Source organism: Quercus suber, unplaced genomic scaffold, assembly GCF_002906115.3.
Source record: "Quercus suber isolate HL8 unplaced genomic scaffold, Cork oak 2.0 scaffold_285, whole genome shotgun sequence".
Taxonomy (NCBI): domain Eukaryota; kingdom Viridiplantae; phylum Streptophyta; class Magnoliopsida; order Fagales; family Fagaceae; genus Quercus; species Quercus suber.
Genome location: NW_027069741.1, coordinates 348,409 through 420,497, shown reverse-complemented (window position 1 = coordinate 420,497; position 72,089 = coordinate 348,409). Strand labels below are relative to the sequence as shown.

Here is a 72,089-nt window from a genome sequence, read left to right as displayed (position 1 = left end):
GGGGGATGTGTGGGTTTTTTTGGATCTAAAATAAACCAAATGTGAAGCGTAGAAACCGTTGATCCTTATGCATTGTAGTGGTTTAATGATTGAGTATATCTCATTTGTGAACCTTTGGATTAGTATTTATCAACCGTTTGAGTTTAAAACTAAATGATTGATTAAATTATGGGTCATTAGCAAAGGGTCTTGCACACTTTCAAATAAAAGAAGGTTATGGTGGGAAAGATTGATGGAATGCAGATGGTGCCATTCCGGTGGATTGGTGCGACTCTTGAGACAGCCATGGAAACCAACAATAGTCTCGCAGGCAACTTTTCTCTCTTGTGCGTTTCAGAAACTGACGGGGAAAGGTCAGATGACTTAGATCACGTATTTTGGTATTGGTTTTTCAAATTTATTCATTCAAAAATTTCACATAATTAAACAAAATATGAACGGTCATTATTCCGCTAGCCACATAAGCAATATCACTAACTTCAGTTAATAAAAAACTAATACTACTCATTTTTAAATCTTAAGGAATTAATAATGCTCATTTGTAATTTGAGGGACTAATTACGATCACAGGGTAAACTTTAAGGACAAATAGTGTAATTTCGCCTAAAAAAAAAGTTTATTTCTCTTTATTATATTCCATACTTTTTTTAGAAATTGTTAAATTTTATACTTGAATCATAATATTTTATTCTGTTATATGATATTAAATTCGGTCTGTTAGTATTAATTCATTGAGTTATATTAGTTTAATTAGTATTAAATAAACTATTTAATTGATAATTATATATAAAAGGCTCCTCTTAAATTTATTGTATTAGTCAAGTATCGTATCAAATGTAGTATAGAATACATAATAAAGAGGAATCTGATGTAATTTGTGATTTGTGGCCTTTTTCTTAAAAGGTAGAGATTGCGTGCATATATACCATTACAATTCATAATTCAAATATGATATGTTTTCTCTTTTAATTATTAATATGCTGTGTTTGTCCATAATAGGAGGAGGAGAAAAAGAAGAAGGAATCTTTATTTATTTATTTATTTATTATTCCACTACCTTGTTAGCAACCAAATACAATTAATGTTTATATCAACTTTATATTAATATATCCCCCAGAAAAGAGAACAAGAAAAAATTCTGACAAAAGTTCATTCACAGAATCTCATGCTTTATGGGAAACAAGGAGACGAGTAAAAACAATGTATCGTCATTGATCAAATCCTAAATGCACAAAAAGCTAGGCTGATTGGAAATAAATATATTTATAAAAAAAAAAGATTTTATGGTCGATCACCATCGTTTTGTACTTTTGCTTTCAAATAAGTGAAAAAAATGAAACTAGATAACTTGGAATCTTGGATGGTGACCCCATGTTTTGAGTAAATTGCAAGTTTGCAACGTATAACACTGCAATATGAATAGATAAACCACTTCTCAAAAAAGAGCATATAAACCGGCCCTTAAAGTATATACTATATACCAATACCATGTGATTGGGCAAAGAAACCATTATAATATGGTAGTTATGCTGGTCCTTCTACCTCAATATTAGTTCCCTCTTTTTTCAGTAGAAGATTTTGTTATTCATCAGCAACGAAGGTTTTTTTTTTTGATTAGTTTTCTGATACGAGTGGAAACGGAGTACAACGGTGGTCTATTATGTGAGCAAGTCTCTTCACGAGGCTGAGATACGCTACCTGCCATTAGAAAAGGCCATTTTAGCAGTAGTGCATCCAGAAAACTTCCCCATTATTTTCAGGCGCACACAGTGGTTGTCTGACTCAATATCCGATCAAGGCAGTACTTCGAAGTGCAGACTATACTGGTAGGGTTGCCAAGTGGGGCACAATTTTAGGAGCTTTTGATGTCAAGTATATGCCCGCACTTCCGTAAAGGGTCAGGTGCTCGCCGATCTAGTGGCCGAGTTTGCTGAAGGCCTGAAGAGACAGAGACAGGCCCAGGTGGCATGGATGAAAAATCGGTTGGCCTCATTTCCGCTCAACCTGTCTTACTCTGGACGGTGTATGTGGATGGGGCAGCAAATCAGCGGGGGTCTGGGATAGGACTTGTATTGATATCTCCCGAGGAAGTCATCATCGAAAAGTCTCTTAGGCTGGGATTCTCAGCCACTAATAATGAAGCGGAGTACGAAGCCTTACTAGCAGGAATGGCAATGGTCGGTAAATTAGGTGGAAAGGCTGTGGAAATCTTCTCGGATTCGGGGCTTGTGGTGGGCCAGGTCAAAGGGGAGCTAGAAGCTCGAGATACAAGAATGCAGGAATACTTGAGTCAGGTTAGGCGTATGTAAGCTAAGTTTGAATTTTTTAAAGTAACCCATGTTTGTAGGAGTGGAAATACCCAGCGGATTCTCTGGCCACCCTGGCCACTTCCTGGCTCAACATTTACCTCGGATTATCATGATCGAAGACTTGGGCACACCTACCCGAGGAGCAACGGAAACGCTACAAGTCAATCAGGTCAATTCGGCGCGTAGCTGGATGGATCCTATAATACTATTCCTCGAGAAGGATACACTGCCCGAGGATAAGTCAGAAGCAGAAAAAATACGGAGAAAGGCTCCCCGATTTTGGCTGTCCGAGGATAAGAAGCTGTATAAGCGCTCTTACTCTGGGCCTTATCTGCTTTGCGTACGCCCTGAAGCGTCAGAGGATCTGCTAGAAGAGCTACATGAAGGAATTTGTGGCAGTCACACTGGAGGGAGGTCTTTGTCTCATAGGGCAATCACCCAAGGTTACTGGTGGCCAGGTATGCAGAGGGAAGTGCAAGAATATGTGAGGAAATGCGATCAATGCCAAAGGTTCGCACCGAATATTCATCAGCCTGGAGGAGTCCTTAATCCTCTTTCTAGTCCTTGGCCTTTCGCTCAGTGGGGCTTGGACATTGTTGGCCCTTTCCCTAGAGTAGTAGGAAATAAGAAGTACCTGCTGGTTGGCACGGATTATTTCACGAAGTGGGTTGAAGCTGAGCCTTTGGCGAACATCAGGGATGTTGACGTCAAAAAATTCCTGTTAAGGAATATCATCACCCGATTTGGGATCCCTCAAACTCTTATCTCGGACAACGGTTTGCAATTCGATAGCAAGGCTTTCAGAAGATACTGTTTCGACTTGGGGATAAAAAACAGGTATTCTACCCCAGCCTATCCACAGGGAAACGGACAGGCCGAGGCTGTCAACAAAGTCATAGTGGGTGGACTTAAGAAAAGGTTGGATGAGGCAAAGGGAAAATGGGTAGAAGAACTCCCGCATGTTCTCTGGTCGTATAGGACGACGCCTCGACGGTCAACCGGGGAGACCCCATTCTCGATGACGTATGGGGCTGAGGCGGTGATACCTATCGAAACTGGTTTTCCAACATTGAAAACCAGTAATTTCACCCCGGACGGGAATGATGAGCTGTTAAGAAAAAGTCTGGACTTAATAGATGAGCGTCGAGAAAAGGCTATGGTTCAGCTAGCATACTACCAGCACAAGCTAAAGCAGGGTTATGATGCAAACGTCAAACTAAGGCCGTTATCTCCGGGTGACTTAGTGTTAAGGAAGGTCTTGGGAAATACCAAAAACCCAGCTTGGGGAAAGTTGGGACCCAATTGGGAGGGGCCATACCGTATTACATCTGTTGCGGGGATAGAGGCTTACTATTTGGAAGATTTAGATGAAAAAACCATACTTCATCCCTGGAATGTAAGCAACTTGAGAAGGTATTATTATTAACAAGTTATGTTTCTCTTTCCCTTGTGATTTGTTTTGCTCCTACAATGTGTGTTTAAGAGAACGAATGGAAGTATTAAACAGAAACTAAGTCATGTCAGGTCCTCGGACCACAGCTTAGTGGAAATTAAGTACACTATGAATGGAAGTATTAAACAGAAACTAAGTCATGTCAGGTCCTCGGACCACAGCTTAGTGAAAATTAAGTACACTACGAATGGAAGTATTAAACAGAAACTAAGTCATGTCAAGTCCTCGGACCACAGCTTAGTGGAAATTAAGTACACTATGAATGGAAGTATTAAACAGAAACTAAGTCATGTCAGGTCCTCGGACCACAGCTTAGTGGAAATTAAGTACACTACGAATGGAAGTATTAAACAGAAACTAAGTCATGTCAGGTCCTCGGACCACAGCTTAGTGGAAATTAAGTACACTACGAATGGAAGTATTAAACAGAAACTAAGTCATGTCAGGTCCTCGGACCACAGCTTAGTGGAAATTAAGTACACTACGAATGGAAGTATTAAATAGAAACTAAGTCATGTCAGGTCCTCGGACCACTACTAAGTCATGTCAGGTCCTCGGACCACAGCTTAGTAGAAATTAAGTACACTACGAATGGAAGTATTAAACAGAAACAAGTCATGTCAGGTCCTCGGACCACAGCTTAGTGGAAATTAAGTACACTATGAATGGAAGTATTAAACAGAAACTAAGTTATGTCAGGTCCTCGGACCACAGCTTAGTGGAAATTAAGTACACTACGAATGGAAGTATTAAACAGAAACTAAGTCATGTCAGGTCCTCGGACCACAGCTTAGTGGAAATTAAGTACACTATGAATGGAAGTATTAAACAGAAACTAAGTCATGTCAGGTCCTCGGACCACAGCTTAGTGGAAATTAAGTACACTACGAATGGAAGTATTAAACAGAAACTAAGTCATGTCAGGTCCTCGGACCACAGCTTAGTGGAAATTAAGTACACTACGAATGGAAGTATTAAACAGAAACTAAGTCATGTCAGGTCCTCGGACCACAGCTTAGTGGAAATTAAGTACACTAGGAATGGAAGTATTAAACAGAAACTAAGTCATGTCAGGTCCTCGGACCACAGCTTAGTGGAAATTAAGTACACTAGGAATGGAAGTATTAAACAGAAACTAAGTCATGTCAGGTCCTCGGACCACAGCTTAGTGGAAATTAAGTACACTACGAATGGAAGTATTAAACAGAAACTAAGTCATGTCAGGTCCTCGGACCACAACTTAGTGGAAATTAAGTACACTACAAATGGAAGTATTAAACAGAAACTAATTCATGTCAGGTCCTCGGACCACAGCTTAGTGGAAATTAAGTACACTACGAACGGAAGTATTAAACAGAAACTAAGTCATGTCAGGTCCTCGGACCACAGCTTAGTGGAAATTAAGTACACTACGAATGGAAGTATTAAACAGAAACTAAGTCATGTCTGGTCCTCGGACCACAGCTTAGTGGAAATTAAGTACACTATGAATGGAAATATTAAACAGGAACTAAGTCATGTTAGGTCCTCAGATCACAACTTTGTGGAAATCATTATGCTACGAATGTAAGTATGAAACCGAAACTAAGCCATAATAAACTATTTAGGTATTAAGCTTGCTTGTGGTCAGGGCCTTCCGAAAAGAGGTCCGTGTGACTAAAGATACATGTCGAAGTATATGCTGTGAGCATCATCTAAAACATTTCGAGGGGATTAGTACCCCTCTGGATGAATCGTAAAGGTACTATCCTAGGTAAGCACAATTTTCTAATAAATACTACAAGGAAACTTACAACTGTGGAAAACAAGCTCCTCGGACGGACTCTTGGTATTTATGAGAGCGTGGAGTAATGAGAGAAAGACAGATTCAATGAATACGTACTGAGAGAGAGCGATTCGTAATTGAAAAAAGATTTGATTTGAAAGGCACTTTACAAGGGCACAGAAAGTAGGAGCGGGAAAAACCCCGCCCATAAATGCAAAGGATCCCCCACCGTTAGATTTGCATCAAGTCGTTGAACGTGTGGGACAGCGGAGCAGTTACCATTTAATAATGGCGTGCCCATGACGCCGAAGCGTCAGGAGCGTGCCTTGGGCAAACAAAAAGACATTCTGAAATCGGGGAAACCTACGAAGTAAATGGGGGTTGGATATCAAAATCTCCCTTTTTACCGAGGTGGCAAAAAACGAGATTTTGAGGGGCTATTGTGGGCCTGTTAGTTAAAAAGGTATAGTAATCCTCAGAAATGGGCTCAGGGCCTAATGGCCCAATCCGAGAACACTTAGTAATCCGAGGACAGCCTAGAAAGTTCTATTCTTATCAGATGGGTGGTGTGAAAGAAACGAGTAGATATTATGTACCGCGGCATAACACACGTCCGAGGACAACAAAGTCCGAGGTCAAGGTAACCTTCATGTTAGCGGAAAGACCCCACCAAGTTGTATCTGAATTGGAAATTGGATATAGCTTAGGAGGCGTCGGGGAAGGTGGCAAATATCTTTTGAGGCCATCACCTCCACATTAAATGCTTTCCAGCTAACAGTCTGGCCGCATTAATGTGGAGGTGATACCTGAACAGTAACTAAGCAGCTTTATGGCCACTAAGCTGAAGGTTCCGGTAGGTACTGGATGGGNTTTTTTTTTTTTTTTTTTTTTTTTTTTTTTTTTTTTCGCCTTGAGCATGCATCCATGGGGAAAATAATCAATTATATAGCCCATCAAATAAAAGTTTTTTGGCAAGGCATTTATCACTATGTGGCATAGTTCTCAGAACCGGACTGAACCAGGAGGTCGGACCGTAAAAATCGAGAATCAGGATGAAAATCGGTTTTTTAAGCATAAAGAACCAGGCATATGTGGCAATTCCATGAACCCCTAAAACCAGAGTTGGACCGCACGAACCGGTGGCAAGAACCGTGCGGTCCAACCCCTTAGCAATTTTTTTAAAAAATTTTTTAATTTTTTTTTTATAAAAACAACTTAACACAATTTTATTCTACTTAATTAAATTATCCATCTCTTACAAGGAATAAAAAAAATTATAATTAAAATCTGTAGGGTTAGGATTTGTGGCCCAAGTCCAAAACAATAAATTTGTAGAGTATGGGTGAAAGAGCTAGATTAAGTATTGGATTGACAACAACGAATCACAACTTTCAAACACAAGCCAACATGAATTTACACGTAAAACCCGAAAATCCAAAGAGCTAAACTATTATTTATCTGATGAACAAAGGTCTTAGGGTTACAGTCAAGTTCTCTCTTTCTTTTTTTTGTTCTTCTTCCTCCCCCTTCTCATTAGGAGCCTCCTTCCTTTATATAGCCACCCTTCTCCTCATCTCTATCGTCCACATGTTCCTCATCCACGAGTTTGCTTTAGTACATGTCACGTCAAGCATCTTCTTTTAGCTCTGTGTGAGTGGCGGTAGGTTATAATGCACTGTTCAGGGGTCTTCTCCACATAAATGCGGCCAGAAAAGTTGCTGCAGAGTATTAAATACGGTAGTAGCAGCTTTCCCCTTAGATATTTCTCCATCCTTATCGTTTTCCAGCATACTCAGAGCTTATCTTGATCAGATGGAGAGAAGGTTCCGGTAGGTACTGGATGGGACAGAAAGGAGCTCCCAGGATAAGAACTACACGTGTGCGATGGAAACAGGGGGAGATGGGAGTATATAACATAGAAATGAAGAAAACAGAGGGGGGTCGGAAAAAAGGAAAGAAAGAAAAAAAGAAAAAGGGAGAGAGAGAGAGAGACCAATTGAAAGAGAGCCGAGGATAATTTCCCTCAGAGAGCGAACCGAAAGTATCCCTTATTGATTGATGAGTAGAACCCTTCCTGAAAAACAGTACTAGTTCTTGGACCCATACTCTAAAAATTTATTGTTTGGGCTTATTGGGCTGAAAACCCATCACTCAGGGTCAATCCAAATCGAGTCCCTACAATTATCAAAACTAAAAGGAAGATGTTCTTCAATAATAATAGAAATATATAAGAAATAAAGATGAAAATTTTCAAAATCCTTTTTTTGACATTTCATTTAACATTATTTATTGATGAGTCAGGAAATCCTACTCGTCCAGGCACAACCATGGACGAGGAAGAGACCATTAATGAAGCCTTTAATCACCGAGCCATTACGATTGGACAAAGTTAATAGGGTAGCGGCTCAAATGCCTCCATATCTCGGCATTAAGTGTTAGAGGCGTTACCTAGACAGGGAATCAAACCACCATTAATGGTGATTCCAATGGCTAGGAGAGCAGAAGCCTATATAAGGCACATCCAACCAAAGGTAAGAGATCATCAAAATAATATTCCTATCAGCAAGAATTCTCTATTATTTCTCTCTCATTCTAACTTTATCATTGGAGGCTTGCCGGCTGGCACCACATCGGTGACCTATCTGTTACATTTTATTGCTACCTTACAAGTTTCACCGGAGTCATCTGGACAATCCCAAACAACTGATGATTTTGGCATCATCATTTATAAATAATAAAATATAAAAAGAATCCTTAAACGATTATATTCTTCACACACCATGACTTGTAAAAATCTAATGAAATGTTCTAAGATTTTAACTCTCATTTAATGCCTCTATTATGAAAATAACCAGCCAGTAAAATATGATAATAGTAAGAAACGTTATAAATGAGATAATGAAAAAACTAACTAGTCACTATTATTATGGAATAGATGTCTTTTTTTTTTATGCATCTAAGGAAATGAAATGTATAGAGTTTACTTATTAAGGTATATGTAAAGATTCAAGTTAAAAAAATATGTTAAGGTTTTTTTGAAAAAAAAAAAGTATATGTAAGGTTTTTATTAACTTAAAAGACAATGAAAAACTAATTTTTAATAACTACAACCATCGCTACTCTATAAATCGCACACAACACTATATTCAATATCCTAAATAATAGAGTTAGGGATATACACTAGTATATTCAACCTATAAACTACAACCCAAATCAGTCATACAATTACACAATCAAAGCATGAATATGTAACATGAATTACCTTCTGAACTATTGCTTGGAATTTTCACAATTATTGAAAGAGAATCATCAAATTTAATTTTTAGAAAACATCAAGACAAGGTACAAGAATTTTAATTTTTTTAACTTCCATGGAAAAAATATTACCCACATTATTTCAACCCTTACGGAAAAGAAGGTTTACATGTAGCATGCAAAACGTGTTTAATTGACTTAGAGATCTAAAACTTAGTCAACCGACTATGGATGAATTAAGGTTTCAAAATTTAAATAAAACAATTCGAAAATAATAAAAAATTATTTTGTGATCAATATGATTATGTGTAGATACTCGATTTTGCACCCATAATTTAATCTTGCAAGATGACTAGAATGACCATTCATATACCCAAAATTTAGAGTTGCATTACATGTATTAATCATTCATTACATATCATAAAAATTATCTTGAGGTTCTAACAGTTGCGACGGTATGTCCGATTTCCAAATCGGACCGTCAGATTGAAAAATATCATATGATCAAGTTTGCACGGTCTGTATGCATTGTGTTTGGGTGGAACCAACCACGCATGATTACTTTAAATTAATTCTGATTGGTTAAACAATTAAAATTAATTAAATAATTTTATGATTGGTTGTTAGTTAGTGTTAAAAATAGACTTGCTTGCATGGGAATAAAGTAGATAATCGGATAACAAAGAAGTTTTGGATAATCAAGAATTTTTGGAATATTTGTCTACAAGATAATTATCACTTTAAAGACCTGAATATCCAGAAAAATGGATTAATTTTTAGAATACGGATTAAAAATTCATCTAAGTGCAATTCCCGGCTAAAAAATCCTCAAAAAAGGAGTCCAAATTAGACTAAAATTCAAACACGAGCTCAACACCCAAGAGAGCCATTCGGCACATGAAAAGTGCCGATTGGCACGAAATCATAGCTCGGCCTGAGGACTCTTGGATTGAGATAAATCTTACATTTTTCAATTTTTTAGAGATAAGGACGCGTCCCAATTCGTATCTGATTAGTTAGCTAATTTTTCGAAGCATCCCAACCTCTATAAATAGAGGAAACAAATCCGAATTAGGGGCTCTTCTCTTCTAAATTTTCAATCCCTCTTATGTTAAAGACGTTTTGGAGGCTTTTGCTTTAGGAACTTCTTTTTTGTAAATAAAGTATTTTAGGCTCCAAAGAGGTGAACAAACTTCTTTGAATTCTAAAATATTCTTTCATTAGAAAAGCACGCTCATGCAAGAGGTAATCTATTTCTTCTCTTCTTTCTTCTTTCTTCTTTCAATAATTTTTTTTGTTATTGTTTGATGCATGAGTATGTGTAGCATGATTTATTATTTTTTGTTCTTGATATATAATTAACATGTTCTACTTGAATTTTTTTTTTTTTAACATGTTCTTATATGATTGTTTATTGTGATTCTCTTTCTTAAACTTCAAATTCTGCTAATGACTATCAAAGATTTCTTTAAACTCAAAAATTGATCTGTATTTTTCAGATCTGTTTTTTTAAAGCTTAAAAATTGATCTGTATTTTTCAAATCAGATTTTTTTAAAGACTCAAAAACTGATCTGTATTTTCAGATATGATTTTTTTAAGACTCAAAAACTTATCTGTATTTTTTAGATCTGATTTTTTTAAGAATAGAAAATCGATCTGTATTTTTCAGATCTGATTTTTTCTAAATTAAAACCTGATCTGTATTTTCATTAAATATAGATCTGTTTTTTTTTAAACACAACACTGATTTGTATTTTAATTAAATACAGATCTATTTTTTTTAGAAAAAGTTTTCTTCGTTACAAAGTTGCAGATTTTGAAATTTAAAAGAAGGGATTGAAAGTTAGGTTGAAGTTTTTTTTGTGATGCATGCATAACAAATTTATCTCATGAATGTGAATCCTCTTTCAAAAGTCTTTTTTTATTTGTTTCCAACAACAGTTCTAATTTTTTTTTTATACAAACCAAAAATCTTTTTTTTTTTTTTTAAACTTTTCAAAAGAGATCTGATTCTTTTTAACAAAATCTCTTTTTTTTTTCTTCTCTTTTTACAACGTAAGATTTGATTTTTACAAATCAAACCTTATTATTTTTTTTTTTTTTAACTTTACACAAAACAGATATGATTTTTCTTGATAAAATCTTTCTTTTTACCCTTTATAAAAACAAGACTGATTTTTTTTACAAACCAAGTCTTTTTTTTTTCTTTTTCTTCTTTACCCTTAAAAGAAATTTGAATTTTCTTTAAAAAAGAGGACATATTCATGAGGCAAATTTATTTAAATTAATTTTTGTCAAGTGTTTGTCATGTGAGTTCCACATATCATTCAACATCATGCAAAAAAGGGTATAATGGTCATTAGAGTATAGAGGACATAATCACGTGCAACGCGCGAGTCTGCAATTAGTATTTATAAAGAACAATATTATGATTATATAACATTCAAAAGCTAATTTTCTCTATATCATTTAAAATAAGGATCAATAATTCATTCACAAGAAAAATTACATTGAAGTAGTTCGTCCAAGTAGATTCTAAAAGCAAAACCAAAAGTCCATTATCAGCATAGTCACAAAATCAATATCCGAATCATTCTCCCAATTTTAGCTTAAAATTTGCAATCTAGCCACCTGAAATCAAATCAACAAAAAGATTATCCAAACACATCAAATCAACAAAAAGATTATCCAAACACATGGACAAAAAGAGTCTTCAAGCTCTAATTTAAACTGCATCAGAATTATACAAATTGAGACAGATTCCATACACAATCAATAGCATTTGATTATCAAGAAAAGTAAACATAAGATACACAAAAAGGCCAAAGTTTGCGGCAACAATACTATACAAACTAATTACAAGGGTTAGGTCTATGTGCATTGAACAACGCAGGCTATGAATTAGATCATAAAAATTGTGCTAATTGCCTAGCTTCTGGGGTGTAATAATATAGCTTCTAATGCCACCATCCTGGCCTTTCTTTCATTGAAGAAAGAAAAAAAAAAAGTGAAAAGACTGTTGAAGTTGATAACCTGGAGACTACCCTGAAGCATAGTTCTCAGAACCAGACCGGACCGAGAAGTCGGACCGTGAAAACCGAGAACTGGGATGAAAACCAGTTTTTTAAGCATAAAGAACTGGGCATATGTGGCAATTCCATGAACCCCTAAAACCGGGGTTGGATCGCACGAACCGGTGGCAAAAACTGTGCAGTCCAACCCCTTAGCAATTTTTTTTTTTAATAAAAACAACTTAACAAAATTTTATTCTACTTAATTAAATTATCCATCTCTTACAAGGAATAAAAAAAATTATAATTAAAATCCTTCAAAGATATTCAACTTTACTTCAAAAATTAATCATAAATTTTAATGTTTTCATAATGGTTATTATTTTATTTTATTAACTTTCTTATTTAATTATTAAATATATGCTTGAAAATCATTAAATTTTCCTCACATATATAGATATATTAGTCAATTTTGCTAGTTTTATAAATTTAATATCTATATGTAGGATTTAATTAATTATTAAATTAATTATGACGTCATCACGGTTCGATCTCAAAAACCTTAAACCTCTCCCTTTTACGATTCAATGAACGGTCAGGGTTTGAAAACCTTGCTATGTGAAACCAAACGTGAAATCCACGATCCATCCCATGCAACAATTAGCTATTCCTAAGCATAATTAGCAAAAGAAATCAACAAGGTTTGCGGTGTAGACATGTAGTGGTAAGACACTTAGGCCAACACAACTTAAGTCATAAGTTTGAGCTTCCCCTTATGCACTAGCAATTTATCGATGTTTATTTTGCTTAAAAGAAAAAAAAAACCCTTATTGGTGCTCATTATACTCTTGTATTGCATACATAATGGGGGTTTTAGCCCAAGAGTGGTTAGTGTGCTTCTATGGAAACACTAGGTGGGGAAATAGTGGCATGCTCTATGAATATTTTTTAAAGAGTTCATTCAAATTCTTGTTGAAGAGGTTGACAATGACCTTTTTGTAAATAATATTTTCTTATTTCATCTTCATCATTAGGATAATAAGATATTCTCATAAGTCGTCACGATGATCTGAATGAAGTTTTTTCAAGTCAACACGAGTTCTCTTAAAATACAAATCTTAGGTAAAAGATGAATCTCGTGGAAACATGTGATTTCCTTATAAAAATTTTATCCATAGTATTAATAAGATAATAAATGATAACTATAAGTTCATTGGACGTATTGTTTCTTAGTATAATAAAAATATTAAATATTGTTGTTAAAATTAAATATTTGAAATTGTGGGGTCAGAGAATTTGGTATCCCCGGCCCATTTCATATCAAGCCCAAGGCCCATGCCAAGGAGGAAGAAATGCCCGAGGACAAAATGTGAAAGTCCAAATTGCTCAGGAACCTTGTCGAGGATAACCGTGTCCTCAGCCAACCGAGACAATGGGAGGGGGAAGTAGCGGGCCAATAAAGGTAGTCTTTCTGGGCATCCAAGGAGAAAGAACAAGTACAACGTATCAGCCATGGAAGTATGGTAGAGGAGCAAGTCCACAATGAACTGTCACCTCCACATTAAATGCGCACAACCAACGTTCTGGCTGCATTAATAAGGAAAAGACCCCCTGAACAGCGCGGCCTTGGTTACTGTGACTCACAGGAGGTTTGGTAAAGTGGCTGATAGGACGGGTTGTCAGGGGAGAGCATGGATGATCAACAAATGGAGGAAATGGATCGTTGGAAGAGCACTATATAATGGGAAGAAACAAATTAAGAAGGGGGGAACCATTTCCCATGGGAGAAGGACTACTACCAAGCAATTCGGACCAGGTTGAGGACAGACTTTTGAGGATGATTTCTGTTCACCTGCGTTCGATGGTGGCAAACGCTGCGTTGGACATTATCTGCTTGCTAGGGCCTAGTTCTTGAACCCGCTCTCTACAAATTCATTGTATTGGGCTAGCTGAGCTTGAGTCCACTCGCTCAACATTAGAAGTGCTTAAACCCAATTCCTATAATTGGTGCCGTCTGTGGGAAGAACTTGTGCACTAGCAAGCGCAATGGACAATTGTTCTTACATTGCTAGCTTACATAAAGTTAGGCAGTTTTTTGTCACCGCCAACGGCACCGATTCCGAGTCCCATAAAAAAAAAAAAAAAAAAAAAAAAAAAAAAAAAAAAAAAAAAAAAAATTTTTTTTTTTGTTTACAGAATAGTCAAAGGAGGAGATTGAAAAAGTCAATGTTTGTTGGCTTTATTAAGTGACAAATTTGTATGTATTTTATTTATCTTTTTAATATATCTTTCCGGGACTTAATTGTAATTTGGGGTAGATGTACTTTAACCTCATCTTCTACTTTAAAAAGCTACATTCATAGTGATCTCGAGACCTTAGGTGACCTAGCTAGTCCGCGAGACACATGTGGTAGGATGTCAAGATCAAAGTGCTGACTGGGCAAGTCGCGACCATCTCATGACAAGATCTTCAATTGCATGATCTCTTTACTCTGCTCTCTGCACATTGCTTGGACAGTGTATATCTGCGTGTGCACGTGCACGTGCACGTGCACACACACACACACACACACACACACACACACACAATTGTGATGTGTGGCAAAGGTTTCTAATAAGGCTCATGACAAATCCTAGTTGATAAGATAGACATCCAAGAGAGGCCATTTTGAGTATGAGAAAAGAGAGAGCTTTTGATTGGAGCAAAAAAACACTCCATCATCTTTGTGAGGGATTTCACAATTTGCTCCAATGACAATGGGCTTGGTTTGTGATCGAATGCTATAAAAGATTTGTGCCACCTCATCCTTCACCAATTGGTTGTTGAATGGATCGGTAAGGCATACGGTCTGACAAGTGGTATCAGAACCCGGTCATAGGTTCGAGTTGTTGGAGCCGCATTGTGAGGGAGGGATTGTGAGGGATTTCACAATTTGCTCCAATACCAATGGGCTTGGTTTGCGATCGAATGCTATAAAAGATTTGTGCCACCTCATCCTTCACCAATTGGTCGTTGGATGGATCGGTAAGGCATACGGTCTGACAATCTCTTTTCCATCTCTTTTACTCTTTGATTAAGATATTATATTCCTTCATCTCACTCATACACACAGACCTTGTGAGTTGAGTGAAGGTTCATGGAAACTTGATAAGCCTCATTCAAATCCTATTCATTTGGTGGTGTTTCCATTCGTGCTTCAATGGAGGTTCTTCGATAAGCTAGAAAGAGAAGAGACTCAGAGCAATCAGTTGCTAACTAGAGCTTGGAGGGCTCAAGTACATGTAGGCCTATAGGCTTAGAGGGTTCATAGTGTTCTTATGTTTGGCAATTATCTTGTCTAGTAAAGATTTTCGATGGGTGGTCAAGAGAGAGGTTTTTTTGCCTGATGTTACCGGTTTTCCTCTTCATAAAAGCTTCTTTGTGTTTGGTTTGATTTGCTTGCCTTTCCTCTATTTCTATTGTGATTTTATTTTGATATGCATTGCTTAGTATAGCTTTTGTTTTATGGAAATTGGTTAAAACATTTTCACTTAGACTAATATCATTAGTTTAGTTTAAAAGTAATTTAGCCATAAAAGGCATGGTTTAGGGTTCTAAATATTTGCTAGGGTTGCTATAGCATCTTTCACTTACTAGTGGTGGAGGTAGACGTGTCATTTTCCTATAGGTAAGATGTTGCCTTAGGTAGAGTTTTGACAAAATTGGACAACATGCATTTGGTGCTTCTTTGACAAGCATGCTTGTGCTTAAATTGTATGCAGTAGTACCGCTTTGATAGACTAGCTCTCTGCTATAATATGGCCAAAACTTGTAGCACATATTTGAAATTTGTTATCGAGCTGTATAGTCCTTAACTAATTTTGGCATTACTTTTACTCACTATCTTGGACACAAACAATAACTAATGGTGACATGCTTTCTCACTTATACATAGCTTTTATCTTTTTATTTTTATTTTTTTTTATATTCTATTGAGCCTTGGACACATGGTGATGGTGAATTTGCTCATTATTTTACAAATCTAACACCATCTCGCATAATAGTATACAAATCCTTATAGCTTAATTGATTGACATTTCATGATATTTTCAAAGAAAACGTCTAAGATTCAAATCCCTCATTCATGTTATAACTATCAAATTATCAAGACCAATCTTATTGTAAATAATGTCTAGTGCACTCATGGCATTTCACGAGAAGTGGGTTCCACGCATCCTTAGACTCCTTTTGTCTCCTTGCTGTGAGGATGATATCCATCATATGTAATCGACACTTAATAGTCCAAGAGAATTAATATTGGAGAACCGTTTCGGAATTATTATTATTATTATTATTTTTTTTTTGATAGGAAATACTGACATTGTATTCAATAGTTATGCAATAGTAGCTACATCCATATCCTGAGCACAGGCCCACTCAATATGGCTCGGGCAAGATTCTACCCAAGCAACATAACTAATTAAAGACTTAGAATACTGTGCTAACATGTGGGCAGGGACATTTCCCTGCCTTTTTGTGTGAGTGAAACAACATGACCTGAACCAACCAGCTTGCTGGAGGATGCCATCCACGATGAAAAGGATCGAAGAACTTGGCGCCGCTAATCCCTGGACAGCATTGAAGACTTCCAATGCATCACACTCAAACACCACATCTCAGATGCCTATGTCTAGTGCGAAGCGCATGCCAACCTCCAACGCCTTGGCTTCCGTCTCAAGCGCTCCAAGGGGACCCACCATGGGGCTGCTTAAAGCAGCAATCACCTTCCCATTGTTGTCACGGACCATCACGCCCAGCCCCACCTTTCTTTGGTCTTCAAATACTGCACCATCTGAGTTAACCTTGTACTGTCTCGGGAGCGGAAGCGCCCACTGTATCGGTTCCCGCCCAGCCACAGCAGGCTTCCCCGGACCCTCATTGGCCACCTGGAACTCGTCCATTAAGCCAAGGGAGGTCTTCAAAGTGACCCTACCAGGTTTACCCCTCCCATCAGTTCGGATGACATTCCTCTCTTTCCAAATACCCCATCACACAAAAACAAACCATTCTGCCAAACCGTGGTGCACCTCCTCATACGTTTGGAGCTTTTCCATAATATCCAAGAAACACCAATTGGTCCCAATATCAAAAGGGAGAGAGAACTTACTCGTGTTCCATACCTCCTTGGCGTGATCACAAAAACTGTTAGGTTCCCGCAAAGAGCACAACCACCATCCACCACGATGTGCCTCTGCCGTAGCGCCTCTTTAGAAGCCAGGATGTCCCTAGCAGCCTTCCAAGCAAAATGCTTGACTTTATGAGGAAGGTTCATTCTCCACAGTCCCTTCCATACTTTCTTCCTCGCCGAAGGGTTCGAGCATTCCGCTTTGCCGCCACCCTTGTTCACCTTATAAGCCACCCTGTATGTGCTTTTGACCGTAAATTTACCACTTGGTGATTCCGCCTATATCAACCTGTCCTTGGGCCGATGCAAGCTTAGTGGGATGCTTAAAATAGCATCAGCATCCTCTTCGTTGAAGCAGCCCTGAACACGTTCCACTTTCCACTCCATAGATGCTCTGTTTATGAGGTCACAAACCAGAGCAACATTTGGGCAAGCATCTTCCCTTGTGACAACACTGTATGAGGACGGTTTCGGAATCCATTTGTCGCACCACACTCGCACCCTCTCCCAAGAGCCTATTTGCCACCTCGTGCCCCTTTTTACCACCCTTTGGGCCGCCATTATGCTTCGCCAAGCGTAAGAAGGTTGGCGGCCTAAATCAGCCTCTAAGAAGGAGCAGTGGGGGAAGTACTTAGCCTTAAAAACACGGGCAAACAGAGAAGTGGAGTTAGTCTGTAACCTCCACCCTTGCTTCGCCACAAGCGCCAAATTGAACAGCCTCAAATCCCTAAACCCCATGCCGGCCATTTCCTTTGGCATGCACAGCTTGTCCTAACTTAACCAGGAAAGTTTTTTCTCATCTTTAACCTGACCCCACCAGAATTGCCGAAGGAAATGCACCCAAATCTGTTTAGATTTCACGTTCAATGTAAAAATGCACCCAAATCTGTTTAGATTTCACGTTCAATGTAAATCAAGACCTTTTCATCCAAATTAATAAAAAAGGAAAAAAAAATTTAAAACCATTCTCAGTATTTCACTCAAGAAATATCCTCCTTACACCTCTGAAACTAAAAGCATGCTAAAATTGTGCAAAATTGATATAGTCTCGTAGTGTGGCTCAATTCTTTGTCATTGTGTTTCTCAAACCAGCCTCGATTTTGTGCAAATCCGCCCCTAGCCCTTGTCGTCTGTTCAGCTCCTTCGTATGACTCTCTCTCTCTCTCTCTCTCTCTCTCTCTCTCTCCACGCTACAGTGCGGTGAGACTGTTTAGATTTCACGTTCAATGTAAAAATGCACCCAAATCTGTTTAGATTTCACGTTCAATGTAAATCAAGACCTTTTCATCCAAATTAATAAAAAAGGAAAAAAAAATTTAAAACCATTCTCAGTATTTCACTCAAGAAATATCCTCCTTACACCTCTGAAACTAAAAGCATGCTAAAATTGTGCAAAATTGATATAGTCTCGTAGTGTGGCTCAATTCTTTGTCATTGTGTTTCTCAAACCAGCCTCGATTTTGTGCAAATCCGCCCCTAGCCCTTGTCGTCTGTTCAGCTCCTTCGTATGACTCTCTCTCTCTCTCTCTCTCTCTCTCTCTCTCTCCACGCTACAGTGCGGTGAGTATTGAGAATGCATTTGATTTTAGTTGGTTGGTGATAACTATGGGTCCGTTTGGATAGCACTTATTATTGCTGAAAGTTACTAAAAACTGATTATTGCTGAAAACACTGTAGCAAAATAATTTTTAAATGTGTGAATAGTATTATGGGACCCACCTTTAATATTAAATATTGCGTGAACAGTATATGAACAGTGTACGCACAGTACACTCACAGTGTTTTTTTCTCCCAAAAGTCAATAAATCCGGCTGCTAAAAAAAAAAAAAAAACTGAAAACGTAACTTTACTTTGAGTGAAAAATAGTGCTATCCAAACCGGGTCAATATCTAAGTTCTTAGCTAGTGGCTTACAGTTGCTTTGCACTACTGGCGGAGAGTATTGAGAATGCATTTGATTTTGGCTGGTGATAATATCTAAGTTCGATCTTGTTCTTAGCTAGTGGCCTACAGTTGGTTTGCACTACTGGCTTAGAAAATTGATAAAATATAACTTTGATGAGACCATTCAGAAGACAATGCAAAACCCAACTTCTACTTCTTTCTTTTTAATCAACTTCTACTGTATTGTTAACTTCAATTATTTTATTTTAGATTTAGTTATTTTATAGATTGTTTATGTTTTTTTTTTTTTTTGACAGTACATATATGTTATACGGTTTATTCACTTTATTGTCTACATTTTCTTTAAAAATATATAACTAGATTATAAATTATAATTTTAAGTTATTAAAGTGTGGGTAATTTTTTAGCAATAGTTTTACTATGTAAATCAAAAAAGAGTTCAAAAAATTGAGTTCAAAATCAATTTTAGCGCCATGAAAGAATGTAGAGCACAACAATGTTGGGAGATTTTGGCATTTTACCCTAATTTTGTAAAAAATTTGGCAATATGTCCCTGTTTCCAAACTATATAGGGGCGTACCCTTGTTTTGATATTCAATTACCTTAAAATCGAGTTTCAATTAAATACTCGATTTGTAGAAAATCGAGTTCCATGCAAAATTTTTTTTTTTAGTGTGATCGCCCATACAAGGTTTAGGGAGCCCTATAGTGGCATTTTTAAGTCCTATAGTAACGTTTTAAAGCCCTATAGTGGCGTTTTCCTGCAAATTTTTTTTATAAGTGTGATCGCCCCATACCAGGTTCAGGGAGCCCTATAGTGGCGTTATTAAACCCTATAATGACGTTTTAAAGCCCTATAGTGGCGTTTTCCTGCAATTTTTTTTTTAAGTGTGATCGCCCTATAGTGGCGTTTTGGAACTCGAGCTCCATAAACTCGAGTTCCATGCAATTTTTTTTATTTTTAAGTTTAATCGGGCATAACTCGATTTTAAACCAATCGAGTTTCGAAACAAGGGTATGCACCTAAATAGTTTGGAAACAAGGGCATATTGCCAAATTTAAAAAAAAAATAAGGATAAAATGCCAGAATCCCCAACGATGTTGAGTTATATATATATATATATATATATATATATTTATTTAATTAAGAACCATACTATATTTAGCTTGGCCTTCCTGAAAAAAAATTCTTGGCTCTAACGTCGTTAATATAAATAATTTTTTTTTTTTGTTGAGAAAACTTAATATATATAATTAAATGTAATAAACTAGTAATAGGTATTTTCATTGATATATAAAGAAAATAAATTTAATAAAATTTTTGTTTTAGTAATAATTGGACCAATTGATCTTTTTTTTTTTTTTATCCAAACAATACTTACAATACACTGCCCCAACCAAAACCAAAATTTATTTCGTATTCTAACTTTTTTTTTTTCGCTTTTATTTTATTTATTCCACCCGTTTTTATCCCCATTTCTATCTCTTTTTCTAGTTTTCCTTTCTTTATGCTGTCCACGCGTTTTATTTGGCGGGTCTTCCTTTTCACACTTTCAAGTGAGACAGATCTATAATCAAGTCAAATAAAAAGTAGATGCATACCTCCTTCACTCCTTCTCTCTCTCTCTCTCTCTCTCTCTCTCCCCTCTTCTCTTTCTTCTCAGATCTACTGGTATTATCGGGAAACCTTTGCTGGTTGCATTTGCATGTTACCTATTATTGGGTGGGGCAACAGGAATAGCAGATCATCAACTCCATAATTAATGTACGTAGCCTGATCTCTTTGTTCTTTAAACCAATTTTGTGTTTTTGTGTGTGTGTGTTTTGAAGTGTTGTTAATGATTAAAACCTTTGTCGGTGACTTTCCAGTGTATAATGTTCAGTTTCCATGCATTTTGGGCCAAATATTATAGTGTAAGATTATTTTGTTGCTAGAATAATTTATCCTCATTATTATGGTCAAGTGGTTTGGTACCATGTATGTCTTCAATTTGAATATAATGATTTCGTTGTAAGATTATTTGCTGAACAGCCTCAACCGCTCAACTGATAAGTCTGATATAGGAGTAACTATAGTTTAATTCAGATTATTTTCCATGAAATATGCACGCATGAATACGGTGGATTAAACCTGAAACTTTTAAATTTAAGTCATGCCTCGTACCAATGAATCCCACCACTTAGGTACCTTAAGAAATAATCCTCACACAATTTTTTTTTTTTTTTTTTTGAGAATCTGATCCTCACACTATTTAAGTAAAAAGAAATGTAATATTTTAAATTATGTCACTAATTCCAATTTCAGCACTAGCAACAAAATAATCTTACACTATAATATTTGGCCCAAAATGCATGGAAACTGAACATTATACACTGGAAAGTCACCGACAAAGGTTTTAATCATTAACAACACTTCAAAACACACACACACAAAAACACAAAATTGGTTTAAAGAACAAAGAGATCAGGCTACGTACATTAATTATGGAGTTGATGATCTGCTATTCCTGTTGCCCCACCCAATAATAGGTAACATGCAAATGCAACCAGCAAAGGTTTCCCGATAATACCAGTAGATCTGAGAAGAAAGAGAAGAGGGGAGAGAGAGAGAGAGAGAGAGAGAGAGAAGGAGTGAAGGAGGTATGCATCTACTTTTTATTTGACTTGATTATAGATCTGTCTCACTTGAAAGTGTGAAAAGGAAGACCCGCCAAATAAAACGCGTGGACAGCATAAAGAAAGGAAAACTAGAAAAAGAGATAGAAATGGGGATAAAAACGGGTGGAATAAATAAAATAAAAGCGAAAAAAAAAAAGTTAGAATACGAAATAAATTTTGGTTTTGGTTGGGGCAGTGTATTGTAAGTATTGTTTGGATAAAAAAAAAAAAAAGNTGGAGGATTTTTTTGTCAAGGCCAGAATAACTGTGCCTCCTGAACAAGATGAGAGACTTTCCCTTATTAGGCTTACCCATAATGTCTTAAAAAAGGTGGCATTCTTGGGGGAAATAGAACAACTTTGGACAAAATTATGTTCTTCCAAAATAGAACATTTTCTTCATTTTGTACGAATTTGTCACATACCACAGGAACCCCCACCCAAAGGGAAACTTATAACCGTTAGTGCACCTAATGCAACACAGCTACATCAAGCAGGAGTCAGGTTTAAAGTGGGATCACCTAAAAACTTATTTAACATAAAATTCAAAAATGGGATATTGGAAATTTCAAATATTCGAATACATGATAAAACAGAGGCTTTTTTTCGAAACCTTATTGCCTTTGAGCAATGTCACATGAGAGTTGATTACATCAGTGACTATTTCATTGCCCTTGATCGCCTCATTGACACTCCCAACGATGTGGAATTACTTGTTCAGTGTGGAATTATTGAAAATTGGCTACCAAATAGCCAAATGGTAGTGACTCTCATTAACAACCTTGTCTTTGGGACTGTTACCTCTACTGCAAATTTCTATTTTGCTAACCTTCTTGGAGAATTGAATGCGTACTGCAGTGTCCCTTGGCACAAATGGAAGGCAACCTTGAATGAAGATTACTTCAGTACTCCATGGGCTGTCATTTCTGTTAGCGCAGCTACTGTATTTCTCATACTCACTCTCATTCAAACAGTGTGTTCTGTTATCTCTCTGTAGGTTCTTTCAACCATAGAATAACAGAATTTTCATGTACAAGATAGTAATGGTCTGTGTTCTCAAGTAATCCAAATCGGTTTCTTTCAAAACCTAAACATAGCTTGTGAACTCTTAACAATTGTTGACATTATAAAATGAAGTATGTTGAATATTAGCTCTGATACCATGTTAAATGGACAATATTATCAAACGCAATGTGTTATACCATGTTGTGTATGCTAGAGTGGATGCGGAAGAGGAAGCATAGAATAGGAACATCAAGAACACGAAGGTTACGTGGTTTAGCCTTGACGGCCTACATCTACGGAGGAATCCCTTAAGGACTACATCTTTATTGTATAGGAGTGTAGTACAATAACCTGTGTTACAATGAACCCTAACATGAGTATATATAGGCAATTAAACCCTAGACTACTAGTACAAGCAGGAATGGGCTTGGGCCTATTACATTGGGCTAATATGTCTAATATATATCTCTAACAAGGTAGATCCTTCCAAGTTAGACAGAGCCACCGCCCTTGTAAGTAGGCCTAGTGTTGGAATATTTTTTTTTAAAAATAATATATTTTTATTAAATAGTCTTTTTAATTAGACGTTGGCTTATTAATTAGTTCATGTTTTTTCACTTATATATGCCTATTAACTTCTTATTAAATTTTAAAATCTGTCATTTGACAGTTTCTCCCTTTAGTTGCTCAATTCAATGAGCATAAATTTACTCAAACCGTTAGTAACAAAATTTCTTTCACACTTAGCCAGGTGTTTTTACACAGCTCATGTAATAAAGTTTGTCAAATGAAAAGGTTGTCCGTGAGTCTTTGATATAACTGGTAGGTTCCTATCTTACAAGCGATATAGGCTTGTTCAAAGTGGTTGGGTTGTTGTATCTCAGGACAGCACGCACAATGTTTTTAGTCAACTACATTGGAAATCTCGTAAATAGTGTATATCGTCTCAAGATAATGACATGGTCCACACCTCAACTCCGCCATCTAAAAATTCATGAATTGACGGTAAATTATTTATCATGTTATGAGATGATTTTAAAACATCATTGAGGTAATACCTGTAATACCTTTTAACTGTTCTCTAATTTTATGGTAAATTCTATTTTGTGTGATATGTGATTATTTAATTGATATTTTGAAGATGATTTATTCTTCAATTATTATTCTAAAGAACAACAATTTGAGATGATATAATGTTTACAGTATATATGATGTGATTAAATATATTCTTGTTATATATATAAATTTGATAAATTGGAGAACTTGTTACACACACACATATATGTGTATATATATATATATATTGACATGAGAAATACTTTTTGGGACTCTCACAAAATAAATGATGATAATTTTGATTCAGGTGAATTCTATTGAGAATTGAGATGAAAATTATTTTTTAGCCTATGTGTATAAAATGTAGACTTATGGAGAAAATAACATTCCTATTGTTAAGTGAGAACAATGGTGTCATATCAAGTAGGCATTCTTATTGTATAAGAGCATCCACAACAGATGTGCCAAATGTGCTAAATGCCAAATATTTAGCACATTTGGCACACCAAACACAAAAACGATGTTTTATCAAATGTGCTAAATTTTTGCAACATGCTACAATACTGTTGCATTTTGCCACGATACAGACTCAAATGGCATTTGTAATTAATTATTTTTTTATTATTCATCTTTCTCTATCATCCCACTCAGTCACTCCATCTCCACTTCTCCGGATCCTACTCTCTCTCCTCCCTCTCTATCTAATCGCCTTCTCTCTAGTGAAGGATGAGTTCCGATGTGGGTATATTCTGGCATGGGCTTTGGTGTCTATCAGGTGACGGTGTGGGTCATGGGTATGGTGGCGTGGTAGGTCACGGCGAGGTGGGTCGCGACAGTGGTTGTTAGTGGCTATTGTTGCGGCAGTGGTGGATGTGTCGTTGCTGAGTTGAGTTTCGGGTTGCTGAGTTGATGGGTTTGGTCCTGAGAAGGGGGTTTTGGGTTTGAGTTTCAGGTTGCTGAGTTGCTGGGTTCTGGTTTGAGAATCGATGGTAGCTAGCTATTTGTTTGGCTGGTACTTTGCGTGGTGGTGGTTTGATGGTTGTAGGATTGAGGTTTAGGTCTAATGGATTGAGGTTTAGGTTTAATGGTCTGATGGATTGAGGTTTGGGTTAGTGGGTTTTGGTTGATTTTGTGCGTTTTGTGGTTTGGATCAGTGGTTGATCGTGGTTTGGATCAATGGGTTTTGGTTGATATTCAGAGTTTTTTGGTTTGTTGCGATACTCGGTGATGGTTGATTGTGGGTTTGGTGGTTTGTTATGAATCATGTGATATTTGGCACTACTATGGTGGTGGTTCGGTTGGTTTGGTATAAGTTTTTGGGGTGGTTCTCAGTACTTTTCTATGTGAATGGTGGTGAATGGTGGTGGGTCTTGGTGTTTTGCTGGGTTTATGGTGATGGGTCTTGGTGGTTTGTTGTGTTTGTGCTGGTGGTAGCTATCGGTCAGTGGTTGTTGGTAGTTGTTGTTGCGTCAGTGGTGGATGTGCCGTTGTTGTGGTTGATGTTGTTGATGGTGATGAGAGGGAGGAGATAATATATTATTTTAATGAATAGTAAATATTATTTTAATGTATAGAATAGAATAATAGAACATCTGATAAATAAGATATTGTAAAATGATGTGGTAAAATAATAAAGTAGGCTTTTGGTGTGTCAAAATGACATTTTTTTTTGCAACATTTGCTACGGATACTCTAATAAAGATACAATGATACTCCTATATAAATTAGACACTTGTAGTTGTACCAAAAATAAAATGAGAATATGGATACTCTAATAAAGATACAATGATACTCCTATATAAATTAGACACTTGTAGTTGTGCCAAAAATAAAATGAGAATGTGTAGGCATTCGTATTATACAATTGTGGTATATTGATGTCAAGTTTTACAAAAATATCAAGTCCGTTATTCTTGTAAAATTATGAACATTTCTTATTCCAAAAAGTGGTTCTTAGTAGTTAGGCCAAGATGGCAAGGGCAAAGGTCAATGATAAGTTCTTTGTCACTTGATCCCTCTCTTTCTCTCTTTTTGTCTCTCTATTGCTTGATATCTCTCTTTGGCCTACTTTTGAATGCTTATCTTTTATTTTATTTTAGCTTTAATCTTGTATTCTAATTTCTAAGCATTATTTAATAGTTATGAATTCACTTTATTATTTATTATTACTCTTAAATTGATATATGTTTAACATTATATTAAAAATAAATGCTTAACAATATATTAAAAAAATATAAATATATTTAATAATTAATATATATATATATATGTGTGTGTGTGTGTGTGATTAACAATATATTAAAAAAATATAAATATATTTAATAATTAATATATATATATATATGTGTGTGTGTGTGTGTGTGTGTGTGTGTGTGTGTATCCCCGCCGTACTCATGTCCTACTTTTCAAAAATTAATGTGTCGATGAATTGTACACATGCCCGTACCCATGCGGCCATAACTGTGTCCGTGCTTCTGCTTCATAGGTCATTTGTTAAGTTGTATGAGTTCCACTTGCATCTAAGTGATGCATGACATGAGCATTTAATAGCATGCATGGAATGCATGATAAACAAAATAATTTGCACCTGGATATGACTTGCTTAAAAACGGAGTTATGGCATGTTTGGATGTTTAAAAAAGGAGGGAGAGTAGAGTAGAGGGAGGGAGAGTAATGCAATTACCTTGTTTGGAAGTTTTTTAAAGAATGGGGGGGAGTGGTTTGGAGGAGTTTGAAGGGGTTTGGACTCCCTCTAGCCCCCCAATTTTAATTCCCCAAAATTGGAGAGATTTGGAGGGAGAGTATATTACATAAACTATTGACCAAGTAAATTACCTAATTTACCCTTATTATATTAACAAAATTACACAAGGGGAAGGGCTAGTTACTCCTTTCCCCCTTACTAATTTTAAAAACATCCAAATAAGGTGGAGGTGAATCATTCTCCTCTACTCTCCTCCCCACTACTCCCCTTCCCTCTACTCCCCTCTACTCTCCTCCCTCTCTAAACTTCCAAACAAGCCATTAATATCAATATAGTTTCATGAATTTTGCATAAAACGTAATATAAAATTTATTAAAATATAGCATTTCATCAACTTCATTCTAGAAACATGTTTCATAAATCATAAGCTTTACAGTTTGTGCATCTTTGAAGCAATAAAACTATGGGAATTGGAATTTGGAACCAAAAACCTTTTGGCCGAAGTTCATTCTGTAGAGCATCTTTTTACTCTTATAAGCATGCTTGATGTGTGCACTTTTTACTCTTATATGCATGATGTGTGCACTGATTGTGCATGAGCTAGCACTTATTGCATAAAACGTAATATAAAATTTATTAAAATATAGCATTTCATCAACTTCATTCTAGAAACATGTTTCATAAATCATAAGCTTTACAGTTTGTGCATCTTTGAAGCAATAAAACTATGGGAATTGGAATTTGGAACCAAAAACCTTTTGGCCGAAGTTCATTCTGTAGAGCATCTTTTTACTCTTATAAGCATGCTTGATGTGTGCACTTTTTACTCTTATATGCATGATGTGTGCACTGATTGTGCATGAGCTAGCACTTTAAGTTGTATAATGTAGTTGTACCTTGGTTATGTACATTATAGACCTAGTTTAAAAACACTCATATTACTATTTTCGTGTGTGTTCTAATCAGTATTACTCTTTACGCAAAAAAAAAAAAGAATGTTTATCTCACATTAATTGTATGTGTTTAGTATCCACTGTTTATAATCCTAATCTACAACTATAAAGGTTTGGTCATTTTGTAATTGTACTCTGATTATGTAATATATTATAAATCCAGTTTAAAAACACTAATATTACTATTTTTGTGTGTACTCTAATCAATATTATTGTATACTAAAAAAAAAAGGCTATTTAAAATTTTGGATTAGCCGTTTTTGCAAAGACTAGCTTGCAATGGGGTAAGCCCATTCAGCATATCAGGCTTATCCAGTAGAAAAAACTAGGCCCAACTCTGCAGAAATTCCAGCCTCAGCCCAGATCAAATCAAAGAATTGTCACGTAGCAGCTGGACACAAGTCAAGAGTACAAAAAGAAAATGAAATGAGCTAAGAGCTTTCTTTGGTCCTGTGATAGATAGAATGAGCAAAGGAGAAAATGAAATAGAATTTTTTTTTTTTTTTTTTAATAAAGAGTAATACTTATTAGAACGCATACGAAAATAGTAATATTAATATTTTAAGTCGGGTTTATAATTCATTACATAACTAGAGTACAATTACCCTTTACAACTATAACCATTATAATATACTAATATGTAACATATGCAAACGCATGAATTCATTTAAAATTAAACATAATTTTTACTATAAAAATATAAATAATTAGTTAAATTATTTTAAAGAAATAGCATGTAACATATGCATACATATAAATACATTTAAAATTAGACACAATTTTTATCGTAAAAATATAAATAATTAGTCTTTTTTTCTTTAAAAAGTAAACGTAATTAGTCACATTAAAATTCTTACCTAAAACTTATGATCATTTTTTTTTTCTAATTTTTAATAATATAGAACATGTGGTGATCTTTGTTATGTGTTGATTTTTATTGAGTATATATGATTGAATTTTTTTAAAAAAATTTTATAATTTATTAATATTAGATTTTTAGTATTTTGCACTTATTAACTCTAATTGATTCTTAGTATACGTAAATTTAAATATATGACGCAAAATTGGATTATAATTTCAAATTCTAATTGAACTTTCTCTAAGTTTTACCTATTAATATATAGATAGATATCAAGCATAACACACACACGAGCTCACACACACATAAATAAATAAATAATATATATAGACACACACACACACATTAAACAATCACTTGTGCACCTCAATTAAAGACATAACATTTAAATGAGCTCAATATACACTGCTTATCGGGTATTAAGGGCTATTAACTTAATCTAAGGTCCTAATGGTCACTAAAAAATGCGTAATAATTGCTATTAACTTAATCTAAGGTCCTAATGGTCACTAAAAAATGCGTAATAATTGCATTAAGTATGTCATTATATGTTTTATATATTTCATTAGGAACACTCAATGATAATCAAACAAATAGTTACAATAGCTTTTAAATGGGAGATTTGGACCTTAGATGTCATGAATATACTAAGAGGTGCTAACAATTAAACTACAAGACTCTTGGCAAAGATAGCTTGACATTGATTAATGACTCAAAGCCTCCACCAAATCAAGCTCATATATATATATATATATATATAAGTTTTAGTTTCTTATAAATATGTGTGTGTGTGTGTATATATATATATATCTATATATATAATAAGTAGATAGTGAGATTCTTTATAAAGGAAAAAAATAATATATATATATATATATAGAGAGAGAGAGAGAGAGAGAGAGAGAGAGAGAGAGAGACACACACACACACACACATTAAACAATCACTTGTGCACCTCAATTAAAGACATAACATTTAAATGAGCTCAATATACACTGCTTATTGGATATTAAGGGCTATTAACTTAATCTAAGGTCCTAATGGTCACTAAAAAATGCGTAATAATTGCATTAAGTATGTCATTATATGTTTTATATATTTCATTAGGAGCACTCAATGATAATCAAACAAATAGTTACAATAGCTTTTAAATGGGGGATTTGGACCTTAGATGTCATGAATATACTAAGAGGTGCTAACAATTAAACTACAAGACACTTGGCAAAGATAGCTTGACTTTGATTAATGACTCAAAGCCTCCACCAAATCAAGCTCATATATATATATATATATATATATTTAAGTTTTAGTTTCTTATAAATATGTGTGTGTGTGTGTGTGTGTATATATATAATAAGTAGATAGTGAGATTCTTTATAAAGGAAAAAAAAAAAAAGTAGATATTGAGATTAGGGGAGGTAAGATTTGATATTGATATCACTTCCAATACATGACTATTGCTAAAAATAAAATAAAAAATAAATCTAATTTAAAAATTCAAGAGCCTTTGTTTAGAACTTCTTAATGTTTTCAATGGAGAAATGGAAAAAAATCACCCTCCAACTTTAACTATGAAATTATTATTATATAAAAAAAAAAAAACCTTTAAAAATAGTATGCAACCTGAAAAGAGCAATTACTTCAATAACAATATAAAATCTAATCGGATTAGGGAGCATCTGATTTATGGAATACTTATTTTAACTTCTTCTTTTTTGGGGGTAATTTAGCTTTTTATTTATAGAAACAAAACACAAATTACAAAGGAAAAACCCATAATAAACAAGCAAAGGGAAACCTCCCTGCTATAGCAACCAAAAACAAAACTAACCATAAAACCAAAGCAAGCCCAAACAAATGGCAAAGCAAAACACACTAACTATTGCACTAACAACTAAGCAAAATATCTATAAGGCATCCGAACCAATACCTTTAGCACAATAGCACATAAACTAGCACTTTGGCAAAACAAAGCAGCACAAGATTTCAATGATCAAATTAAAATACTACTTGGATCAATCCCCCAATTACAACAAATGGTAGCATTTAAAACTGACTTCTTAAACTTGGTTTTAAACCCCAACCTAGCTTTGACATCCTTAATGATGCTTCTCTTTAGTTGTTCTTTCATCCAAATTCTTTCTTCATGAACTATGGAATATCTTTGTAGCCAAATATGGTAGACTGTTGCCCACCAAGCAAGTTTACAAGCTATTACTCTTAGCCCTTTTCCTTTAAACTCTCTAGCCCCCCAAGCAATCAAGTCCTCCCACACAAATTGAGCATTTGAAACTAGACACAACTTCATCATGTCATCCCAAATTCATCTAGTGAAAGAACATTCAAAGAAGATATGATCTCTACTTTCAAGGCAATTTCTACACACACACACACACACAAGCTATCACCTAAGTACCCTACTTGGCCATTCTATCTCACGTGGATAGCTTGTTGATTACAACTAACCAACCAATAAACGAATGCTTTGGGATAGTTAAATGGAACTAAAGCAGCTTCCACCACTCAACTTCACTAGATTTATCTCTAATCTTAGCATATGTTGCAGCACAAGAAAACTTCCTAGATTTGGTAACTTGCCAAAGGGCTTTATCCTCATCTTTAAGCTCAACAAGGAATAGTTGACACTAAATAGTTACAAGGGCATCAGATCTAGCAAGCCTTCAAATCGATGTCTTATCTTTCAGCACATAATCCACTTTAGCTTCAAGATTACTTGCAATATCATAAATGACCCGAGAACCAAATCTTTGGACCAATACCCCAGCAGGATGCCAAAGGTCATGCCAAAGAAATATAGTTTTCCCATCCCCCACCTCAAACCTAATAAACTTCCTTGCTTCATCCCTTAATTTAAGAATTGCTCCACAACTCTAGGTACATTCTTGTGGAATTTTACCTTCCAAAAACACTTACCTCTGAGAAGATTTGCATGAATAAAAGCCACCCAAAGAGATCCAACATTAGTAAACAAACTTCAAATGTGTTTCATTATAACAACTCTATTCCAACTAGCAGCTCTTTGCAATCCCAGCCCTCCCTCTCTTTTAGGTAAACAAACTTTTTCCCATGCTACTATAGTTTTTCCTTTGCCAGTACCTTGCTCTTGCCACAAGAAATGATTAAAATTCTGCTCTAGAGTCTTGATGACCTTCTTAGGGAGGATAAAGTTACTTGACCAAAATCATTAAATACTATATAGAACAGATTGAAGAAGTTGTAACTTGCCAGCAAAAGATAGTTTCCTTGATGACCATGATTTGATTCTGCCTTGAATTTTATCAATAAGTGGCTGACAGTCTTTCAACCTTAATCTACTAGAGATAAGAGGTAATCCTAAGTATCTATCTAGAAGAGTACCATCCTTAAATTGCAACACATCCTGAATTTGCCCTTTTACATCTTGAGGCACAACTGAGAAGAAAACTTCACTCTTACTTGGATAAGCTTAGTATCATTGTAGTATATATGCATGTGACTGTGTGCGTTGTTGTTGGTATTTTACTGACTAAACAGTAGTAGTACATGGGGTATTTTTATTAACTTTGATGTTATTTTTGCACCTCATGAATAGTTGAATACTATGGCTTGTCAAATAGTGAGCTTCGGCTTTGGCTAGTAATTTGCCTCTTTTTTTAATAATAATAATAAAAAAAAAAAATTTGGTGTAGACTCATCAACCCTACTATATGTGATAGTAAGATTAATATTATGTATACCATTTGGGTCTTGATGAGGCTATTGTTGTGCTTGCTGAAGTATTACTGCTCAAATCACTTAACTCCTACTAAGTATCATGTGGAGATATATGAGGACTTCTACCACCAAACTACACCCCTGCAGTGGTAGCAATTTGCATTTTTGTGCCAAAGTTTCTCTAACATTACCAAACGAAATATGGTTCCATTCCTTCAAATGCTCGCCACACCATTGAACCATCATCATAAGCTGTTACACAAGAAAACTAGAAAATTGTCCACCCTAAGCTATCTTCACAACACTATCACAATTCTCATCCTTAATCCACATTGCCTCAAAATGGAAATGACGTTTTTGATGATAGAAGCATAGTTTCTCATCATCAAAGCATAGGCACAAAGATTTATGATCCGAAGAAGAAAAATCTAAAATGTGAACTCTCATCGTTAGGACTTAGAAACTTTAAAATCCAATCAATAGTGGCAACACCCCGATCCAGTTGTTCCCAAAAATAAAGGACCATCAAAATAGTTGTTGCACCAAGTAAATTGGAAACCAATATAACTAAGATCCCTAAATCCACACCAATCCATGCTAGGAATGTAACCAAACACTTGAATATATTTTAATTTTACAAAAAATATTTTCTGTTGAAACAAACACAACCTTAATTCCATGTATATATAAATTGCAATTTAAGAATTTATTTGATTTTTTTAAGATTAAGTTTTCTTTTATTTAGCTTACTAGAAAGAGGCTTAATAATTAATATTGTATCAAGTTCACCATTAGATGTTTACATATTTTATTATGAAAACTTTATTTTAATTAAACAAACTATTTGACTTTGACCAATGATTCGAAAACTCCATCAAATCAAGCTAGTGTATATTTTGAAGTTTTCAGGTTTTTAATTTTATTTTTTATACAACTTTTAAAAACTTCATTGTATCAATGGGTGTATAATAGAAAAATGTATACAATTTATACATTTTAGGTTAAAAATGACCCATATAAGTGAGTGTATAATTGTATAAATTTTCAAGTTTGCTATAGTAGTAACTGAGTAATTTTACATTGACATTATTAATTTTATATTTAGTTTTTTTTTTTTAAATATCCCTAGGATGAATAAAAATAGTGGATAGTGGTTGTTATGTGTGAAGAAAGAGGAATTTTTTTTTTAATAAAATGTAAAATAGATAATCTAATATAGAATGTTTCGAAAAGTATGTATATAAAATAAAATAAAATAATTCTTATACTAAAATAGATATAATTTTTTTTCAAGAGTCGATACGAATGTTTTAAGTTTTGACATCATAATCACTTCCAATACAACTTTTAGTTATAAGAACAAATAAATTTAAAATGTTAAGAACATTGTAATTTGTAACTTAATTGTTTATTGAATTAAAAAAAAAAAAATTTAAAAAAAACAGGAAGCAAAGGGACAAATATGTGAGTAAGAATAAAATCCGACCGGATTAGGTAGCAGCGGAATAACAGGATACGTATTATTAAGTTGGATAAGTGACGTGTGTGTTTGTTTAGTTGTTACTAAAGTAGTATTTTAGTACAGTAGTTAGTAGTAGATGTAGATGGGTGGTGTTACTTTTTATATAAAAAGGCCAAAGACAGTAGTTTGAAACCCTTTCGATTTTCGTAGCTGCCGTCAGTTTCTAGTTTGGGGCCATCTGCTCAAATTATCCTTAAAATCTTCGACGGCGGCGGAGCACCACCACCACCGTGTGTTTCTTCAATCTTCCACCTCCATGATCTGACTCTCTCACTCTCACTCTCACTCTCGCAGGTATAACTATACTCTTCCCTCCACATCATCACCTTACCAAACTTTTCATTTCATGGATCCATTTCTGTATTAGGGTTTCTTCTAAGTTTTTGTCTTTTTTCTGTTTTCTATGGATTTGGGTGTGGATCGGGTTCAGGATTAAGCTAATTTGTAAAGGGTCTCTAAGTTTTTTCAATTCAGCTTTTTTTTGTTTTTTTTTGTTACTTCAATTACTACTTTTTGAGTGTGTTTTTTGTGTGATTGGATGAGTTCATTGAATTATGTAAATTTTTTGTCACGTTATATGTATAATTCCTTAATACTAGTAGAGAAGAGAAGAGAAGGAACCCAAGATCAGCAATTGTGCTTGCTGCTACTTAGATTCACTTTCTCTCTCTTCATCCTTTTAGGTTACTATTACACCCACCACCATTTTTCACCTACATTTCTTTCCATTTTCTGAGAAAGAAGAATTTTGGGAGAATATGATGGTCTTGCTCACAAGTTAGGCCTTGGTGTGCCCTCCACTGTCGCGGGTTCGAGTTTGGAAAGAGGGGTTGGGGGGGTGGGGGAGGGAGCAGGTGTCCTTTTTCATTTGATCTTTTTGTTGGGGTAAGCGTATGAAATTGCTTTCCTAGATCAATATTCTGATTTCCATTCTTTTTTTTTTTTTTTACTTAGGGTTAGCCTCATGTGTTACTGAGTACTTGATAGTTAATAACCATCCACCAAACGAGTTTCTAGCTATTTTGGGAGATCTAGCACTTGATATCTACATGGTTAGTGAGCTCTAGTGTAGTGGTTTCACTAGATATACAACTTGATGTGCCCTTGTTCAAATCTGTTAGCAGTTTTTTGTGGGGGGTTAGCAATCTGTTAGAAATTTTATGGAATGAATTGACTGTATTTTTTACCATCCACAAGAAGCTTCATGTCGCATTCAGATGAAATTATTGTGTGATTGGTCTGAGGTGGGCCTTGAATTTAGATGTTGCTTAGCCTTTTTTTGGTATTAGCTTATTGGCCAGCTGGCCTAGGTGCATCTTTTTAAAGCTTCATTTCTTTCTCAAGGTATTGATCTACCAAATTTCACTGTTATCTTCCTTCATTGTTTTAGTCAATAAATCAGGTATGTTGAGTAATTCACATGTACAAGAGATTTCACAATTACTTCAACCATGCAAATATTTCATCTGGTCCATGTACACCCTTGAGCACCCCTCAGACCACATTCTTGTTTATAAATGAATGTGTAGAGGTAGTATGGCCCTCTCATCAATCTTAATAAGAATTGATCAGACAATTATGTCCCTTTATGTTTAATTTAATCTTAGGCTCTATACATTCTGTTGCTGTAATTTTTCAACCATTAGCATGTAACTGCACTGATCTCGTATGAGATCAGATTGACAGTTGGCCATCTATCTAGACCCAGAAGGCTCCTGAACTTTCTACTTCCAAGAGGCTGCTCTACTTTAAATACATGCTGACTTATAGTATTTGTCTTTAAATTTTGATCTTCTTATAATTTTCAAGTTACCGATAGTCATCTATGTCCATTTATGTAGCCGTTTGATCAATTTAATCTGGATGCTAGTAACTTCTATGGCTCAGACTTTCTGATAGGGGATTTTCTTTGCTTTAAGGTTTCTGCATCTATTCGATTGAATGTAATTTGACACTATTCCTTTGTGTCTCCCTTTATTTTTAGTTAACTGCTTACTTCCAGATCCACTGCCATGGAAGATTCGGTTGCTACACTTATTGACTCTACAACCACAAAGATACAACAGCTCCAGAAAGCATTTGCTGAACTTGAAAGTCGCCGGGCCATTACCCTTAACCTGAAATGGAAAGAACTTGAAGAACATTTCCATGGGCTTGAGAAATCCCTGAAAAGGCGTTTTCATGAGTTAGAAGACCAGGAAAAGGAGTATGAGAGCAAAACACTTGAAGCCCGAGAATTGTTGGAGAAGCGGGAAGCAGCAGTTGTGGCCAAGGAACAAGCTTCACTGGAGAGGCTTCAAGAGAAGAGAGATGCTGCTATATTTGCCATTGCTAATGCCCGAGAGAAGCAACGGAAAGTATCATCCGAGGAGTCTGCTGTTGTCACTGATGAGGGCCAAGGTGGGGCACCTAGCATGGAAGAGAAACCGCCAGATGCCATGGCCGCTGAAAGTAACTTAGAAGACATAAAAGTTTCTTCTGAAAGTGGAGAGGCAGAGGTGAAGTCTTATCCTCAGCTGGTTACACTTTGTGAAGATATGGACTCAAAAGGGCTTCACACCTTTATATCGGACAACCGTAAGAATCTTGCTGCCATAAGGGAGGAAATTCCACTAGCACTAAAGGCTGCTGTTAACCCTGCTCTTTTGGTTTTGGACTCTCTGGAAGGGTTTTATCACTTGGAAGTGCCGAATCTGGATGGAAAGAAGGATTCTAACTTATTGGGTCTCCGTCGTACATGCATCATGTTGATGGAATGTCTAAGTGTTCTGCTAACAAGCCCAAATCTAGTTTCTGTTCCTGATTTCATTTCAGAAGATATTAAGAAGCAGGCAAAGGCAATTGCTGAAGAATGGAAACCTAAGTTGGATGTTCTTGACATGGATGCTAGCAATGGGAACTCATTAGAGGCTCATGCGTTTTTGCAACTTCTGGCTACTTTTGGTGTTGCCTCTGATTTTAATGAGGAAGAATTGTCTAGGCTAATACCAATGGTTTCACGACGTCGCCAAACAGCTGACCTGTGTCGTTCCCTTGGATTGGCTGCAAAAATGCCAGGTTTGTCTCATTTACTTATCCTTGGATGAAAAGTTGTTCTATGACGTCTAGCAGATTTTTGACTTTATTTAATTAAATATGCTGAGATCTATAGCTCACCTGTGAGTCTGCAATAAACACAATAAACCAAAAAAAAAAAAAAAAAAAACTCTCCTTTTGCCCATAGCGTTTTTCCTCTGTGTTGTCAGGGAAAATGCCAAGTCTTTCTTTTTATGCAAATTTTTATTCTGGATGAAACCCTTTTCTTAAGCCTGACAAATATGACTTTATTAAATGAAATTTACTGACCTTAAATCTAGTCTCCTTAACTGCCCAAAGAACTAAAAATCATTTGGTTTCCTAATGCTTATTAGCCTATGCTTTTTGTGTGTGTGTTTCCATGTACCAATCTGTACTCTGTTGTTTCTCAAACATTGTTCTGATACAATAAAAACAATAAAGTAACTAGTTATTTAAGGTCCAGGACTTAGAACCTTTGGCATTTTCTTTCATTAATGTCATATCATCTTATACAGTCAAAATGTCCAAATATGTGAATTTTTTTGGGACCACCACCATGTCTTAAATAGCATCATGTTCTGAATGATTTTTTCTTTTTCGATTTTGAACTAATTGGAAGTTGTATCATTAATATGCTCATTCTTCCATGATACAACTTCCAACATATAGGTTGATAGGGTTAATTGCTTTTACTTTGTCAACCAATTTTGTATCAGTTTTTTAATTTTTATTGTTAATTGTGTTTTTCCGGGGTTCTACAGGTGTAATTGAGGTTTTGGTAATTAGTGGAAGGCAAATTGATGCTGTTAACTTGGCTTTTGCATTTGAACTGACTGAGCAGTTCTCTCCTGTGCCTTTACTGAAATCCTACTTAAAGGAGGCTAGAAAAGCATCTTCACCTGTAAAAGCTGGAAACACATCTCCTACGGCCCAGGTATTTTCGTCACTCTACACTATACTAAACAAATTTATTCTGAAACTTCCGTTTTTATAATTCTAACTAGTGAGCTGACTCACTGATATGGATTCTGGTGCTAGCTCCTGCAGAACGGTTATTAAACTGAATAAAAGATGTATAGCTGACTTATGCATTATATTATAATTGGGTAGAAATAGTTGTATGGTATAAAATTGTTCAAGATTTATGAGAGACACACTGATGCACTACCACATTTAAGCATGTTTGAGGTGCTATCTGAACCAGACTGGTCTTGCTGGTTGGATTGGCTTTACAATACTTTCATGTGACTCAAGTGGTTGGATCAGTTGATTGCTAGATGTGTTCTTAAACATCAAATCTTATTCTGGCTTCCTTACTACTCAAAGACAAGCACCCAACATATTTTGGATCCCCATCACCACCTATTGAATCTGATTGTGTGCTGCTTTTTAACTTCAATAGCATTTTTGATTTCAGGCTCTATCTGGCTGATTTGGTGGTGAATTAGTGACCAACTCCCTGTATGGGTTTTAAAATTTGTGACAAGTTTAGTTATTTTATTTTTGTATGTTTTCACAACTTGATTTTACTTCATTAATTGAGGGTAAACTGGCTTAGCATCACTCTTAAAATTGCCAATGGGAATGAGGGCTTCAGTTCCAACATTGAGGGTAAACTTTCTTTCTTTCTGTGTCAGCAACTTCTTTGATTAGGCATGACTTTTTCAAAATTGAGAGTAAACCATACTGCTTTCCGTGTCAGCAACTTCTTTGGTCAGGCACATCACATTCCGTCTGGGTTATGCTTTAGCTAATACCAGGATTTCTTTCCCCTGGGCTGCCAAGTGTTTCTCAAACTGATTTACCATTTGTCCATGGTTCAACATTTGGCTGTTTGATTAGATGCCTGAACAGTGCTCTCTTTTAGTGCCTGTCTGTGCGTGTTTGTTGCATTTTTTTGTTGTTGTTAGGGATCCACAATCCACAGTATCATCCTGATGGACAATCTCATTAAAATGTGGGCTGTTGCTGATGTGCAATGGGGTTTGCCAATCTCTGAGTTTTCCTGCATGGTTGCGTTTTTACATGCCTAACAAATTTGCTCTTGTTTCAGAATGAGGTTAACGACCGAGAGCTGAGTGCCCTAAAGGCTGTGCTCAGGTGCATTGAAGAGCATAAACTTGAGGAGCAATATCCGGTGGACCCACTTCAAAAACGCGTCTTCCAGCTAGAAAAGGCTAAGGCAGATAAGAAGAGGGCAACTGAAGCTGCAAAGCCTCAACCAAAGAGACCCCGTGCTAACAGTGTAGGATTTGGGCCTCGTGTCACTAACGTTGCTACTGACAAGACTTTCTACCCCCGAGTCGCTGATAGGTATCCTCAGTACGTGTATGATAGACCCTATGTTTACCCTGGACCTGCTGACAACCATTGCCCACCCCTTATGGGTTCTGCTACTTACACCCTATCTCCTAGTCATGGCAACTACTTTGGAAATGGCTACCAGTACCAAGCCCCATATCTTCACTAGTTAGCAAAAATGGCAAAAAGTGACTATGATCCTATCGTTTTAACTGTTAGTCTTAACCCTGCAGCCCTTTGTATGTTGTACTGTATGAATGAATTTAGTATTTAAAAAAAAAAACCCCTAAAAAAAGTTAAAAAAAAATTGTCTTGTTGATTTCGTTTTTTAGTTGTACAAGATATTTCAGTTCTCTAATATATGCACAATGTTTTCATTTTGTAAATATTTATTATTGTGTCCCATTTCGTATTTGTTTATTTACCTTATCGTCTTTGACTTTGCTATCCATTCATTTGAGTACTGCCTTACGATTACGAGCTGAGAAATTAGAGAGATTAAACTATACTGAATAATGTGGGGGCAGACACCATGCCCCATATGCACGGGGGCTAGAGTTATTGATACTAAGAGCACCCACAGCAGTGGAGCTAAATTGCTATAATGCTAAAATTTAGCTCCACAAACACAAAAAACCTCATGCAGCAGTGGTGGTAAAGTTAAAATTTATAGATGAATTGCTACAGTGCACATCTAAAAATAGATGTGCACTGTAGCTGAAGCAAAAAATAAAATATTTTTTTTTATTCGGCCGGTTAAATAAAATAATAAAAATTCTCTCTCATATCTCATCTCTCTCAGTCACTCTCTCATCTCTCTCTCAGTCTCTCAGTCACTCTCTCATCTCTCTCTCTCAGTCACTCTCTCCGATCGCCTCACGCCGCCGATTGCCTCACGCCGCCGATCGCCTCACGCTGTCGATCGCCTCATCTCATCTCATCTCATCTCACGCCGCCGATCGCCTCAGCCACGCCGTCCCAGCCGCCGATCGCTCACCCCACGCCTTCCCAACCGCCGATCGCCTCAGCCATGCCGTCCCAGCCGCCGATCATCTCACCCTATGCCTTCCCAGCCGCCGATCGCCTCACCCCACGCCTTCCTAGCCGCCGTGGTTGTGGTTTTGGTTTTTGTTTTTGTTTGTTTGTTTTTTTTTATTTCTATGTTGTGTTGTGGTTGCCTGGTGGTTGTGGCCGGTAATGGTGGTGGTGGTTGTGGTTTTGTTTTTTTTTCTATGTTGTGTTGTGGTTGCCTGGTGGTTGTGGCCGGTAATGGTGGTGGTGGTGGTTGTGGCTGTGGCCAATGGCAGAGGAAGTTATGGGTGGTGCTGTGAATTTTATTTTTTGGAGTAGGATATATTATTTTATTGTAGAGGGTATATTATTTTAGTGTAGAGAATATATTATTTTATTGTGATGTTTATATTATTTTATTGTGTTAAAAGCTAAAATAGATCCACTGCTGTAGTATGTGTGTAGCTAAAATAGATAAAGTAACTTTTAGTGTTGCTAAATAGCTAAAATTATAGATCCACTGCTGTGGATGCTCTAAAGTGTGGACTGCATTCTGTATGACACTTTGTCAGAATCCTTAGGAAAAGTATATTCTTTCATATATTATAGTACTCTTACACCTCATGTCATGTGTTGAGATTTAAAAGAAGGGAGACAAAAATTCTTTAATCTAAAGCATCAATGAAGGGTTAGTTTGTTTATGGTATATCAGCTTACAGATTCATTGAAACAAAAGAAGTACGTAGGGAAAACCCCAAAAAGAAAAAACCTGAGAAGGGAAGGTACCAGCACAAGGAACCTCCCAGCTACAGCAAACAAATTACAAACCTATCTACAAAGCCAAAACAGGTAGCAAAGAGCACTTTGGAGACGCTCACCATGCTCAGATCAGAATGCTACTTGGATCAGTCCCTCCAATTACAACGAACGGAAGCATTTAAAATTGACCTTTTGAACTTTGTTTGAAACCCCAACCTAGCTTTGACATCCTTAATGATACTTCCCTTGAGTTGCTCTTCAGTCCAAACTTTATCTTCATGAACTATGACATTCCTTTGCAGCCAATTGTGGTAGATAGTTGCCCACCAAGCAAGTTTATAGGCTATGACTCTCAAACCCTTCCATTTTAACTCTCTAGCCCCCAAGGCCCAAGCAATCAAATCTTTCCACATAAACTGAGCATTTGAAACTAGACATTCTATCTCATATGGACAACTTCTTGTTTACTGCTAGCCAACTAATAAACAATGCTTTGGGATAGTTAGATGCAACCAAAGTAGTTGCCACCAAAGAATAGTTGTAGCATATGTTGTAGCATAAGAGAACTTTCCAGATATAGTAATTTGCCAAATGACTTTTATCTTCTTCCTTAAGCTTAACAAAGAATAATTGACCTTGAATAGTTACAAGAGCATAAATTTAGTAGGCTTCCAATTCCACGTCTTATCTTTCAACACAAAATCCACTTCAGCTACAAAGTTACTTGTAGCATCATATATGACATGAAAACCATATCTTTGAACCAAAACCCTAGCAGGGCACCAAAGGTCATCCTAAAGAAATATAGTTTTCCGATCCCCCCACCTTAAACTTACTAAAATTTCTTACTTCACCCCTCAATTTAAGAATTTCTCTCCAACCCCAGGTACATTCTTGTGGAATTTATAGTCCAAAAGCACTTTTCTTGAGTACATGCGTTAGATTTTCAAAAATTATTTTCCCTATCCACTTACAAATGATGTGGTAGCCAGAATCAAATGACCAACATAGCATCCATGCATGGCATATTCAAATTGTAATGGCATCTTACAAATGTTTTCATATGATAAATGAAAAAAAGGAAATGTAAAAGGAGAAGGGAAAAAAAAAGGGAGATGATAGTGCATTCATAAACGTGATTTGTGCCATTAATCATACAGTCATAGATGAAATAATTTAGTCCATGAAATAGATAGATAGAGTGCGTTACTGGCATTAGACTAATAAACCAACCCCCCCCCCCCCCCCCCCCCAAATATTTTCTGAGTGTTTGGCTGCATTATGAAAAATTTTCTAGAAAATATTTTCATGTGTTTGGTTGCATACTGAAAATGCTATTTTCCTACACTTTCTCACATTTTCTTACCCATTTTCTCAGTTCCCAAACAAATTTTATAATAGAAATTTCAACGTATAAACTTCAAAAAACAAAAATCACAACAACTCCATTCGATCAAATCCACATTCGGTCAAACTGAGAGAGCGAGGACGAGAGAGTGATCAAAAATGGATGGAAAGGGAGAGATCGGTCATGGGTGATGAGATCGGTCATGGGAAACGATGAGATCGAGTGGAGGCGAGATCTAGCGGCTAGATCGAGCGGCGCGGTGTGATCGGCGCGGTACTGCGATCGACGAGACCGGTGCGATCTGGTGCGTGCGATCATCGGACTAGAGCTTGGGGTTCGCAGGCGATGTCGAAGAGCGATCGGTCTGGGTGGATCGGTCTTCGGTGGGGTACGATCGGTTTGGGTGCGATCGGTCTCTCTCACCGTCGCGTGGAGGGGACGACGACGGCGGTCTGGGTGCGCGTCTGAGTCCTTTCTCTCTCTCTTTCTCCCTGTTGTGCGTCTGGTCTTTCTTTCTCTCTCTCTTTCTCTCTTTTCCGGAAGTGAATTGAAGGTAAAATAGAAACGGAATTGGTTTTCCGTAATCAGAAGGCTTATTTACGGTCAACGGAAATGATTTTCCATTTGACCCAATTTTCCTTGTGCACCTAAACAGCCTATTTTACGGAAAATGATTTCCGGAAACCATTTGAAGCCAAAACAAACACAGCCTACGTTAAATAATAAAGAACGACGTCATCTCTTTCTTGGATTGTTGAAAGTTGAGTCGGTGAACGAGTTTCATTAGGAATTTCGAATACCAAAGGAAACAATTGTTGGGTATTTATAAGTTTACGTTGCATTGAATAAATTTTACACTTTTTTTTTTTTTTTTAAATCTGCTTGAGATTACAGAGCAGATTTACGCTTCTTCTTCCTTCGAAACCCACTCTGATCTGTGTGTTTCAACTTCAACAACTACAACCCATGACTATTTTTGCTGATCTCCTGGGCTGTTTCAAGAAGAAGAAGGTGCAACATCATACCGACAATAACGTAGCACTAGAACAAGAACAACGTCAAAATATGTACGCTTTTTACAAACACATCGAGAAGCAGAATCAACTCAACACTAACTTCTTGAGTTTCCAACCTCATGTTACTGAGTACCTAAGAGACTCTATGGTTGATTGGTTGACGTCCCTCCATTTTTCTCTACGTCTTACGCAACCGACTCTGTTTCTCGCCGTCAATATTTTAGATCGTCTCCTCTCCGTTGAGCTTGTGTTGTCTAAACATGACTTGAAAATGGTGGCTATTGTTGCATTAGTCATTGCCTCTAAGTTTGAGGAGAGACAGTTTCCTTCTGCTCTTACCTTAATGGAGAATGGGGTCGGTGGTAATTACAGTCAACAACAGATTATTGCTATGGAAAAAATATTCTTCAAAAATTGGGGTGGAAGTTATTAGTTCCAACCATCCATTCCTTCTTGGTTGAAATTCTAGATTCTTGTGGGTATTTTGATCGAGAATTCAAGAATATGGTGATGGGTCCAATAAATTAGTAAGATCGTCCATCCTATAAGGACGATGAATAAGGACGATCTCATTACCGTCATAGTACGAAGGAGGCCGCCTGATCAACCCAACCAAGGACGGCCGTTACGAATAGCTGCAATAAACACCAATGTCGTTGAAGGTACGCCGGTCAACTTAACACCTGGCACAAGCGTTACGAACCCCATCAATAATGCTCCCATAATGACGGAGCCAACGGCTAGAAGGACACTGAAATAGCCTATATATACCCTTAAACAAGATCCAGAAGGGGCAAAAAAAATTACACCATTCTATCCTCCTTTTAGTTTTCTCTACTTTACACTGCTTGCTTAGCTTCTCTAACTTAATCATCGGAGGCGTTGTGGGTAGCACCCCACCGGTGACTCTTTCCCTTTTGTTGTATCCCAGGGCTGATACCAACGGATGACGATCATTATCTAGAAGAACATCTTGACTGACGATCTCAGCATCATCAGTTTGGCGCCGTCTGTGGGGAAACATCTTTGAACGATCAGTTCAGGGACGTTGTTCTATTATAACAAGATGGAGTCCAGCTCTAATCCAGATCCTGCTGCATTGGCCCAGCAAATCCAAGCACTTGCAGCCACGGTGGAAGAACTCACCAAGCAAAATCAAGAAATGAGACAGCGGTTGTAACAGAGAGATAGCCACACGGAGGTCAACAGGGATGAAGACGAAGACAGTCATAGGAGACGCGCCAGCACTCCTGACGAACCAAACTCAAGTTTCCTCAGGGAGATGAGGAAAGAGATGGACGAGTTACGAAACGCAATTAGGGGAAAGACGGATCTAGGAGTAGACAGGATCGTCAGGCAGTCTGACTCGCCCTTCACTGCCGCTGTCCATGAGTGCCCAGTGCCCTCAAGTTCCGCCTGCCCCAACTCGAACCCTTTGACGGGCTGAAGGATCTGTTGGATCATCTTAATACCTTCAAGACAACTTTGGGTCTTCAACAACCCCCTGATGAAATCCTATGTCGATCATTCCCCACTACCCTTAAAGGGGCAGCCCGGGAGTGGTTCGCCAAACTGCCTACGTCGACCATTGACAACTTCAAGCAACTAAGCAATTCTTTTATTCGTCACTTCGTTGGTGGACAGCGACCAAAAAGGACAGCTAATCACTTGCTCACAATCAAGCAAGGGGAAAAAGAAACTTTAAGGTCCTATGTGACGCGCTTTACACGAGGAATGGTAGAAGTGGACGAATCTGACGATAAGGTGCAACTCACGACCTTCAAAGCCGGGTTAAAATCCAGAGACTTCGTGGCTTCTCTGGCAAAAAACCCTCCCAAATCAATGGTAGAAGTGCTACTAAAAGCATAGAAGTACATGAACGCCGAGGATGCGCTAGCAGCCATAGACGGGATAGAAAAAACAAGGGAGAAGAAGAAAGAGAAAGAGAAAGAGAAAGAAGACGACAGAAGGGGGCAGAAAAGGGATCGGACAGACCGACGTAATGACGACGGGAATAGGCGAAGGGACGATAAAAACTCTCGACAAATGAAGTTCACACCTCTGATAATGCCAGTTGATCAGATTTTGGCTGAAATAAGGGACGAGCAGAGCCTTAGATGGCCGAGGCCACTCCAATCGCCACCTAGTGTACGCAACAAGAGAAAGTATTGCCGTTTTCACAAAGATCACGGGCACTACACGAAAGATTGTCAAGATCTGAAAGAGCAGATAGAAGAACTTATACAGAAAGGGAAACTTCAAAAATATGTGAAAAGGGAGGGAAGCCAGCAGATATGGTAAGAAAGAACAGCAAGGGGATATCCGAAGAAGCGAAGGCTAACCACCTCATCCACAGAATGCAAGGGGAGAAATAAAGACCATTGTGGGGGGACCGTCCATAGGAGGGTCGTCCAGGTCCTTCAGAAAATCGTATCAAAGGCAGGTAAATAGCGTTCACAGCTCACCTCCCTTCAAGCAGTGACGGACGAATCAGGAGATGTATTTCTCGGAGGAAGATGCCAGGGGGATCAAGCAGCCTCATGACGACCCACTGGTTATCACGATCATGATCAAAGGTTTCAACACAAGGAGAGTCTTGGTAGACAATGGGAGTTCAGCAGATATCATTTATCTATCTGCCTTTTAGCAACTGAAGATAGACCCAAACAGACTTCGACCCTTCGAATCACCTCTCGTCAGCTTCAGCGGGGATAAAGTGTACTCCCGGGGTATTGTGACGTTGACTGTAACCGCCGGTTCGTATCCCTTCCAGGTAACTAACAGGCATAATTTTTCGGTCGTGGATTCCCCTTCGTCTTACAATGTGATCATTGGACGACCTACGCTTAACCAGTGGAAAGCTGCTACTTCCACATATTGCCTGAAGGTAAAGTTTCTGACAGAACAGGGAGTTGGAGAAATAAGAGGGGATCAAGTCCTGGCAAGGGAGTGTTATCAGGCGGTCCTGGTGTCCAGAGAAAATCATACGTGGGTGATCGAGGATAAGTCCCCTAAGATCATGGAGAAGTTAGAAACAGTGAAATTGGTCGAAGAAGATCCATCGAAGACGGCTCAAATAGGGATGAATCTAAGCCCAAAAACGAAGGAATTAATCATTCACTTCTTGAAAAACAATCTCGATGTATTCGCATGGAGCCATGAAGATATGCCGGGAATTCATGCAGATATCATCGAGCACCGCCTGAATGTAGACCCAAAAAAGAAGCCCGTCTAGCAGAAGTGGAGGGTTTTTACTCCCAAAAGAAATAAGGCAGTGACGGACGAAGTGAACAAGTTACTCGCTACCAACTTCATTCGAGAAGTTTATTATCTGGAATGGTTGGCCAACGTCGTCATGGTCAAGAAGGCCAACGAAAAATGGAGGATGTGCGTGGATTTCACCGATCTAAACCGAGCCTGTCCAAAGGATAGCTTCCCCCTGCCCAGAATAGATCAGTTAGTTGACTTTATTGCCGGGCACAAGCTCCTGACGTTCATGGACGCATTTTCAGGATACAACCAGATACAGATGGCCGAGGAAGATCAAGAAAAAACTGCCTTTGTCATCAGCCAAGGGCTTTATTGCTACAAAGTCATGCCTTTTGGCTTGAAGAATGCAGGTGCCACGTACCAGAGGTTAGTGAATCAGATGTTCAGAGAACAGATCGGGAGAAATGTAGAAGTATACGTTGTCGATATGCTCGTCAAGAGCAAAGAAGAGGACGATCACCTAGACGACCTCAGGGAAACATTCAACACGCTCAGATGATACTGCATGAAGTTGAATCCCTCCAAATGTGCTTTCAGAGTCTCATCAGGGAAGTTCCTTGGGTTCATGGTTTCACGAAGAGGAATTGAAGCAAACCCGGAAAAAATAAAAGCCATTCTTGAAATGTCTTCACCAAGGACGATTAAAGAAGTGCAATCGCTCACGGGCCGAGTCGCAGCCCTCAACAGGTTTGTCTCTAGAGCAACGGATAAGTGTCTCCCTTTCTTCAAAACCCTAAAGAAGGCATTTGCCTGGACAGAGGAATGTGAGGCAGCATTCCAAGATTTGAAGCAATACTTGAGTAACCCCCCACTATTAAGTCCGTCCAAAGAAGGTGAAGATCTGTTCCTATACCTAGCAGTATCTACTACGGTTGCAAGTGCAGCTCTAATAAGGGAAGAAGATAAGAGACAACTCCCTGTATATTACGTCAGCCAGGCCTTCCAGGGAGCCAAGGCTCGTTATCCACGAATTGAAAAGATCACCTTCGCCCTAATAGTGGCCTCAAGAAAACTTCGTCCCTACTTCCAGGCCAATCCAATCAAAGTAATGACAGACCAACCCATCAAGAAAGCCATGAACAAGCCCGAAGCAGCGGGACGAATGGTGCAGTGGGCGATTGAGCTCAGCCAGTTTAATGTCGAATATTGCCCTCGTACAGCCATAAAAGCCCAAGTGTTAGCAGATTTTATAGCAGAATTCACCACCAACGAACAGGAAGAAAGTCGGGAAGACATCTAGACGATTAATATGGATGGTTCGTCCACACAAAAAGGAGGAGGAGCAGGCGTCGTTATTGTTTCCCCCCAGGAAGATGTTCTCAAATATGGGGTTCAGTTGAAATTCCTCGTAACCAATAACGAAGCAGAATATGAGGCCCTTCTAACTGGACTCAGGTTGGCTTGGGCACTGGGAGCTGAAAATGTTGTGATCAAGAGTGATTCGCAACTCGTCATTAGACAAGCCAGGGGAGACTTCGAAGCAAAGGAAGCAAGGATGCAAAAGTATCTCCAATTGACGACCCAACTAATCAGCAACTTTAACCGTGTCGAGTTCGTACAGATCCTACGCGAACAGAATGCAGAAGCCGACGAAGTCGTACGGAGCGCCTCAACAGATGTTCCAGACGTGACCAGCAGATGGAAACTAGAAGAGCAAAACCTCTCCAGCATCAAGGAACTAGAAAACTTCTCTGTACACACCCCTTAAGGATGGACGAGCCCGATTCTATCTTTCCTCAAGGATGGACGATTGCCATCAGACACTGAAGAGGCTAGGAAAATCCATAAACGAGCTGCTCGATTTACCATACTGAATGACCAAATTTATAGAAGAGGTTTCTCTCAACCATACCTGAAGTGCCTAGAGGAAGAAGAGGCCAGGTACGTCCTCGAGGAGGTGCACGGGGGAATTTGTGGAGACCACATGGGGTCAGGATCTCTCGTCAGAAAAATCATGCAAGCAGGCTACTTCTGGCCAACGATGCAGCAGGACGCGTCAGATTTTGTGAAGAAATGTGACAGCTGCCAGAGATATGGGAATATTCAACGAGTTCTAGGAGAAAGAATGACGACTATCTCTTCACCCTGGCCGTTCGCGCAATGGGGGATCGATATCATGGGCCCCCTACCACAAGGAAAGAGACAAGTAAAGTTCCTGCTGGTCGCAATTGATTATTTTACAAAATGGGTCGAGGCAGAAGCTCTTGCAACAATCACAGAGGCTCAGGTACAAAATTTTGTCTGGAAAAATATTATTTGCGGGTTCGGGATCTCGATGACGATTATCTCTGACAACGGTCGTCAGTTCGATAGCCAAAAGTTCAGATCATTTTGCTTAGGCCTAGGTATCAAGAACAAATACTCTTCGCTAGGGCATCCTCAGGCCAACGGGCAGACAGAAGTAAATAACCGGACCTTGCTCAAGTCCATCAAGTCCCGGTTAGTGGGGGCAAAGGGAGCATGGCCAGAGGAACTACCAGGCGTCTTATGGGCTTACAGGACGACGACGAGAACACCGACAGGAGAAACCCCCTTCAACCTAACATACGGCACGGAGGCAGTCATCTCGGTTGAAGTAGGCCTCACAAGCACCAGAAGGGAATTCTTTGACGAAAGAAGCAACGAAAACCAGTTAAGAATGAACCTGGATGGTCTGGACGAAGTCAGAGACCAGGACTCCCAGAGAATGGCCAGGTACTAGCAAAAAATGGCAAGATACTACAATCAAAGAGTAAAATTGAAAAGATTCAACATCGGTGACCTCGTCCTCCGGAAAGTAACCACAGCGACAAAGGACCCTGCACAAGGAAAATTGAGCCTAACCCGGGAAGGGCCTTACCAAGTCGTCCACTATTCGCGACAAGGGAGCTACCATCTAGAAGACCTGAACGGAAACAAGTTACCTCGTCCGTGGAACATTGAACACCTAAAAAGGTATCACAGGAAATGATCCGTGGCCCCATTGTAAGAAATTACCATAGTTTTGTGCCACATTTTTCATCGAAGCAAGTTATTTACATGCATTGTTTTCTGCAAATTACATATTTTTGTATAAGTAGTTATTCAGGATTCTATCAGTAATCATCCAGCATTTCAATCATCTCGTTCAAAGAATTCATCGTATTCTGATTACCTTTTACGAAACTAAACAATCATTCGTCCAGATCAAAAAGACGATGGTATCCTTCAATAGGATTCACATTGTCCAGATCAAAAAGACGAACTCAGCAGGGATGCTCGCATCATCCAGCTCGCAAAAGGAATAAAATTCCTCAAAGAAAAATACACATCATCCAGATCGAAAAAACAATGAAACCCACACCAGGAATAAAACGTTGTTTAGATCTAAAAAGACGATGAAATTTATCCAAAGGGCACACATCGCCCTAGTAATAAAAGGAAATGTTGGAGTTTCTAAGTCCACAGAAGGACGAAGGAAATTTTTCAAGAGACGATGAGATAATTCCAAGTCAAAATTTTTCTAAGTATAAAGAAAAAATTCTTTTCACAACAGTTATGAGAGAAAGCCACAAAAATAACATAGATATATATATACGCCAGAAGAGGCAGATTGTTCAAAAGAGAGGAAAGAAAAACTCCAAAACATACGGGGACCAAAATAAATGTTTTGACCATGACAGCCCAAGACACACGGGGCACATAAAAAAAAAAAACACATTACATAAAAACAAATTATGGTGCTGGAACATCATCTCCACCTTCGTCCACAGCCGGAGGGTCCTCGCCTGAAGCCATTGAGCCTTGAGCAGCCGAAGCAGCCTCGTCTGCCTCTATTTCTTTATCAACTGCTTCAAAATCTAGATCGTCCAGATTGACCCCTTGCCCGTGCTTCACCATGTATCTCCTCAGCAACTCGAAACCTTTAAAGTACCACTGGAAGAGGATGGTGTTATATTCGTCGGTCATTTGGAAGGCAGGGACGGCCTTAGCCACAGCCGCTTTCATTTTTTGCCCCGTAGCAGCAAGAAGCTCGTCCTTCTGCTTTACTTGAGACTTTTCAGCCTCCAGCTGCTCGGTCAAGGCTTTGACCTGCTTTATGGAGGTATTGTGGGTGTCCATCGCAGCGATCAAATCTTTTCGCAGACCTGAAGCCTCGGCCTCCAAAACCTCCACCTTCGAAGCAGCCATGACGGCCTTCTCCTCGCTTGCCAAAAATTGGGAAGTAAGGTGCATGGTCTCCCCCAGTACCTGTGGATAAAAACTTAAGACATATATGTGTATATATGTATGCATGTATGTTGGAGAATGACGAGGAACAGCCCAAGAGATACCTGTACGAGCTTATGTACATGCTGGTTCACCATCTGATGGGAGGGCACGAGTGAAATCTCCCTTTTCTCCTCGGGAGTAAAGAACTCGTTCGCCCGAGCAACAGCGGTGTCAGCATCCTCCCAAACAGAGGAGCCAACCTTCTCCTTCCCCTTCTTGCTTGTCTTTTGCCTCTTGGGGGCAGGGACCTCCTCAAGGGAAATGGCCGGAGAAGCTGTCCTTGCCTCGTCTAGGGTAGGGGTAGACGATCCCCTCTCCGTCGTCTCTATCTCTCTCTTTCTTTTGCCTTATCTCTCTCTCTATCAGTAATCTTCAAAGTCTTCTGTCCGATACTCAAAAGGGGTTCGTTCTTCTTCCCTTTGATCTTCGCGTACATATCCTTGTTAAATTTACTCGTCATTTCTACAACAACGAATGAGAAAGAGTTAGAATAATAAGGAAAAAAAGGACGATCCTGTGCAGCAGAATCACTTACGTTTTCGTTGCTCTCGATCAATCTCTTGAAGGACGTAGATCGAAGGCTCAGGCCCCAAGCAGTGACGGGATAAAGTACAAGGATCAACGAGCTCGTCAAAGTCGTCGATCGTCTTCGCGTATCTGATGGCCCCCTGAACTCTCTCCCTAAATTGGCTCTTCAGATCAGGACGTGTTTTCACTGCACAAGAAAGAGAACATTCAAAGCTGTAAGGACGAACAAAGAAAACATCCATGAGGAGGGAAGAAGGTGAGCATAAAAGACGAACGCACCAAGACGAGGGGTCTCCCACCGTCGCAGCAACCTGGGAACATTCCCCCAAAAATCGTCTGACAAAGTCTCCCAACCGTCTCCAGACACGAAGAAGTATCTCGACTTCCAGTAAAGGAAGGACGAAGGGAGGTCAACTATTAGACGGGATCTCCTATCCCAAGGAACAAGTTCATAATACCTAAACTCCCTAGACTCTTTCAAACGATAGAGATGGGTAAGCTCGTTCACGGTTATCATTTCTCCATCTGCTATGATCGTCCAGATCACCATTCAGCTTATGACGATTCTCCAGGAATTGGGCATGAGTTGCCCAAGAGCAATCTGAAGGTGGTCTAGTAGCTCCATAATAAATGGGTGGACGGGAAATCTCAAGCCACACAGGAAGGCCGCCTCATAGAAGCAAACCTCCCCATGGGCAAAGGTATAAGCTCTTTCCCCCTTCCTGGGTAGACGAACCCTAGTTTCTACGGGGAATTGAAACCTATCCCTAAATTTACTAAAAACGTCCACGCCCAAATGACATTTCTCCTTGAGGGCATGGAAGGAACGGGGGACGACAAAAGAAGTAGAGGGTATTGACGAGGGAGGAGGCACGGAGGTGGCTGTGTCCATCATGGCACCGTCCGCGGCCGCACCTGAGGACGAGCCCCCCTCAGAACTGGTGGACCTTACAACAGAACCCATTTCTTCCCCCCTAAAAACCTCACGGGTGGATTTGAACCAAAAAACCGACCGCTGTAACAATGGGTACAAGTCTCTCAAAACTAAATCTAGGCCACACCCCCCTACCGTAAAGTCACCGGATTGTGGATACCATTCACTGGAAAGTTCTAGAAGTCCCCCCAAGCGAGCAAAGAAAAAAGTAATAGAAGGAGAAATACTTTCAAAATCAGAATAACCTACCATTAAGAAGGGACATGGGCATTTCAAAAAAGGAAAGTAAGCAAAAATATGTAGATAGCAAAAGGAAAGAAGCAAAGAAGAGGGGATACGCACCTTAAAAAGAAAGGGAGAAAATCTGGAATCAGAGAGGCAAAGCAGTAGCAGCAGACACAGAAGAGACAAAAAAGAAAAAACCAGAGGAAGCCAAATAAGAGATAAAAATGAAGAAGTTAGGAAAAGTAGAAGTTAAAGTTTACCTTGGAAATCGCGGGAAACCAAAAAGACATTTGCCTAAAACGATGCCTCCCCATCGGTCAGAGTTTGACATGTGGCCACAGAATATGCCACACCGCCACAGGGTAGTTAATGCAGAGAACACATTCCCAAGCGAAAAAAAAAAAAAAAAAAAAAATCGTTTCGTATTCCCAAGACCGTCCAAGGTTACGAACGACCATGGAATAGGGGGTAGCTGATGGGTCCAATAAATTAGTAAGATCGTCCATCCTATAAGGACGATGAATAAGGACGATCTCATTACCGTCATAGTACGAAGGAGGCCGCCTGATCAACCCAACCAAGGACGGCCATTACGAATAGCTGCAATAAACACCAATGCCGTTGAAGGTACGCCGGTCAACTTAACACCTGGCACAAGCGTTACGAACCCAATCAATAATGCTCCCATAATGACGGAGCCAACGGCTAGAAGGACACTGAAATAGCCTATATATACCCTTAAACAAGATCCAAAAGGGGTAAGAAAAATTACACCACTTTATCCTCCTTTTAGTTTTCTCTACTTTACACTGCATGCTTAGCTTCTCTAACTTAATCATCGGAGGTGTTGTGGGTAGCACCCCATCGGTGACTCTTTCTCTTCTGTTGTATCCCAGGGCTGATACCAGCGGAGGACGATCTTTATCTGGACGAACATCTTAACTGACGATCTCAGCATCATCATATGGCATTTTTTTTTGGTGAAGTGGCCCTCAACGATTACCATGCTACTATCAGCTACTCTCCATCCACACTTGCTATCGCTGCAATTTATGCTGCGATGTGCGTGCTAAAGAAAAGCCATGGTTCCAAGAGGAGATTTCTTAATGCCAATCAATCTCATTCAAAAAAAGAAGTCATCTTCTGTGCTGAAATGCTTCTAGGGCTGGCGAATATGGCACCTAATGGAAAACTAGTGAGAACGGTTTCTAAAAAGTATTCTTATGAAGTTTTGCTGGTGCATTCCAAAAATATGGTTTCTATGTTTTCTGTTTTCAGTTTCTTCTTTTTTCTTTTTTCTTTCTTGTAAATTTCAGTGTTTATTTATTTATTAATAAAATCTAGTATTATTTTAGTGGTTTCAATAGGAACTTTGGATCCAATTATATCACAAAATGGTGATGATATCATTTTTTTGATAACATAATGTCACCTTGAACACACTATGAGTGATAATATGGACTAATTTCATTTACATTTTTAAAAGGGGAAAAACCAATCATTTCATTTCATTGCTATGACCAAATTCCCCCAAAAAGTGATTCAATTTCTCAAAATGTAAATGTCATGCAAAAGCATATCCGAGCTTTCTTACCAATTGCAGGGCAGGAACATTTTGTAGGCTCTCTTGAAATTTGGGCGTACTCATTAGTTGATTGTTCCCCAGCCAATTGTTGATCAATTGGTTTGAACTTATATAGCTTGAATCATCCTTGCTCCGCATCTTTGATTTCAAGGACTTGGATCTCGAGTCTAGCGAGTGGCTGAGAGGAGAATGAACATCATGTGCATCTAGATTTTCAGTGTGAGACCACAAATTGGGCAATGACTCTACCAGCTGCCCAACTTCGTTACTAGAAACCTTATGACTTCTAGTTCTTATAATGGGGCTTACTAATACCTTTGATTTTTCTATCTCAATATCAGTCAACAGATTCTCTTGAACAAAATTTTCAGATGAATATGACTCAAGTTCATATATAGCTAGAGGTCTAGAATGTTTTTCCCCTGAAATGAAACACAAATTTGACCAAAGAAGCTTGATTTTTTAAAAATAATCTGTATCACAAACATGAGAGTAATGTTATGTGATGTATAAATATTCTTCTTCTCCCTTTGTTTTTGGATAGGTTAGTACAATATAATTCGGGTTGATAAACTACAACGATAGTTTATATGTTGGCAACAGAATATTCTAAGAATGGAAAGAACAAGGAACCAAATTTTTTTTCAAAGTTTCTCTAGCTAGTGAAAGTTTCTCTGTGAACTTCTCCTAGGCTGTAGAATATTGTGTCCCTACGTGTAGGTGCTTATGTCCCTTAGGATAACAGGTTTATCCTTAAGGCTAGTGGTTATTTTTCTTTTGGGGGTTAGGGAAATAGTGAAATCATGGATGATCTTACAAACCATTGTAAAGGTTTGTCGATTTCGGACACAGAAGGGCCAACTTTCGATCTCGAGGAGGAATTGGCTACGCCAGAATTTAACATTGCTGGCAAATTCTACACAAGAAGGGCTTTGAATATGGAAGCTATGGCTTTGACTTTTATGCCATTGTGGAGATCAAAGAATGGCTTCAAAGTCAAAAATATGGGCAACCACATTGTCCTCTTCACTTTTGATAATAAACATGAAGTGGATTCCATTCTCTCAAATGAACCTTGCAGCTTTGACAAGCACCTCTTGGTGTTGCAACACTATGACAAGGATGAGCTAATTGATGATTTGAAATTTAATAGTACAGCGTTTTGGGTGCAGGTACATGACATCCCAGTGAGATTCATGAATCCAAAGATGGCGGAAGGGATTTGTAGTACTGTTGGCACGGTTATCCAGAAGTCTGAGACAGAGGAGTCAACGTGGATGTCACTCGTCCACTAAGTCGAGGAAGAATGGTGTCAGTTGGACAAGGCAAAGAAAAGTGGGTCTCTTTCAAGTATGAGCGCCTACCTAATATTTGCTATTGGTGTGGCTGTCTTAACCATGATGATAGGGATTGTGAGGTGTGGCTTGATAGTGAAGGTTCCCTAAAAGTTGAAGAACAGAAATTTGGTCCTTGGCTCCGTGCTCCACCTGTGCGTCGAGTACAAAAAAATGTAATCTCAGTGCTCGGATTTTTTCACAAAAAGAAAGGAAGCTCAACCACTCAAAGAGCTCCGTTTCAGCCTCGGCAAGCTCCGGCAAAGTCCACGGTGTCCTCTGCAGCTTAAACGACACCAGATGACGTGGATCAGAGCTACATAGAGCAATCATTGGATCATTTATGAGGATTGGTTACAACTGATGCACTTAATTCACCTACGGTTTTTGAGCAGAATAGTCAATAGGTTAGACCATTGGAGAATCAATTAGAGAGAGAGAAAGTTTATGTAAAGAAGAATGAAGTGCTACCTGTAGGGGCATGGACTACTAGCCCACCAGAAATCACTCCGCATCTATTCTCTCCCAATAACACACCCAATCATGTTCTGGAATCAAGAGAATCGGTGCAAAAGGATGTTTTCCTTTATGAGCTTGCTAAAATTGATGAGGGGCTATCTAAATTAAAGGTTCGGCCAATCATAGTTAATGAGTCATTGATTGCAAAAACTCCAATCAATGTGCACGTGATTAGTGAGGAAGTAAAGGAGGTGGCTAGGGTTTCTCAAGTCCTAGAGGGTGTCAACCATGCAAACTCACGTGTAGACATTACTGAAACACAGAATATTTCTCCTCCACGGCAACATGGGTCATGGAAAAGGTTGAAAGGTAGATTTACCCAGCAAGCCAGTCGGAAATTCAAGCACTGTTGAGTCTATGCTATCAACCAAAAGAGTTTATGAGGAACTCTCCAATCCCATTGGTTTACCAAGTAAAAAATGTGCGATTTCTGTTGAGATTAATTCTTCAAAGTTGGCGGAGGTTGATGCTCAGCCCCGCCTTACACAATGAGTTTCTTAGTTTGGAACTGTCGTGGGCTTGGGAACCCACGTACAGTGAGAGAGCTTGGAGATTACATCTAGGCAAAAGATCCTACTGTTGTGTTTTTAGCTGAGACATGGATAGACGATGCAAGGCTAGATGAAGTGTTACGCAATTTTGATTTTAGAAATAAATGGTCAGTACCTAGTGGCCATAGAGGCGGTGGTTTGGTTTTGTTGTGGAAGGAAGATATTTGAGTCTCAATGGAAGATTCATCAAAGTATTGTATTGATGCACTTGTTGAGAAAAACACACCTCAAGAATGGCTTTTCACTAGTTTTTATGGTGAACCAGTGACACATAGAAGGCATGAGGCATGGACAAAGCTTCAAACCTCAAATGATAAGCCACACATTCCTTGGTTGTGTGCAGGGGACTTCAACGAAATTACAAGACAGAAAGAAAAGAGAGGAGGTGTACGCCGTGAAAATAGTCAAATGCAAGCTTTCCGAGATGTTATAGATGAGTGTGGTTTTATGGATTTGGGTTTTATTGTCCCAAATTTCACTTGGACAAAACATTATAACGATGGACATTCGATTTGGAAGAGACTAGACTATGGATTAGCAACTAATCCATGGTTCTTGCGGTTTCTAGGCACTCAAGTTCACCATTTACCTTGTCTTTCCTCGGATCATTGCCCATTGTTTATCAACCCTTCAGGAATAGAAATTTCATCCTATAAAAAACCCTTCAGGTTTAAGGAGATGTGGTTGTCTGATAGTAGGTGTGGGGAGGTGGTTGAAGCAGTATGGAGGTCATGTGTATCACTAGATCCAAATAAGGAAATCCTTGGAAAAATAGAAAAATGTGGCAGAGATTTATCATGGTGGAATTACAATGTATTTGGAAATGTGAGAAGGGAGCTAAAAAGGAAAAGGGAGATGCTAGTTGAAGAGGAAGCAGTGGCATTGAGAACTAGAAGCAATGTATGGATCGGAGAATTGCAAAGAGAGATAAATGAGTTGCTGGACCGAGAAACAAGGATGTGGAATCAACACTCTCAAATTCTTTGGCTAAAAAATGGAGATGGAAATACAAAATTTTTCCATAGCCAAGCCTTCTACCGGTATAGGAAAAAAGTGATTATGGGACTAAATGATAGCCATGGAGTTTGGAGGGAAAGGCCGAATGAAGTAGCAGATATCCTCATTCATTACTATAGTGAATTGTTCACTACCTCAAGTCCGCCCACTCACCATGAAGCTCTAAACCACATTCCTCAAGTGACTACTGATGATATGAACTATGAATTGACAAGTAGATTTAAGGAATGGGAAGTACTCCAAGCATTGAAACAAATGGCACCAATGAAGGCACCCGGACCAAATGGAATGCCCCCCTTATTTATTCAGCATTTTTAGCCTATGATTGAAGGTGATGTTACTCACTTGGTGCTATCCTGGTTAAATTCAGGTACTATCCCACACCCACTGAATCATACCTTTATTACTCTAATCCCAAAAAAGAAAAACCCAAACTTAGTGTCAGATTATCGCCTTATTAGTTTATGCAATGTGCTTTACAAATTTTTTGCTAAAGTCCTAGCCAATAGACTAAAAGAATTCCTCAATTTAGTTATAAATGAAAACCAATTAGCTTTTACAAAAGGATGCCTCATATCAGATAATATCCTTATTGCCTTCGAAACTTTACATTGCATGAAAAATTATAATTCAAGTGCATCGGGTTTTATGGCTTTGAAGCTTGACATGAGTAAAGCTTATGATAGGGTTGAATGGGTGTTTTTAGAAAATTTGATGAGGAAAATGGGTTTTTTTGAAAGGTGGATTAGGCTTATTATAGTGTGTGTGTGATCAGTCACCTACTCTATACTAGTAAACGGAGAACCAAAGGGTATGATTCACCCTTCAAGAGGGCTTAGACAAAGAGATCCTCTCTCTCTCCTTTTCTCTTCCTCCTATGCATCGAGGGCCTTCATGGCCTTATAAATAAGGCAGCAAAAAATGGTGACATCCACAGATTCAATTTGTGCAAAAGAGGAACCAAACTAACCCACCTTTTTTTTTTTTTTTTTTTTTCAGATGATAGCCTTGTCTTTTGTAGGGCTAACTCTGAAGAATGCAGTAAAGTATTGGAGTTGCTATCATTGTATGAAGAAGTCTCTGGCCAAAAATTAAATAGGGAGAAGACAACCTTATTCTTCAGCAAAGTAGTTATCAAGCAAACTACCAAATCATCAAAGGCATTTTGGGGGTCTGTGAAATCCATCACTATGAAATATATTTGGGGTTGCCATCTTTGATTGGAAGGGGAAAAAAACAAGCTTCAATTATATTAAGGAGAGAGTGTAGAGGAAGCTACAAGGATGGGAAGGAAAACTCCTTTCCCAAGCCAAAAGGGAGGTGCTCATTAAGGCGGTCATCCAAGCCATACCTATGTATGCAATGGGTTGCTTCAAATTACCTTTAGGGTTGTGCAATGAAATTGAGGTGATGGTTAGAAAATTTTGGTGGGGACAATGAGGGATGAAGCGAAAGGTTCATGAAGACCGTAGTAAGCATGCGCAAGTCTCTTCAAATGGTCGAAAGCAAATTGGATTTTAATTTTGCGAATTGTAAGATCTTCAAGCTTGTCTCCAATTGAGAAGCAAATATTTTGTTATATCCACAACCATGGTGTTTATCATTCATAAACTTGGTTTGGGCCATTAATCATACAATCACAAATGAAATAATTTAGTCCATGAAATAGATAGATAGAGTGCGTTACTAGCATTAGACTAATAAACCAACACCCCCACCCCTAAAAAAAGGGTGAAAGAAATAAAAATCCATGAAAAAGGCCATTGGCTGGTTTTAATAATCAACAAAGTCAAAATATAAAGTATCTTCCTAAAAATGAGTCTTTTTAAAAATATATATATATATATATTATTTTGAATTATCTTTTGCTTTTTGTAATCCAAATGGTTATTTTTGATATATCGATAGTTGGGGCAAGGGAATTTGAACCTTAAATGTCTTCGTTAGCAACATAAAAAAAAAATCCTTTTTGAACCCCTACTAATTGTTATTAAAGAGAAGTTTTTTTTTCTATACTATGGTTGTAAGCCTATTGTTGTGTTTTGGAATTAGGAGAAGCAAAGTTTCAACAAATAGAGACTCCATGGCAAAACTGTAAACAAAGAGGTTGGGCTATTCACTTCATTGATTTACTTCTCTTTACTTAATTGATTCTTCATTAGAAGTATCATAAGATGTCAATTGATTTACAAAACTCTTTGCATAATCCCATTTAAATAATTTTTTTAGGGTTGGATCTTTACATAATAATCTAAGAATCAGTATGTATTAACTATTTTAATAAGATATTTTTTTAATGGGTTGGTCCTTTGCATAATAATCTAATAATCAGTGTGTATTAACTATTTTAATAAGATATTTTAATATAAATTTTTTTTAGTGGGAATATTATATATATATATATATATATAAGAAAATTATATATATAAAGAATATTTTTAGTGTGGATTCTATAATTTTTTTTAAAGGTACATTGATAACTTTATCCTCAAATCAATGACTAGTTAAAATTTTTGGCATTTATCAAAATAATTTATCTTTTGTTAAAAAAATATAAATTATGTGTTTTGACATTCAAAGCTTTTCAACTTTTTCTTTTATAGTTTTTTGTCAGGTAAGACTTTTGTCTTATGTACTAGAGCACAGCACATAATGATACTACACATTTTTAGTATCATGTGCTTAAAAGAACTGAAGAAAACCAAACCATTTTTTCTCATTTAATTACCAATCAAATAGAATTATATCAACTAAACAATTAATTACTTACTTATTTATATATTATATATATAATATATATTATTTTTTCTCCTTTGGTTGGAAAAAGCTGTACCTTCTTATGTAAATTGTTAAAAAAAATCACACCTCTAATAAATTCAGAATTTTTCCCTAAAAAAAAAAAATTCAAAATTCTAACGATAAAAGGGCTGGGGAGGAAAGGGTCTAGAAGATTCTGATTTTTTTTAAAAAAAAAAATAAAAAGTGTACTAATTATTGGATAAAAAACAACGTCGTTTGCTCTTTGTTTAATAAAAAATAAAAAATAAAAAAACCTTTTCGTTTTGAGATAAAACGAGAGACCGTTTAAAAATAAGAAAAAAAAAACCTTTCTTTTGGGATAAAACAGAAAAGAGAGCAACAAAAGGTTAAATTACCATAAGTCTTCTACTCTGATACCATGTTAAATTACCGATTGTCCAAAAGTTTAAACTATTAGGTACATTGATAACTTGATCCTCAAATAAATGACTAGTTAAAATTTTTGCATTTATCTAAATAATTTATCTTTTGTTAAAAAAATATAAATTATGTGTTTTGATAGTCAAAGCTTTTCCACTTTTTTTTATACTAATTTTCTGTCAGGTGAGACTTTTGCCTTATGTACCAGAACGCAACACATAATGATACTTACACGTTTTAGTATCATGTGTTTAAAGAATTGAAGGGAAGCAAAACCATATCAACTAAACAATTAATTAATTACTTATTTCTATATATATATATATATATATTTTTTTTTTTGGTTGGAATACCTTCTTATGTAACCTGTTAAAAAAAAATCACACTTCTAATAAATTCATATTTTTTCCCTAAAAAAAGAATAAAAATTCAGAATTCTAACGATAAAAGGGCCGACGAGGAAAGGAGTCTAGAAGATTCTTATTATTATTATTATTTTTTAATTTAAAAGAGCTGTACTAATTAATGGATAAAGAACGACGTCGTTTGCTCTGTTGTTTTTTTTTTTTTTTTTTTTTTTTTTTTTTTTTTTTTTTAAACCTTTTCGTTTTGAGATAAAACCAGAGACAGTTCAAAAAAAGAAAAAAAAGAAAAAACCTTTCCTTTGGGATAAAACCTGAAACAGAGAGCAACAAAAGGTTACATTTTTCACCGCCTAAGAGTAGGAATTCGAAATTCCTAATCACACTCGGATTTTGTTCACCGCCTCATCTTTTCTTGCGTTTTACTCTAAAAAGTAGCCGTTGAGGTGGTGATCACAATCCGAGTTTGATTAGGATTTCTGAATTCCGAATAGCAAAAGGAAACAATAATTGTTGGGTATTTATAAGATTGCAATGCTTTGCATAAAGACTACATTTTGTTTTTATATATTGAAATTCTAGTTTCCACAGCGTCTCCTTCACCATCTGATTTACGCACTTCTTCTTCTTCCTTCAAAACCCTTTTTTACTCTCTCTGATCTGTGTTCCTCATTCATGGCTATTCTTGCTAAGCTCTTGCGTTGTTTCAAGAACAAGGTGCACCATCATGCCCACAACAACAACGTAGCACTAGATCAAGAACAAGAAGAAAGTATGTACGCTTTTACAAACGCATTGAGACCAGAATCAACTCAGCACTGACTTCTTGAGTTTCCAACCTCAAGTTTCTGTGTACGTAAGAAACTCTCTGGTTGATTGGTTGACGTCCCTTCATTTTTCTCTTGATCTTTTGCAACCGACTCTGTTTCTCGCTGTCAATATNCTGATGGAATATATATATATATATATATATATATTTTTTTTTTATCATTTAAAAAATCTCATGTTTTCAAAGTTGAAATTGAATTTGGGTGTCAATTTAAGTGTTTGGTTATGATTATGTACATTTTTATATCTTTGTCATTATTTACAACTTCAAGTCAATTTGAGTGTTTGATTATGGTTGTGTACATTTTTATATCTTTGTCATTTTAAACATTTTTATTTAAAATGTTTGCATATTTTTTATTTGTGTTCATTATTTATATTGGTTCTTATAGTTACTAAATCGCAAATGGAATGTGAAGAGTTATATGACATTCCAAACAATTCGAGACCATCAGAGCAAGAGTTACCGCTTGAAGATTTTGGTGATTGTGAGTTGAAATCCAAGCCATATGTTGAAATGCAATTTGACTCCCTTGATGATGTTGAAACTTTTTACAAAGAATTTGCCAAAAAGGAAGGTTTTGGAATCCGTATCCGTACAAGTAAAAAAGCACCCAGAAGTGATGATGTAACAAGTCGTATTTATGTATGTTGTAGTGAAGGGCAGCGCAAAACAAAAAATGCATTAGACAGTGGTTTGAGTAGAGATGATGAAAACAAGGCCCGTAGAAGTTGCTTAAGTCTTAGAACTGGATGTGAAGCAATGCTTAGGGTCATGAAGAATAAGAAGTTGCAAAAATGGGTTGTGAAGGGATTTGACAACAACCACAATCATGGTATTATTAGTCCAAAAAGTGTGTCATACCTCCGATGCCATAAAAAAATGTCTACTGTTGCTAAGAGTCTAGTTGAAAATTTTGGTGAAGAAGGTCTTCCAACAGGAAAAGTTGCCATGATGTTCAATGTAGGTGACCAGACATTTACAAGTAGAGATTGTTGGAATCACTTGAGAGATGTTAGGGGAAAAAATCTAGATGCTGGAGATGCCTCAGCTGTCCTCAATTATTGCCAAAAACAACAAGCTCAAAACTCCAATTTCTTTTATGCAATTCAATGTGATGATGTTGGCCATATGGTTAATTTTTTTTGGGTGGATGCACGATCAAGAATGGCTTATCAATACTTTGGGGATGTAGTGACATTTGACACAACTTACAAAACAAACAAGTATGATTTGCCATTTGCTCCTTTTACGGGGTTAAACCATCATTGTCAATCAATTTTATTTGGTTGTGCATTGTTGCAAGATGAGACAGAACAAACTTTTGTGTGGCTATTTGAAACTTGGCTTCAAGCAATGTGGGGGAAGGAACCAAAATCTATTATTACGGATCAAGATTTAGCCATGGGTGCAGCTATTGCAAAGGTATTCCCAAGAACTCGTCATCGTCTTTGTCTTTGGCATATTAAGAAGAAATTTCCAGAGAAACTTTCCCATATATATCATAAGAAGTCAATATTCAAACATGAGTTGAAGAGATGCATACGTGAGTCACCTAGTGTGGAAAATTTGAGGAGGCTTGGAAGAGCCTAATATTGACTTATGACTTGGAGAGAAATGAATGGCTTGAAGGATTATATAATATTCGACAGTCATGGGTACCGGTTTACAAAAGAAATACTTTCTTTGTAGGAATGAACACTACCCAGAGAAGTGAAAGCATCAATGCGTTCTTTGACTCCTTTGTTAACTCAAGAACTACATTAAAGGATTTTGTGGTTAAATTTGCAAAGGCGGTGGACAGTCGTTATAAGAAAGAAAGGAAGGAAGACTTTGATTCAAGACATAAAACACCTTCTTTGGTAATTGGCTCAAAAATAGAGCATCAAGCTACTTCTATATACACGAGAACCATATTTAGCAAGTTCCAAAAAGAATTGGTGAGTAGTAATCACTTTACAAAGGAAAAGGTTGAGAAAAATGGAACTTTTTATAGGTACAAAGTAACAAGTTCCTTTGATCCAGATGATGCATTTATTGTGAAGCTGAACTTGGAAACAAAAGTTTGTGAATGTGACTGCCAACTTTTTGAGTTTATGGGAATTGTTTGTAGGCACATGTTATTAATCTTCCAGGTTAAAAATATTTTTCAGATTCCTAGCCACTAAATCCTACAACGTTGGACAAAAGAAGCAAATAAAGAACTCAAAAGTGTTGAATATAGATCAAGCTTTGAGGATGAGCATCATATGTCAAGAGCCTTACGAAGCATCCATGTTTGTCAACGTGTAAGTCAATTGTCTAACCTTGCTAAAAAATCTGAAGATATATATAAAATGATAATCTCAGACTTAGACCACACCCTTAAGAAATCTTTTGGAATGGAAAATGAATTGCTTGAAGATAAGGAAGATGATGAAATGGATATGCATCACAAGAGTGGTGAATCAGCTGACATTGTTGAAGTAGAAGACTGCTCTGTCATTGTTCCTTTGAATATAAAAGATCCACATGTATCACAAACCAAAGGTCGAAAGAAAAGTACTGAGAAACAGGGTCCTGGTGGGAGAATTAAAGGTGGGCTTGAAATATCCTTAGCTCGTGCAACGACAAAAAGACGATCTTGTCAACTTTGTGGGGGTTATGGTCATAATCGTCGTACTTGTAAACAATATAATGGCGAAGGAAATGATTACCAAGATGAAGAAAACATTACAGAGGTTGATGACAATGATATTGATGATTTAGCATAAAGTGAGTTCTTTCTTTACATTTTTCGAGTTTTTTTTTTTAAAGAATTTTTTATTGTAATAATATATATCTCATGTTTCAAATTTACTTATACCATTTTTTGTTCTACTATAGGTACATGTGGCTGAAGAGAATCACAAAATTATCATTCCTTGGTGGAATTTATATATATATATATATATTGAGTCCAAGTAGTTGAAGGAACTATGTTTAAGGACCTATGTTGTTAATCATGATGAAATAGTTTTATTTGGTTTTTTGTTTTGTTTTTTTGAGGACCTATGTTGGAATAATGTTTTTGATTCAATTTAATGTCATTAACAATGTGCTTGTAAGGACCTGTGTTGGAATACTGTTATTTAAGGACATATGACTTTCTTTTTCTTTTTCTTTTTTTCAGATTTTTTATTGTTCACCTCTTGTTTTGAGGAGGTTTTACACTGTTTACTGCACTGTTTACAGCACTTTACTGCACTATTTTGTTGCACCGTTTTGTTTACTGCATTGCATTAGTAGTTCTACACTGTTTATTGCACTGTTTACAGCACTTTACTGCACTTTTCTATTTCTGCACTGCATTAGTATAGCTGCATTGCACTGCACTTTACTGCACTTTACTGCACTTTTCTATTTCTACACTGCATTAGTATAGCTGCACTGCACTGCACTTTACTGCACTTTTCTATTTCTGCACTGCATTAGTATAGCTGCACTGCATTGCACTTTACTGCACTTTACTGCCTCTGAATCCTCTTATGTTAGGTAATGCTACTTGAAGTTACAATGTAATATATGCTAATTTAATATGTGCTTGTTATAGAAGTTACAATTGCTAATTCAGCAATTTTCTCGGTACAATAGTGTGTAAATTCCAAGAATCTATGTTAAGTTATTTTTTAAAAGTAATAGGCAACTTTTATTGATAAAAGTAGAAGCATAAGCATCCATGATATATACAAAAAAATTCCCGAATACAATCAAAGGTAGTCAATGAAGTCCATACAAGAAGAATAAAAACACTCTTGAATCCAGTGGACCAATCTTATAGAGATCATAGAAAGCCCTTAGCTCACCTACTCAAGTAGGCATCTCAACAATCCTAAAATTCCAATGATTTCTCTAGTAAAACTACTTTGTGCTGTCCAAAGACTCTAAACAATTGTTTCTAACAAAAATACACATCAGCCACTTTTCAAGTTTTCACTTAAGCATTTTAAAAGTTTGGATGAATAAAATGCCACAAATTTCAAGCATCAAATCAAGAAGTGCTGTAACCCCACGTTTGAAGGACTGTAGACTAGTTCAAAAGTGAATTAATGTGGAACTAGTCTTTTGAACTAGTCTTTACAAAAAATTAGATCATTACACATGTATATAAATCACAGCTAACAATTAAAAACTAATCCTAAAACTACAGAAAACTAGTCTTGGCTTGAACTCTTCCAATGCACAGTTATGGCATTCTGCCTCTCTGCCCAAGTCTTTGTCTTGATACACTCCAATACCAGGAGCAGAATCGGACATCAGGCTTCAAGATGGAATGACTAGTCTTCTCTTTTGGAAATCTATCAGGAGTTGAGCTGCCGAGATCAAAGTATCTTAAAGAGGGATAATTGATTCATTTGCTCTCAATTTATTTCTTCACTGCCAAACATAACAGGCTACTACTGCAAACAGGTCCAATTTTTGCTTTCGTTGCCCAACCAGCTCAACCAAGTCTGAAAAGGAATTTAAGGCCGGGAAATCATATCTAACCCAGCTAAGCAGTTTATTCCACATAGGTTGGACATTACTACAGTCCCATAAGGATTTGAGAAATTCCTTTATATCACCCTCAGTTTAAATTCTGTAGCCTAGCAATGAGAGTCATTCAATAGCTTTGTATAATCCCTGTGACAAAGAAAGGCAACTTAAATAAATTCTTTTTTTGGTAGAACAAAATGGTATATAATTAAACCATATGGTTGTTACCCCAAAGTCACCAACCGTAGCCAAACAAAGAGAATTATATAGGTTGATAATTTTAAAAAGAGGTTAACTGCTGTAAAATCAAATTCCAAGCAACATAAGAGAGGTTAACTAAGTGGCCCTCACGTCCAAATGGCAATAATTGTGGATGGGTGAAAATACTACATCCACAAATATAAAGAACACTTCGAAATACAATAATAAACAGCCACCAATCACACATTTACCACCTCTTTAACATCAAAATAAGCCTAAACAACAAACACAAAATCATCTAACCAAATGTTGTCCTCACCACATATATCTCAGATTCACTTTGCACATTGTAGTGCATGTATGCGCAGGTGCCAAAATGAACTTGAACCCATCTTGATCATATCTAAGCAAAAAATATAACTTCTAGCATGATCTAGAAATAGGCAAGTTTCATGAAAAGACCATACCCAAATTTTTTAAAATGGAAAAAAAAAAAAAAAAAAAAATTCATTGGGGCATTTTATCAAACAGTTGGAGCACAAAAGGAATGAGCCAAAGTTGTGTAATCAATTGGCCATGAATTCCTAATTACCCAGTACAAAAATCACTCAACATACACCATTTTATCAAGGACTTAACTATAATTATCAAATAGATCAACATGATTATCAAAGGGAATCAAAGAAAAGCAAATAATTAAAAAATCAAGAACACCTATGGCAGAACATTTTATTTTATGGGGCAAGAAAATCCTAGAATTTCATCTGGCCAAAAAGAAGGGGAAAGTGGACTCACCTCGTGCGGCGATGAGTGGGTAGTGCCCAAGTCTCCATTGCTGCCAAGTGGGAAGTCGGAGATGATGACCCACCTTTTGCAGAAAAACATCTTGTTTGGCATGGAGGAAAATGACCCACAACCCATTGAAGACAATTGTGAATTTTCTCTCAACAGTGTTCAGCTTAGTTTTATTTTCTTTCTTCTTTTTCTGCCGGCATCTTGTGGAGGTGGAAGTGGAGGAGCAATGGAGGAGGAGATAGAGAGAGAGAGAAAAGCAGCTTTAGAAAAGAGAGAGAGTGTGTACTGAAAAAAAAAAAAGAAAAAAAAAAAAGATAAGCGGAGAGACAAACGAACCAAACGTATAGTGGGAGAGAGAGTCAGACATATTTTTTTTTGGGAGTTTAGAGATAGATTTGGCAAGTAATAAATGAAGATAATTAATATGATTTTATTAAAAATATTTGTAATAATGGGGATCTTTTTTCAACTATTGGATTTACTTAAATCTAATAGCTTAAAAAAGGTGAATTCTAAAGAGTTACACCATGTGTAATTTGAAGCCCATCTAACTCTGACCATGGACTGCTTCTCAATTTTCCAAGGCAGTATTTCTTAAATTTCGACATAGAAAAAATTCAATGTAAAATTATGGAAAATTCACTGGCAATGGGGAAAGACTATTACGCCCAAAATGGAGACCGTACCTCCTGAATATCATCAACATTTGTCAAGGTTGTAGCCCATTCTTCAAGAAGTTTCTTGTCACGTGCTCGTGGCGGCATGAACTGTTCAATAAATTTTGACTTAGGTTATAGATGGCCATGACTAAAGAAAATACATATAAGAGTACATGTAGCTTAACCAAATTATGGTTACTTCCATTTATTAAAACTAAATTATTCAACGAATATTTTACGGAGGAGGAAGATGATGATATGGAAGGAAAAGAAAAAGAATTAATGCTGTGGATTTTTCTTTTTCCTTAAATAATAAAAGTTAATGTCTAAATCACTAATTTCTAGGTAGTAATAATGACATTACTATGAGTGTTTTTTGATCCTTAGATCTAATAGTAATCAATGGTCCATAAAATGTGTAACTCTTGTGAAGTTACACCAGGTGTAACTTGAACCCATCTCTCTCTCTATATATATATATATATATTATTTTTTCTCCTTTTGTTGGAAAAAGCTGTACCTTCTTATGTAAACTGTTAAAAAAAAATCACACCTCTAATAAATTCAGAATTTTTCCCTAAAAAAAAAAAATTCAGAATTCTAACGATAAAAGGGCTGGTGAGGAAAGGCGTCTAGAAGATTCTGATTTTTTTTTTAAAAAAAAAAATTTAAAAAGTTGTACTAATTAATGGATAAAAAACGACGTCGTTTGCTCTTTTGTTTAAATAAAAAAAATAAAAATAAAAAAACCTTTTCATTTTGAGATAAAACGAGAGACCGTTTAAAAATAAGAAAAAAAAAACCTTTCATTTGGGATAAAACCAAAAGCAGAGAGCAACAAAAGGTTAAATTACCATAAGTCTTTTACTCTGATACCATGTTAAATTACCGATTGTTCCAAAAGCTTAAACTATTAGGAAATGGTAAATTTAATCACTTAACTATAAGTCTAACAGTCTAAACATGACTTGAAAATGGTGGCTATTGTTGCATTAGTCATTGCCTCTAAGTTTGAGGAGAGACAGTTTCCTTCTGCTCTTACTTTAATGGAGGATGGGGTCAGTAGTAATTACATTCAACAACAGATTATTGCTATGGAAAAAATATTCTTCAAAAATTGGGGTGGAAGTTATTAGTTCCAACTATCCATTCCTTCTTGGTTGAAATTTTAGATTCTTGTGGGTATTTTGATCGAGAATTCAAGAATATGGCATTCTTTTTTGGTGAAGTGGCTCTTAACGATTACCATGCTACTATCAGTTACTCTCCATCCACACTTGCTGTCTCTGCCATTTATGCTGCAATGTGCGTGCTAAAGAAAAGCCATGGTTCCAAGCAGATATTTCTTAACACCAATCAATCTCATTCTAAAGGAGAAGTCACCTTATGTGCTGGAATGCTTCAACGGTTGGCGAGTATGGCACCCACTGGGAAACTGATGAGAACCCTTGCTGAGAAGTATTCTGATCAAATTTTGATATTACATTCCAAAAAGTAGTAACATTAGTTTCTATGTTTTCTGTTTTTTTGTTTCTTGAAAATTTTAGTGCTTTTTTTTTTTTTTAATTAATAGAATCTAGTATTATTTCAGTGGTTTCAATATGTAATTTGGATACAATGATATCACCAAAAAGATGATAATATCATTTTTTTTCTTATAACATAATGTCACCTTGAGCACACTTTGAGTGATAAGATGGACTAATGTCAATAAAAATATGTCACCTTGATGAAAGTGCATTTTAGAGTTTGGCATAAAATTTCGTATATCACCCCCCAAAAAAAAAAAAAAAAAAAAAATTATATGTATAATATATTTATTATATATATATATATATATATATATTTACTGCATATCAATGATGACACACAAGATCATCACTAAAAGATGACTATTATATATAATGACGGTAATTGTCAGTGCTATAAAATTTATTGTCAACATTAAAAGTTTCCTACTACTTTTCAAAAGTGCAAAAAAATTCCCTTTGTAGCTAATGTGTGCTATGGAGGAAATGTGTGCTTAATAGTGATGCTTTTATGGTCATCGCTGAAAATTTGGTTGCTAAAGGCGAAAATTCTTAAAATGTCAATCAAACCTTATATATATATATATATATGTGTGTGTGTGTGTGTGTGTGGGGATAAAAGTCCAAATTTATGTATTGGGCTTAGGCCCTATTTTGAGACTAAAAGTTTGTCCGAAAAAGAGTAAATAATTGAGAAGGACCCCAGGTGGGAGAGATATACCTGAAAATGATCAATGAATGTAGTCCGAAGAGAGCCTTAGTAGTCCGAAGAGTGTGTTCTCCTCAGATATAAAGTCTCGGTCAAGCAAGTTCCTGGGAGGTTCGATTGACCTTCCTAGTGATTCCAATGATAAAGATAAACTTCAGGCATGTATGGAGATGATAAGAACAGAGAAATATCTAAGGGAAAAGCTGCTACCATAGCATTAAATACACTGCAGCAACTTTTCTGTCCGCATTAATGTGGAGAAGACTTCTGAACAGTGTAATCTCAACTACCACCACTCATGAAGAACCGACAAAGCTGCCTAATTAGACATATACTCAAATGAATGTTTAGATAAAGACAAGTGGACGATCAAGGTAATCTAAAAGAAAACTATATAAATGTAAGAGACTTCTTACAAAAGGAAAAAAGGAAAAGGAAAAAAAAAAAGGACTGTAGCTCTGATATTTGTATTGGCCTTTAAAACATTAATTTGTCTCTTCGAACATCAATATATCTGAATTTCATGTGTATTTTCATACTTGTTCATCCTTTGTGATCTACATAAGACGTTGCTTAGATCACTCAATCTAACTCTTTCACCCACTCTCTATAAATTCATTGTGTTGAGCTTGTTAAGCTCATATCCCATATCTTTTGGGACTGGGCTACAAACTAAGACTCTACAAAAAATATATATATATATATATATGTTACACAATAACTTATAATAATACTAATAATAATGTTTATCGATTATTTAATTCTTTTTTTTATAGAATCGCTTTTTCTTTTTTTTTAAGGTTCAATTGACTTAATTCAAATCATGAAGTCTTTTGTCCTTACAAGATAATTAATTGAATCCTTCAACGTTACAAGCTTCCTTGTCAACCATTGTGATTGTGATTGGATCACAATCACACGCATCATGCATGATGCATGACTTTCCCTTTTAACTTGAAGGTAGAATATGATTTTAAGGCAATACTCAGGGATAATCCAATCACAATCACATGCATGATGCATGACTTTCCCTTTTAACTTGAAGGTAGAATATGATTTTAAGGCAATATTCAGGGATAATACTTTAGATTCATGAATAAAATTTAATCACATGATTATATTGACAAATTAAATGTGATATAAATAGAGTTTTTTTTTTTTAAATAAAAATATCTAATTGTGTGACTTATTAGCTAATTAATGCAATTTTTTTTTCTTAGTTCAAACTACATAGTTGAATTTCATTATTTTTTTGAGAATCTAGTTGAAATTCCATTAAAAACTTATACATCAAGAAAATGTACCCAAGCTTTGTATATCGTTTTAAGTGAAAGGCCACAGTTAACAAAAACTGACATTTCTAACAATATCACATGAGGTAGTTATATACTTATTTGCGTATATTTAAAGGTCCTAAAAAGATCATTGGGATTGCTGGCAAATTATTAAAAACTATGCAAATTTTTAATTATTACTTGAAAAAAATTAAAGATTAAATTATAGCTAATAATAAAATTATAATACATATGACTTTTTGGTCTTCAACAAATTATTGACATTTGTCAGGGTTTGTATTGTCAAACTAAAGCAGCTTGCTCTAATTTAAATTTAATCAACCACTGGAAATAATTTATTGATGAAGATGATCATAAAGAATTTAACTTAACTACAAGTGGGTACGACTGATTTGTGTAACTGTGTTGGTTGAGAATCCCACTTTCAAACAGTAGGAATTTTTTTTTTTTATGGTGATCTTTAAGAAGTATAAATTATACAATCTAATAAAAATAAAAATTCATATATTGAAAATAACAAAAAAAAAATACACGCAAATATATAAAGTTTACAATAGTCTTCTATAAGTTTTCATATTTTGAAATCGTTGCTGTAAGGACTCAATTTGAATTGAGTGTTGGGTTTTCAGCCCAACAAGCCCAAACAATACATTTATAGAGAGTGGGCTGACAGGCTTAGGTGCTGGCCGTTGATCACCATGCCCAAACTTCTCTTTAAAAATGGCTAAGTGTTTTCTTACAAATGAGGGAATGCTCAAATGGCTAAGTGTTTTCTTACAAATGAGGGAATGCTCCTCGGCCTGTGGCCGAGGAGGCCTTTCTTTTTCCCCCTTCCCTTTTGGCTTTACTGGCTCTTCTTTTATAGTTTCCATCTTCCTATCTCCTGCTTCCATCTGTTGATTGTCTATTCGCTTTTCTTCTGGTTGTCCGTCCATCGGAGGCTTTATCGATACTCAAGTGGCTCACTCTGACCAACGTTATCCTGCCAAGGGGTTACCTCTCCATTAATGCGGCCAGG

The 72,089-nt window shown here is 36.9% G+C and overlaps 4 protein-coding genes and 1 long non-coding RNA gene across 6 annotated transcripts; 4 read left to right on the top strand and 1 right to left on the bottom strand.

The window, feature by feature from the left end:
• The first annotated feature begins 21,628 nt into the window (after positions 1-21,628).
• Positions 21,629-22,668, top strand: LOC136071099 (uncharacterized). Its single transcript, XM_065781989.1, has 2 exons — positions 21,629-21,644; positions 21,718-22,668. Exons 1-2 carry the CDS (start codon positions 21,629-21,631, stop codon positions 22,515-22,517), a joined length of 816 nt encoding a protein of 271 aa, XP_065638061.1. The 3' UTR covers positions 22,518-22,668.
• Positions 22,669-33,449: 10,781 nt separating this feature from the next.
• LOC111986594 (FRIGIDA-like protein 3) lies at positions 33,450-39,079 on the top strand. Of its 2 annotated transcripts, none has more exons than XM_065781960.1 (4): positions 33,450-33,627; positions 35,336-36,390; positions 37,152-37,324; positions 38,444-39,079. In XM_065781960.1, exons 2-4 carry the CDS (start codon positions 35,346-35,348, stop codon positions 38,858-38,860), a joined length of 1,635 nt encoding a protein of 544 aa, XP_065638032.1. In that variant the 5' UTR covers positions 33,450-33,627; positions 35,336-35,345; the 3' UTR covers positions 38,861-39,079. The 2 variants fall into 2 exon arrangements, with proteins under 2 accessions (XP_065638032.1, XP_065638031.1); XM_065781959.1 differs by having other exon boundaries at positions 35,318-36,390.
• A 3,696-nt stretch (positions 39,080-42,775) lies between these two features.
• LOC111998350 (cyclin-B1-2) lies at positions 42,776-43,258 on the top strand. The gene has a single exon (XM_024030453.1). The coding sequence runs from the start codon at positions 42,776-42,778 to the stop codon at positions 43,256-43,258; it is 483 nt and encodes a 160-aa protein (XP_023886221.1).
• Positions 43,259-61,794: 18,536 nt separating this feature from the next.
• Positions 61,795-62,982, top strand: LOC111998351 (protein FAR1-RELATED SEQUENCE 5). The gene has a single exon (XM_024030454.1). It carries the CDS (start codon positions 61,795-61,797, stop codon positions 62,980-62,982), a length of 1,188 nt encoding a protein of 395 aa, XP_023886222.1.
• Positions 62,983-65,329: 2,347 nt separating this feature from the next.
• Positions 65,330-67,191, bottom strand: LOC136071094 (uncharacterized). Its single transcript, XR_010632402.1, has 2 exons — positions 66,880-67,191; positions 65,330-66,030 (listed from the first exon to the last, which is right to left on the bottom strand). It is a non-coding gene; the product is annotated as an uncharacterized LOC136071094 (long non-coding RNA).
• Between the last annotated feature and the right edge of the window lie 4,898 nt (positions 67,192-72,089).

Coding starts and splice junctions, on each gene's coding strand:
- LOC111998351 (XM_024030454.1), top strand. CDS start 61,795: ATGGAATGTGAAGAGTTATATGACATTCCAAACAATTCGAGACCATCA.
- LOC111998350 (XM_024030453.1), top strand. CDS start 42,776: ATGACTATTTTTGCTGATCTCCTGGGCTGTTTCAAGAAGAAGAAGGTG.
- LOC111986594 (XM_065781960.1), top strand. CDS start 35,346: ATGGAAGATTCGGTTGCTACACTTATTGACTCTACAACCACAAAGATA. Junction 36,391..37,151: donor ATTGGCTGCAAAAATGCCAG/GTTTGTCTCATT, acceptor GGGGTTCTACAG/GTGTAATTGAGGTTTTGGTA. Junction 37,325..38,443: donor ACACATCTCCTACGGCCCAG/GTATTTTCGTCA, acceptor CTCTTGTTTCAG/AATGAGGTTAACGACCGAGA.